Source organism: Chaetodon trifascialis, chromosome 4, assembly GCF_039877785.1.
Source record: "Chaetodon trifascialis isolate fChaTrf1 chromosome 4, fChaTrf1.hap1, whole genome shotgun sequence".
In the NCBI taxonomy this organism is placed as follows: Eukaryota; Metazoa; Chordata; class Actinopteri; order Chaetodontiformes; family Chaetodontidae; genus Chaetodon; species Chaetodon trifascialis.
In genome coordinates, this window is record NC_092059.1 from 31,638,038 (window position 1) to 31,695,903 (window position 57,866).

Sequence of the window (57,866 nt, forward strand, 5' to 3'; positions counted from 1 at the left end):
TGGACTGTGCTCACACTGTAATAAACCAGAAGCTGTAATACATGACAGATTGCAAGAGGTATGGTAAAAAAGAATGGAGTTAATATCAGCTCTAAATGTTGAAAAACACAATATTACATTGGGGAGTCAACAAGGAAAGACATCATGGAAAGAATGCAATCCTCTAATTAATTACTTAAGACCAACAGAAATAATAGAATTTAATGGGGTTTTTTTGTTGTTGTTTTTTTTTTACTGCTGCCAATTGACTAGTCCACACTCCAGTCCAATAGTTGGCGGCCAGTTTTTCAACCTCTATTAAAAGAAGAAGGAGGAGAAGAAGCAGCAGCAGGCGGCAGTTCTCTGCGGTGACTGAGGTTGGAGGAGGAGTGTGCGGTTTGGCAAAGACAAGGAGGCGTTGATTTTTTGATCTCTGGTAAAAGAAGATGAACTTCAAACCTGGTAAAACGACACTGATTTCGGAATTGAGGACTTTGGAACTTGGCCACAATAACAGAATTGTAGGAAACATATGTATGAATATTGACCGACGGCCTTTATAGGTCTGGAAAAATATTCTTGCATTGTTCCTTGCAAATGTAATGCGAGGGCGCGATGTGTGGTGGTTGGATCACTCTTGTTGGAAATAAACAGCAGGATGGAGATGGATATTTTCTTAGTTTGGGCATTGGGCATATGGTCAAAGGGTGCAAAGAAAAAAGACGATACGCTAGATGTGGAGGAGCGCATGAGTATGAAAAGTGTGGCGAGGGAGTGGGGCCAAAGTGCTGTAATTGTGGAGGTGATTATAGTGTAGCTAATAGGGGATGTGAAGAACTCAAAAAAGAGATGGAGGTGCAGCAGATAAGAGTGAAAGAAAAGGTCTCATATGCTGAGGCAGTAAAGTGGGCAGGACAGAACAAACAGAATAAGGAGGGTTAGGGTAAGGGTTAGGAGGTTTGGAGGAAGTAATGAAGAGCAAGTTGCTGCAAAAGAACAACAAGAAAACAAATGGATAGAGAAGAAACTGGTGACCTTTATTGCAGGAGTGGTAAATGCTACATATGGGATTAAATCTAAAATTGACAGGATTCAGGTTGTTGTTGAAGCTGCAGAACATCATCTAGAAATTAAAGGGTTAAAATGGGAAGACGTTAATGATGAACTCGGGATACAGTCAAGTCAAGAGACAGCATGTGTGGGTGGATACTAATAATTTTAATCCTTCCGTGGAACACGAGAAGCCTAATAGCTATTGGACAAAATTTCATGTGGTATGTGGTAGTGAAAGTGTGGGCCAAAAGGAAAGAAGTGGTGATTGTGAATTATTATAATCCATGAAAAGACTGGAGTTAAGCAAGCTTGAAGAGATAGAAGGTCAGAATAACAGTAATATTGTCTGGTGTGGTGATTTCAATGAACACAACACTTTATGGGGGAGTGGAAGGACAGACAGTAATGGTCAGGTAAAAGAAGAGCTGCTCGATGAAAAGCGTTTAGTGTGCCTAAACGATGGCAGATTTACGAGAATTGACATTAACACAGGAAAAGAATATGTACTTGATCTTACATTATTATCAAGCAATATAGCATCAATCTGTGACTGGACAGTATATCAGGAAGATACAATAGGGAATGATCATTACTCAGTTTGGTGTAAGATAAGTATAGCAAACGTGATGATTACAGCAAATTCAGGAGGGAAATGGATTCTGGAGAAGGCTGATTGAGTGAAATTTCTTGAAAAAAGTGACAGACACCTAAGTCAGATTAATGACGAAATGAACGTGGAAACAATTGACAGAAAAATGAAACAAGGCATAATATCAGCTGCTGCTGAATCCATTCCCAAAACAAAAGGCGGGGTAAAGAAGAAAGTGGTACCATGGTGGGATGATAAGTGTAAGGAGGCAGTAAGAAATAGAAATAAGGCATTTAATCTAGTCAAAAGAACTCACAATTCACATCTGATTCAGTACAAACAAGCTCAGGTAGTAGTGACGAGAACAATAAGACAGGCAAGAAGGGTACACTGGAGGAAATACTGCAATTTCATTGGAACCACTGTGAAGATAGAAGAGGTGTGGGGGATGATTAAAAAGATGAGAAGGGATAGAGGGGAGTGGAATTACCCACTGCTGACTAAGGGAAGCGAAGCTGCAGTAACAAATAAGGAAAAGGCAGAGATGTTGGCAAAGGTGGCACAGTGGTACAGTGGCCGCCTCACAGCTAGAAGGTCCCGGCTTCGATTCTCATCTGGGGCGCTGTGGACGCTGGGGGCGTGTCTTTCACCATGCCTTTTGCATCATGCGTTTGCTGCCGTATCGCGAGGGAAAAGGGCCTTTCTGTGTGGAGTTTGCATGTTCTCCCCATCTTCACAGGTGATGGGGGTATCCTCCATAAAAAAAACCCACTAAAAACATGCAAGAAGGTCACCACCTGACTAATGGTGATGAAAGGAACTGGGTCTCCGGGCGCCCACTGCTCCTTGTCCGCCGCGGAGGAAAGACTGATCAAGGATGGGTCAAATGAGAGAAATAATTTCACATGAAGCATGGCGTGTGTGCATGTAGCGTGCACTGGTGTGATAAATAAACTACGTCCTCTTCTCTTCTCTTCTCTTCTCTTCTCTTCTCTTCTCTTCTCTTCTCTTCTCTTCTCTTCTCTTCTCTTCTCTGGAAGCTGGAAAGAAGCAATAGTTATTACAGTAAGGAAACCTGGTAAAGAGAACAAGAAGCCTGGAAGCTATAGGCCAATTGCTTTGACAGCTCATATTTGTAAATTAATGGAGCGTATGATAAATGAGTGATTGGAGTATGTTTTGGAAAGTAGAGGTATGGTGGCTACATATCAAAGTGGATTAGGAAAGGAAGGAGCATGATAAATCCAATAGTGTCTTGCACAAGTAAATAAGGAAAGAGTGGTTGCAGTGTTTTTTGATGTTGAGAAAGCCTATGACATGTTGTGGAAAGAGGGACTTCTGATTAAATTGCATTCAATTGGAATCAAAAGGAAAATGTTCAACTGGATTATGGATTACCTAGATGGAAGAACTATTCAGGTGATGAGCTATCAGATCAATATATAGTAGAAAACAGGATACTGCAGGGGAGTGTAGTTAGTCCAGCCCTATTTTCCTTTATGATAAATGATATATTTATAAATATCCCAATGGACACGGAGTGGTCGCTGTTTGCAGACGACGGGGCTCTGTGGACAAGAGGAAGAAATGTTGAACACTTAGTTAAGAAAATTCAGTATGGAATTAAACAAGTAGAAAAAATGGGGAACAAAATGGGGATTTAAATTTTCGGTGGAAAAAAACTAAAGTTATGTTCTTTACAAGGAAGAAACTCAGGGAAGGTAGCATGAAATTATATGGAGAAAACCTAGAGAGAGTAGAAGGGGTTTTTTTGTGGGAGTGTTTTTTGACCAGAGATTAACATGGAGAGAGCACATTAGATATGTAGCTAATAAATGTAAAAAAGTAATAAATGTCATGAGATGTCTGGCAGGATTGGAATGGGGAGCTGATGCATATATGTAGCCCTAGTGCGATCGCGAATAGATTACGGAAACATTGTATATGGTTCAGCAGCAAAATCTGTATTAGCAGACCTGAATACCATACAAGCTCTGGCCTTAAGATTATGCGTACAGTAGGAGTAGGCAGAACTTCACCAGTATGTGCAATTCAAGTTGAAGCAGGTGAGATGCCATTAGGGATACGTATGAAGCAAATGATGGCCAACAACTGAATAAATATAAGGGGACATGGAGACAGCCGTCCTGCAAAAGGGGTGCTGCAGATATGTTGGGAGAAGGACAGCCATACAAAGAAAGTTTTGGCTGGAAAGGAAATGAAGTCGCAAGAGATGGAGGAGTATATGATAAAGAGATTGAGGATACTGTTGTGTGGCCAGTTAGACCCATATGGATATCAGAAAACCCTTGTGTTGACCTAGAACTACTCAGAATTAAGCTCCATAATAAGAATACAGGTGTAATTAATGAATATTATAGTTATAAAGACTGGAAATATAAAGAAGGGGTTCAAATTTTTACAGATGGATCAAAGCATCCTTAAACAAACACAACAGTGTTTGCAGTTGTTGTACCTAGTTACAAAGTACAATTCAACAAGAGAATATCAGATTAATTGAAAACAGTTGAGCTATATGCTATACGAATGGCATTAGAGTGGAGTGAGCAGATTAACTGCATTCATCTACTAATATGCAGTGATTCAATGTCAGCCCTTGCAAGCATTTCATCAGGAAAGTAACAAGTAATAAGGGTCTGCTCTATGAAGTCTTGAGCACCAACTCCCGAATAGTAAGAAAAGGCATGAGGGTTCCAGCACACTCAGATGTCCTGGGAAACGAGAGAGCAGATAAACTAGCAAAAGAAGCAGTCAAAAAAGATTGAAAGAGGGTCATCCTGGACAGCTAATTATGTATGGGGAAAAAAAACAAACAAACAGAAAAAACTGTAACTGTAAACTATAAAACCCATTGGATAATCCGGCCTTGTCTAGGGAGACGCTACAGTGTGGATTAAGAGGAAAAGTGAATCGAGAAGATGGCAGTAATGCAACATCGTGGATGCTAGCTGCCGTAAAACCTCAGAGAAGAAGAAGAACGTCCGGCGGAGGGAGAGGAAGGATCAAGGCGAGTGAATTGTTTGGAGCAAACGGCGGGTTAGAAATCAAACTGTACCGTGAGTGTAACGATGGGTGATAGTTCAGATGGAGAGACATGGGCTTAACAAACTTTAGTTTGTCAAGTCGAACTTGCTAAGTCCGAACTGCCAAGTTCTTAAGTCCGAACTTGGCGTACTTGGTATTGAGAAACGGCCAGTGACTTAGCTCCAAATCCCTTGCCGCCGTCATCTTTCACGCATGCGCAGTTTGTAGAATCGATGTTATCTTCCACTCGATACATAATGCCTGTGACCTCGTGACGTAGTTTTGACATTTACTTCACGCTTGTCAGATTCGTATTCATTCTGAAGGAAGCGTACGTCCGTAAACTGCAATCCGTATTTGTCATTTTGGAAAGTTGTAACTTTACGAGTTGCATTCTCACAGATAATTTATACACTGCATAATCTATGCATGATTTGACTTAAACAAGAGTTTACAATTTTTTTATTTATGCACAACTACAGACTAACACGCACACATTTTTAATACGTGCACGATTTTTATGTGTCCACGCACGAAACTTTTGACAGTAACCTTACCCCATAATTTGTTCTCTATACATACTGTATTTGTATGTAAAAGTTGCATAAATGAACCCAAATCCTGTACAAAGACCAAAGTACAAATATAATCTTTCGATCACGTTAAATGAATGTTGTTTTTGGGTGGGGGTGCGAATTTTATGTCTGTCCTGATGTCACTTTTTGTGAATCTGTACATAACTCTGATAATGTGATCTTGTGTGTTTACCTTTTGTCATGCTTCACTCATGTTTAGAACAATCCTGCAAAAAATGGGATTGACAAAAAATGATTGATAGGTGTTGATTGTTTAAATATTTTTTTTTTTAGTGTTTCTAAATATAGTTTGATCACTTTCTGTGTTGTTAGATTTAAATTGCTAATTAAAAATATTATGTTCTAAATTAAAATCTTATAACCTCGTTACATTATCTATTCCATTTCTTATTTACAATAAAAGTAGACCTTTGAACTACTTTTCAGTGACAACACAATTAGTTTATTTTTTCTGTGATATTTACAGATTTTTACAAAGATACAATATGAATACTTCTATTTACAAGTGGGCATTCTTAAAATGTACAACTATTTACAAAAGATCAGCAGAAATTAATCACAGAGATTTGCAGATTTACAGAGAACATATATGCAGTTAAGGCTGAGCAGGAGTCCCTGGTGGTCCTGCAAGATTATTGAAGCAAACAGTTTCCTGTTCCGATAACAGTGACCATCGGGGCCGCTTGGAGGCTTGATCCTCACATGGCAGCTGTTGATTGCTCCAGCAGCTTTTCGAAAAGCTCTGTGTCTTGCCAGCCCTGCAAACCCCTGAGTTACTACCACCAGGTCTTCTGCGGTCTTGGGGAGGTAGATGACCCTGTGGCGAATGGCCACCACCTCCTCAGTAACTCGATGATGCGGTCAACAGTAGAGCGAGGCATCCCAAACACCTTTGCCACCACAACTGGAGGATGTCCCACTCGTCAGCCAGAAGAGAAAGACCAAGGTCTCTATTGTGGCACCCCATCCGTGTCGCCTTTCCTGGTGGAGAAGCTCCAGCAGCACCGCCAGGGACTCTCTGCTCAGCCTAAAATCTTGTCTGGTGTCATGATCGTTGAAAGAAAATTGCAGAACAGGAACACTGATGTTTATGCAGCAGTACAGAAAGGAGGGTAAGAACAGGAGGGTTAAACAAAAGCAATTGAATTTTAGTTGATACGACAACCCTAGTGAATGTTAAAGCTTAGACCAATAATGCATTTCTCCATCTATTACATTTTGGCTTCTCAATATGGTTCTGATGTTTAATACACAACATTTTAATAGGCTATTGAATTAAGTCAGGGTTATTTACAGGGTTCGTACACACTGAACTAGGGGTGGGCAAAAATATCAATATGGCAATATATCATGATACTTTGTCTTCTGATTCAATATCGATATTAAAAATTTGAATATTGATATTTTTTCACTAAATAAATCATATTTCAGACGGGTTGTAAGTCCAGTACGACTTCCGTGGGGTGTCGTTGTACCGATACCTCACTGCAAGGCACTCTTCTTCTTCTGTTTTTTTCCCCAGGCGGTTGCAGTGAGGAAGTGGAGCTGGAAAAAAAACAAGCAAGCATGGCTGGTAACGTTAAACTAGAGACGCCCTCGAACTTTAAGGCAGATGTTTGGAGGTACTTTGGATTCCAAAGGAAAGGACAAACACACAGTGAGCTGGACAAAGACTACGCTCTCCCATTAGATATTTGGGTAACACAACAAACTTGCGAACTCATTTAGCACGACACCACCCTGACATAGCTCAGCTCATGTTGTTCATGCAAATATGTTGTAACTTGCACTTGTTTAGTTACAATAAAATGGCATGGATAATTTGAATTACATTGTTTGTCCCATGAATTATCATCTGATGTACATACAACTCAGATTTTAAGATGCATAATGCCTTTTACATTTTTCAGTGAACTATGTAGAATATCGCAATATATCTTTCCGTCGTCTGTCTATTATGTTTCGGTTGTGTTGTCTGTTAAATTTTTGTCTCCGTACGTGTGTTTTTAGGAGGGAAGAAGTTATGACGTCGTGACGCAATCAGGAAATGCTCCGAAGGCTAGACTGTCCCATTTACCGATAGTTGATGCGGCCGACGGAGCCTCCGAAGCCGTGGCCTCCTCAGGCCGCGTAGGCTGGGTCCTCCGAAGCCCCTGAATTGGGACACAGCTGCCTATTGGAGCTGACGTATCAGCGCGGCTGCCATCTTGGATGGGTCTCCCATGCACCCCCAGTGCATTTATTTCTGCGGAGGAAGGTGTATGCCCAACTACAATAATCACAACTTCCCAAATTTTTACCCGAGTTTCACACGGTTTGGTTTGTTACAAATGGCAGAGATGTAGTTATGATACAGGACACTGTCACACATTAAAAATACGTGCTTTCATGCTTAAATACTTTGTCTTTGTTAAAGAGCGTAATACAGACATATGGTATGGCATATTAATAAATGTATAAATGAATTAATTTTATATTTGAATAAAGAAGCAGTTTGATCGTTCATTTGAATTTCTCTCTCTCTCTCTCTCTCTCTCTCTCTCTCTCTCTCTCTCTCTCACACACACACACACACACACACACACACAATCATGGCCCTTCTGTACACACCAATAACAGAAGAATTTCTTCATATTTTTGTTTTCGTGCGCTGAGTATATTTAATGTAACTATTTCAGGCACATGCACGCATGCGCGCACACACAACACACATACACAAAAACCAGACATGTCATATAACCTGTTGACATGCGTATTAAACTCTGAGCAAGTTTTTTACTCAGTTGTGTTGGAATAAAACTTCACCAAAACAAACTGTCGAAACGAGGAAGGTTTTTTTCTTTTTGGCCAACTCATCATGTGTATCGGCCCACAGTCCACTGCTGCTCTCAAACACACATGTACACAAACACACACAACTTCTTGTCTGACATGTCTAAGTTTAAACAACTGTTCACAGGCTTTAGGATGACAAAGATTCCACAACAGCCTGGACTGAAATTGCTGATGTTTGTGATATACACTGACTTTAACACATATACATACATTCATATATGAAGCTCCCATATATACTGTGCCTGCTCAGTACATTTTTTAAAGGCCTGGAAAAGTAAGCTTTAAAATTCCAGGTCATTCCAGCATCTTACCCTGTTAAGCTTGCAACTGGGGCTGGGGAGCTAAAACCCTTGAAGAAGAACTGTTTTGCACAGCTTCTTGCATGTGCTGTGACTCCAGGGTAGATACTTTTGCGACGTGGTGCAGCCTTACTTTGTGAAATACAGAGACAACAAATGACACAAGCATGAAATGATGCTTCTCAATTCTGAATTGGGTTTCTGCAATGTGCTCCCCGAGTAAAAACACATTTTCTGAACCAATCTCAGCCTGAACGAAATGGTTGACAAAGGACACACTGACACCTTGTTCTGTTGAGTTTTGGTGAATCACATGCTCTGCTGCTCTGACCACCTTCACTGTTCCCTCTGAGGGGATCATCAGCCCACCATTGTTTTTAAGTTGAAGCATGTGGTAGCTCTGGTCAAAGGATGAGGGTACAGCAGCTGTGACATGGCTTGCATGGCACACGTCACATGACAGTTTTTTCAGAATTTTTCTGACAACAAAACCCTGAAATGTAGACCAGGGCATTGTCCACAAGACCACCAAAGCAGGTGGGCACTGTGGTCATATATGACTGCAGAAATGTTTGCAAATGGGGACGGGAGCTCTTCCTCTAACATTAAAGGAGAGTGCATGTCTGCAGCTGATAGGGACACAGTCTCATCTTGTGCTGCCACGTTGCCTGACCCACTTGGTGAGACACCACAACGGACCATCAGATGGCGGAAAATGCCCTGGAACTGCCCTGCAGAGGGATTGTTATTCCAGCCTCCTTAAAAAATTAAAAACATTTACACACTTAGATTACAGAGATGTTTAATGAGGACAGTCAGAGTTATAAAAGATATATTTTCTGAGGGTAAGCTGGGAAACTGTATAACCATTTTTCCCCACAGGTAGGCTAGAGAAGGTAAGTAAGGTAATAACTGTATAACCATGTTTTTTTTTTTTTCCACAGGTAGGCTATAAAAGGTAAGTAAGGTAATAACTGTATAAGCATGTTTTTTTTCCACAGGTAGGCTATAGAAGGTAATTAAGGTAATAACTGTATAACCATGTTTCTTCCACGGGTAGGGTATAAAAAGATCTGCACTGGTGTCTGAAGTGCCGTTTACGTTAGGGGGTGGATTACTTCATGAGGTGATAACCGCTGACAGCAGCAACAGCAGCATCTAGAGACGCCAGTAGGGCAGTTATGGTCAGCTGTGCACAAAATGTCAGGGGTTTATAGGAGAAGATCTATCCGAGTGCTGCAGAAAGGTGAGGTTGAGGCAGTGTCAAATAAGGAAAAGGCGGACATGTTTGTAGACACTTTCCAGGAGGTGCATAAATCAGAGAGTTTGGGGGTTGAGGGGTCTAGGAGGAGGGCAGAGGTGGTCAGATAATCAGTGGAAACTGGAGAGGAACATGGAAAATGATAGTCCAATTAATTTATTTTTCTCTATTAAGGAATTGAGGGATGCCATTATGGCCGGGGCAAACACCACTCCAGGGTGAAATAGACTGCCCTACGAGCTCTTTAAACATCTAGATGACATTGTGTTGGATGAGATCATTGCTTTGGTGAACACAGTGTGGGCAGAAGGATGTCTACGGAAGGAATGGAAGCATGCAGTGGTGGTCCTGATCTTAAAGCCATACCGGCCCATAGCGCTCACATTAACTTTGCAAAATAATGGAGAGGATGGTTACAAATAGGTTAGAGTATCGCTTGGAATCAAGCGGGCTTTTTGTTAATTTCCAGAATGGCTTTAGGAAGGGTTGCTCCACAATGGAGTCACTTGCTCTGTTGGATCAAGATATTAAAAGGGTGTTTAATAATAAAGAAGTGGTGATGAGTGTATTCTTAGATATTGAGAAAACGTATGATTCTCTGTGGAAGATTGGATTATTGATTAAAATTTATGATCTGGGAGTTAGAGAACGAATGTTTAATTGGATCAAAGATTTTTTTAAAGGAAAGAACTATTCAAGTTCGGGTGGGTGGTGTCAGTTATAAGACAGTCTTAACAGAGATCAGAACTCCACAGGGAAGTGTTATTTCTCCAGTGTAATTTAATGTAATGATAAATGACATCTTTGATAATATAGGGGAAGGATTTGGGCTGTCCTTGTTTGCAGACGACGGGGCCATCTGGAAAAGAGGATGAAATGTGGAGTTTATTGTGAAACAGGTCCAAAAGGCATTACAGAGTGTACAGGAGTGGGGAATGACATGGGGTTTTAGGATTTCAGCACCAAAATCAAAATATATGATCTTTGGGTTTAAAAGAAGATTACCTATTACTGAGTTGAAAATATATGATTCTCCACTGGAAAAAGTGAAGGTTTTTAAGTTTTTGGGTGTCTGGTTTTAGGAGTGTATGACTTGGGCTGTACATTCATCCATCCATTTTCTATGCCGCTTATCCCTTTCGGGATCGTGGGGGGGCCGGAGCCTAACGGGCGGGATGCGGGGTACACTCTGGACCGGTCGCCAGCCGATCGCAGGCACTGTACACATTAGTAAAATAGTGGAAAAGTGTGAAAAGATCATCAACGTCTTAAGAAGCCTGACTGGGTATGAGTGGGGAGCTTACAGGGAGATGATGCAGCTTATTTACCAGGCCATGATTAGATCAGCTTTTGATTATGGGTGTTTTATTTACGGTGCAGCCTCAAAAACAGTGTTAGCCAGGCTGGAAGTAACTCAGGCAAAGGCCTTGAGGCTCTGCTGTGGATCTTTTAGAACCTCCTCAATCCCTGCTTTGCTTGCTGAAATGGGAGAAATGTCCTTATGGCTAAGGTGCGTTAAGTTAGGATTACAGTACTGGGTAAAAATTAGTGGGAGTACTCAAACTTTCCTGGCTAGGCGTCTTATCATTTATTGTTGATGTGAATCAGTGGCCTACAAAACTGAGCATGGAGCAGAGGGGCATAGTGGAGCACACAAGCTGGTCACCTATTTCCCCGTGGGTAATGAGTGAACTAGACATCGGGCTTGTCTCCAGAAGAAAGATAAGAGAGAGATGACTACAAGTATTCAAATGTATCTTAATTCAATCAGGGAGAGCAAGTTGCTAATATATAGAGATGGATCTAGGGATCCAGATAGTAGGAGAACTGGGTTTGGGGTCTATGTAGAGCAACTTGACTTAAAATTTAGCATTAGAATTTCTGATGGAAGCTCTGTGTTCACGTCTGAGTTAATCCGGTTTTAAACATTGCACAGCACAGAATCTGTGCTTTTAGGAGTTTTTAACAACATCTTTTTAGCTACTGACTCTGTTTGCTGTGTAATCCTTGTGATACAGTGGACCATGACATCCTGATTGCTTGTTTGGAGCAGTGGGTGGGCATCAGGGGCTCGGCACTGGAATGGTTCAGGTCCTACCTGTCTCATCGGACATTCTGTGTCAGCCTCGGTGACTCTGTGTCCTCCACTGCTTCTCTCTCATGTGGGGTCCCACAGGGCTCAGAGCTGGGCCCTCTTTTATTTTCTTTATATCTTCTCCCACTTGGTTCCATTCTCAGGAAGCATGGCATTTTATTCCACTGTTATGCTGATGACAGCCAGATCTATGTCCCTCTTAAAAAGGCTGATTCACTCTCCCTTAAGCCACTGTTAAAGTGTTTGGATGACCCCTAACCCTAACCCCCTAACCCTGGAGGACCCTCTCTTAACCATCTTTGGACTTTATTTTAAACGGCTCTTTTAACAAAACAGTTCTCCTTCTCTCCCTTGCGCCAGTGCCCATCGTAACATTCAAATAGGATGTTACGTTTTTATCTTCACCTAACCCTGACCCCTAACCCCAAGGCCTGGATGGCTCTAAACCTTTTAAATTTTAACGAAAACAAGACTGAAGTGATGGTCTTCAGTGGCACCTCGGTGACCCCCCCCAGTCGATCTGGGTTCCTTGGCACAGTACGCCAAACCTATTGTTAATAATCTGGGGGTAAGCTTTATTTGATAGCCAAAGGAAGCTTGAATAAGCAAGTTGTAGAATACCTCCCTTTACGAAGAGTGGAACTGAGAGGAATAATTAAAGAGGGCCTAATACACAGTCCAGCGTCTACACTGCCAGAAATGAAGAAGAGGAAGCAGCAGCAGCAGCTGAATTCATGGGGAAACAGGTTGATGATGTTACCAGGCAAGTTGAGGCTCTCCAAACCAGAGTTGAAACTGTGGAGAAAGAAAACACTGAGCTCTGGGGAAAATGCAACGACCTGGACACGTATAAGAGAAGATGGAATCTCAGAGTTGCTGGGATCCCCATTATGCCCATAATTAAAGAGAAAGTGTTTATTTTTATACTGCCAAAATAAAGGAGCAGATTTTTACTTTGTCCAAGAAACTCATGCCTCAGAAACAAATGTGGCATTTGGAGAAGTCAGTGGGGGGGGGGGGGGGGGGGGCAACAGGTCAGCAGGGGTCGCTATACTACAATGGGAATTTAAAGGAAAGATTCTCAAGCACTTCTCAGATAGCAATGGTAGACAGATAATCCTCCTTGTAGATATAGAATAGAATAGAATGCCTTTATTGTCATTATACCCTGTATAATGAAATTCAGAGCAGCTCCTTCAGTGCAAAAGGTACAGTAAATAAAATAAATACACAACAATATATAAAAGTAGATAAAAAAGCAAGTTATGTACACAGTACAATATAATGCACAGCATAACATATTGTATTTCTCCAATAGGGAGTATTGCACATTTGTGGTAGAGGTAGACCAGGGGATTGATGTCAGTGCATATGTGAGTTCAGAGTGATGATGGCTTTGGGAAAGAAACTGTTCTTGAGTCTGTTTGTTTTGGACCCGATGCACCTGTAACGTCTTCCTGAGGGCAGGAGGTCAAACAGGGTGGAGCCAGGGTGGGAACTGTCCTTGATGATATTATTTGCTCTGGTGAGACAGCGGGACGAGTAGATGTCCATCAGGGAGGGGAGAGGGCAGCCGATGATTTTCTGGGCGGCTTTAACGACCCTCTGAAGCCTATTTCTGTCTGCCACCGTGCAGTTACCGTACCACACTGTGATGCAGTAAGTCAGTAGGCTCTCAACAGACGAGCAGTAGAAAGTCAGCAGCAGGGAGCGGTTCAGGTTGAATTTCTTGAGAACTCTCAGGAGGTGAAGCCGCTGCTGCGCCTTCTTAATGATTGCAGTGGTGTTTTCAGTCCAAGAGATGTCAGAGGTGATGAGGACGCCGAGGAACCGGAAGGTGTGGACCCTCTCCACACACTCGCCGTTGATGTATAGTGGGGCTGGGTCGGTGTTGAGCCTCCTGAAATTAACAATGATCTCCTTGGTTTTTTTGGTGTTCAGAGCCAGGTTGTTTCCTGAACACCAGGCTGCCAACCTCAGGACCTCCTCCCTGTAGGCTGTCTCGTCACCCCCCTTGATGAGCCCGACCACTGTGGTGTCGTCAGCAAACTTGACAATCAGGTTGTTGTTATCGGCCGGGCTGCAATCGTGGGTGTAGAGACAGTACAGGAGGGGACTCAGCACACAGCCCTGTGGGGAGCCGGTGCTCAGTGTCTGTGTGGAGGAAAGGTGGGGGCCGAGTCTCACTGTCTGGGGCCGGTTTGTAAGGAAGTCTCTTATCCAGGCGCATGTGAGAGGGGGAAGGCCGAGCGTGGTGAGTTTGGTGATGAGAATGTCCGGAATTATTGTATTGAAGGCTGAACTGTAATCCACAAAGAGCATATGGACGTAGCTCTGCTGCTGCTCCAGGTGTGACAGCGCTGAGTGGAGGGCTACGGCGATGGCGTCTTCGGTGGATCTGTTTGCCCGATATGCGAACTGGTACGGATCGAAGTGTGAGGGGAGATAGTCCTTGATGTGCTGGAGGACCAATCTCTCAAAGCACTTCATGATTACTGGGGAGAGTGCCACAGAGCGGTAGTCATTCAGGCTGGTGGTGGGGGCCTTCTTTGGTACCGGGATGATTGTGGCGGATTTCAGACACGGTGGGATGGCTGCCTGGGCCAGGGAGAGATTGAAGATCCTGGTGAAGATGGGGGTGAGCTGAAGGGCACACGTCTTGAGCACCTTACCCGGAACTCCATCTGGGCCAGCAGCCTTCTTGGGGTTCACTGCCAGGAGCACCCGTCTGACCTCATGCTCCCTGACAGTGAGTGTGGGGGTGCAGGGACTGGAAGGGGGGGAGGGCAGGGCGGAGGCTGACGAGTGTTGCTGTGATGTTTCAAAGCGGGCAAAGAAGCAGTTTAGCTCCTCTGCCAGCGCCGCATTCTGGTCCCCTGATGTTGTAGTAGGACAGCCTCTAAAGTTAGTGATGTCATTGATGCCCTGCCACACCGCCCGTGTGTTGTTGCTGGACAGGTGGGACTCTATCCTCCTCTTATGGTCCGCCTTGGCTTTTTTAACCCCTCTCTTCACATCCGCTCGAGCAGACCTGTAAAGGAGGTCGTTACCGGACCTGAAGGCAGCATCGCGGGCTTTGAGGAGTGTGCGAACCTGGCTGGTCAGCCAGGGTTTCTGGTTGGGAAAGACACGAATGTTTTTGTCCGCAGTCACATTTCCGATACAGAACTTGATATTGTCCAGTACCGTTCCAGTGAATGTTTCCAACTCCTGGTGTTTGAATAGGTCCCAGTCAGTCTCTGTGAAGCAGTCCTGCAGCCTGTAAAGTGCGTTGTCAGGCCAGGTTGTGATGGTCTTTGTGATGGGCCTGGCACTGCGTCTGAGGGGAGTGTAGGCTGGGGAGAGCAGGAGGGAAGGATGGTCTGAAGATATTGACCATTCTCAGTTTATTATTAGAAATATATATGCCTCCAACAGTAAACCAAATAATGCAGTTATATTTTCAACAACAGAAAATAAAACTAACCAGTTGTTACTAACATTCCCTACAGCCAAAGTCTTATGGGGAGGAGACTTTAATACAGCGATGGACGAAAACCTGGACTGATGGCCTCCTAAGAACAGAGGAACAAACGAATTACAAAATATTTGTGGCAGGATGGGCCTTATTGATATTTGGAGACACAAAAATCCAAACCAAAAAATATATACCTGGAGTAATAAGGACAGATCTCAACAATCTCGTATAGATTTCTGGTTGGGCTCCTCAGACATAGATGATAAGGTGGAGTCTGTGCTAATAGACCCTACAGTCTTTACAGATCATCAGGCCATTACAATTAAGGTCAATATGGCAGCAAATAGATATAAATCTAATATAGATTACTGGAAATTAAATAGAACATTATTAGAAGGAGAAGAACTAACAGAACTGTCAGCTTTACAACTCGAATTTGACAAATTGTATGAGGAAAAGGCCAGAGGAGCTTTTGTCAGGTCTTGAAGGAAATGGTTAGAACAAGGGGAAAAGTGCACCAAATAATTTTTTCAGTTGGAAAAAAGGAACTTTGAGTCATATTCTCTCTGTAAACTTAAAATCAATAACCAGGTATGTGAGGATGGAAAATATATTTCCCACTATTAGCTGATTTCTACCAGAAATTATACGCTGCTGACATTGAAAATGAAGGTAACATTGATTTATTTCTTCAAGATATTAAAAAGGACATTAAAGGTATTGATAACGGCTTTAAAACTGTGTGCGACCTGAGGGTTAACTTAACAGAGGTACAAAAATGTACTGACTCTCTAAAAGATAACAAATCTCCCGGTAATGACGGGTTAATATGTGAAAGAGTACGGTTACATATTTAGGTGTATATTGATAAAAATGAAAAACTTATTAAAACTTATATTAAACTTTGACCCTATAGTGGATCAAATAACAAAAAAGTTCAACATGTGGCTGATGAGAGATCTCTCTATGAATGGTAGAGTTTTACTCTCTAAAGCTGAGGGGATACCTCGAGCTGTATATGTGGCCTTATCACTTGGAATGCCCGCTGCAATACACAAACATTTAGATAAAACTTTATTCAACTTTATTTGGAAGAATAGATCTCATTACTTAAGGAAAGATATTTTATGTAATATGAGAAGGGACGGTGTCCTTGAGGTACTAAGTTTTGAAACATTAAATAATACTTTCAAAGTTAAATGGTTAACTCATTTGATCAAAGAAAGACAATATATGGAATACTTTTCCTAAACATATCTTTAACTCAATTGATGGTCTAAAATTTTTGTTACAGTGTGACTATACATCTGCACGCTTTCATGTCCTACCATGGCGAGTTACTAACTTATCTCCTTCCCGGAGTCTCTGTGCTTTGTCGTTTCGCAGGTTCCCATGGACAGTGGCTGAATCTGGTTTGTGGATTGCAGCTGCATCTCCTGCCTTGGCCCTACCTGACATCCACTGCAACTGCTACTACTGTTATTACATCCACTGTCACTGTTACTGTGACTGTATGTCTGTCTGTCTCTCTCTCTCTGACTGCATTTCTGACTGTCTCTCTCTCTCTCTCTCTCTCTCTCTGTCTCTCTCTCTCTCTGACTGCATTTCTGACTGTCTCTCTCTGTCTGTCCCACTGTCTCTCTCTTGCTCTCCCTCTCTGACTCAACCGGTCAAGGCAGATGGCCGCCCACCCAGAGCCTGGTTCTGCCTGATGTTTCTGCCTGTTAAAAGGAAGTTTTTCCTCGCCACTGTCGCCAAGTGCTTGCTCATGGAGGAATTGTTGGTTCTCTGTAGATAAAAGAGCTCAGCCTGTACCAGCTCTGTATGGAAAGTGTCCTGAGACAACTTCTGTTGTGATTTGGCGCTATACAAATAAAACTGAATTGAATTGAACTATACGATTGAAAAATTACCTGTTACTAGCAAATTTTCATAAACAAGCGCTGCTGGCCTGGAAAATGGTGTACAAACATAATTTCTCGCCAACTAGGTACTACATCTGGAATAGCAAGAATATTCAATATAAAAATAAGTCATTGTACTATAAAAATGGGTTGAAAATGGTATTGTCTTAGTTAAACAACTTGTGAATGCTGAGGGACAGTTACTGATTTACAGTGAACTCCAGGATAAATTCAGGTTGTCAATCAGCCCAAAGGTATATGCAGTGGTCTTTGATGCCATACTGAGGAGTGTACTGCAGCTGTTTGATCCACTCCGCTGTGGTTTGTTTCTTGATGGTAATGACATCACTGAGAACAAATGCTCGAATAAATTCATCAGGAGCCTCATGCTGACTGTAACTGTACCCTCAGCCAAATCCTTTTGGACCTCACGGTTTGGGGACATTGATTGGAGGAAGGTTTGGTTGGCTGGGGATAAATTTAGCTTGAACAACAAAGTTAAAGAGGTCTCTTATAAAATAATGCATAAAATTTATCCAGCAAAAAAAAAACCTTGAAGGGATTTAAGTTGAATATTGAATATTCTTGTGTTTTCTGTGGAACAGAGGAAGAAATCTGCCATCTTTTCTATCACTGTGTGTGTTCTAGAATATTCTGGAGGGACATTCAAAATTACATTAACAGAAAAACTAAGTAACTAAGTAAAACTAAGTAATCCACTTAAAAGAAAAGGACATTATCATCTGTTATGTCATCTGAAAATGAGAGTGAAAAAGACTTTGTTTTTATGAACAGCTACTTCTTTTTCTTGGAAAATTTCACATTCATAAGAAAAAATGGTCTGACTGTAAACCCTGCTTTGAACACTTTCTATATGAACTGAAACAGTACTGCATGATTGTTAATGGACTTAAAAATAAGAAGGCTCTCAAAACTAACTCTGTTTTTGATAAATATTACAAAGAATGACGATTGTGTATACAACATATAGTCTGTTTTGTTTTTTGTTTTTTTAATTTTTATTGTCGCTGTTGGTTTATGTTTTTTGTGCTTTTGCTATTTTTTTGTTTTTGTCCTTGGTTTGGTTACTGCGCTTGTTTCTCTAATCCCCTGGCTGAAACAGCGCTGTGTATATTGTAAATGGTTATTTGTAAATAAAGCTTTTTTTTAAAAAAAAAAAAAGCAGCAGCAGAAGAAGAAGATGTTTCTCGCGAGAACTCATTTTGTTAGATCGCGTCCTTGCTAAATTCGAAATGGGGTACTGGGACACACCAGAGGGCACAGACTGCGTCGAAAAAACATGGATCACGACCAAACTGGGCGCGGCTTTGGGTAAATATCAGCAATGATAAAAATCATATGGGTATGCATTGTGGTGGGCATTGAAAATCAGGTTATTGTGTTAACCTAGAGGAGTATTTACGCTAATGCTAACGTTTGCCAACAGCTAACAGGTTAGCCCAGGATAGGTACGAAGGTTGCAACACAACGCGTACCAGAACTAAGTTTGTTTTGCTTAATTGCGCGAATTTGCCTACGGGGGTGTCTTGCAGCCAGTGTTGATCAAGTCACAAAGAGTGAATCTGAGCTTCTCTACCACGGATGCTGCAAATAGTGTCATTTGTAACGTTGAAGATTTGTTGCACAGTTTGGCAGCTAAAATTTAATGCCAATACCAATATAATTTGACGTGAAAGAATAAGAACAAGGGTTTCGAATGAATTATAATTATAATGTTTCGAATGAATTCTAATTGAGTTTAGTTATAGGGCTGATTAATAGGCCAGAGTAAAACGTAGCTGTGACTACACCTCCTCGCCCAGTGTCTCAAGGAATGCGAGTATTAATATGACTCGAGGGACCAACTTCATTTAGGCTAACATATTCTTTATGAAACAGCCAGGTTTGAGTAAGACAAAATAAATCACTGTTATATTCTGATATTAAATCATTCAGCATCATTTGACCGTGTTAGACATGACACACAGGTTGAAAAGGTGTAATTGGGTGCCCGTAATGGGCAGTGAATTTGATCGGCCTAATCATAGAATTTAATCTCTATTGAGACGTGGTGTAATTATGAATACTATTTTGTGTATTGATTATCTCTGTTAAATAGACTGTAAGCCATGTTTTAAAAGTAGTCTAGAAAATGTTTGAAAAGAAGGCGTATTTGAGCCGTAACCTATACATAATGCTGATGTTATGTTTATTTGCTTATGCTTTTTACCATGCTGGTAATTTTACAATCCAATTTCCAAAAAAGGTGGGATGCTGTGTAACATAAATAAAAGCAAAATGAAAATTATATTCTCATTTACAGTTTGATACCCGAGAGGGTGATTGTTCCTAAGGTAAAGATGGGTAGGGGTTGCAAAGAATTTTGGAATTTCATTGTTTACAGTAAATAACGACAATCTGAAGAAATCTCTGGATGGCTGTGATCTTCAGGCCTTCGGGTGACACTGGATTGAGAACAGACATGATTCTATAGTGAACCACTGCATGGGCTCATGTACACTTTCAAAAACCATTGTCTGTGTACACAGTTCATCACTGCATCTGTGAATGCAAGTTGAAGCTCTACCATGCAAAGAGGAAACCATACAGATCCAAAAATGTAGCTGCATTCTTTGGTCCCAAGCTCATTAAAGATGGACTGAGGCGAAGTGGAAAACTGTCCTGTAATCTGACAGGAAAAAAATGTTAAATTCTTTTTACAAATTACATGAATGCTGCATCCTCCAGGCTAAAGAGGAGAGGTGCCATTTGGTTTATCAGCACACAGTGCAAAAGCCAGCATCTGTGATGTTAAGGGGGTACATTAGTGCATATTGTATTGGTAACCTGCACATTTGTGCAGGCACCATTTGATGTTGAATGATAATACATGTTTTGTAGCAACATATGCTGCAAAGTGTACATCATCTTTCTTGCTTATTTCACCAAGACAATGCCAAACCACTTTCTGCATATATTACAAAAGCGTGGCTCCATCCTTTAATGGTCGGGGTGCTAAACTAGCCGTGATCTATTTGATAGACCAGTTAATGAAGAGAAATAGCTCAGCTATCATCAATTTCTGTGATTGTTGGCCATCAGTGGCAGATGCTGTACTTAATCAATTTAATCTGGGTGTACTGCTATCAGATTTCCACAGCTAGGAGCTATCTCGTCTGAGCTCGGTATAAACACATCGCTTACCTCAAAACTGCATGTTTCTCTTATAGGCTGTGTGAAAATATAACAGATTTGGTAACCATATTTTATACATATCTATGACTGATATCAAGAACATTTTGTAAACAACAGATGTTTGCAGTCTGGTCAGTAACCACCAACACCATTACCCACCATGTAATTCCCTAGTCTTTGCCTCAAATATCCTTAGATTGCGATTGCAACCATAGCCTCACACACGTGGATGTCACCAGTTAATCTTGCACACTGGCTGGTTCCATAGATAAACTCAGAGAAACAGCTGTGGGCTGCTCTTTAATAGAGGTGGGGCAGTTAAACAGACATGCATTTTCCAAACCAACCATCTAAGTCATGAAGCACTGAGCTTTTCTATGGAACCATCTGGGACTTCCTCCCACACTGTGGATGAGACAGTCCTGAACAGGACTTTGCTGTATCACATGTTTCATGAATGCCTCTGAGGAGAGGTAATCCTTGTACCTTAGTCTCAGTCAATTTCCTGTCGTGAAATTAAGATTGGAAAATGGGCGCAGCAGGTAGTGTGCGTGCCTCACAGCAAGAAGGTTGCCGGTTAGATCCCTGGGCGGGGCCTTTCTGTGCGAAGTTTGCATGTTATTCCCGTGCATGTGTGGGTTCTCTCCGGGTACTCCGGCTTCCTCCCACAGACCAAAAACATGCTCATTAGGTGAATTGGTGACTCTAAAATTGCCCCTAGGTGTGAGTGTGAATGGTTGTTTGTCTTGAGTGTTGCCCTGCGATCGATTGGCGACCGGTCCAGGGTGTACCCCGCCTCTCGCCTGTTGACAGCTGGGATAGGCTTCAGCCCCCCCACAACCCTGAAAAGGATAGGCGGTATAGAAAATGGATGGATGGAAGATTGGAAAATGAGAAGAAGGCTTTTTAATTACCAATGCTTGTGACAATTTTTAAAAATGGAAATAGTACTAATTTTCATTGAGAGTTTATGAGAATTGTGACTTTTTCTTGTTGATTTCAAGTTTGTTTGTGTGTCTTTATGTGTTTTTAGGTCTGGTTGGTTCAGCCTATCACATTGTGCTTTACCAGCCTGATTCTGCATTGGCAGCGGTACAGAGGGCTACCAACACTACTGTTACTATGGGTAAATATTTTAAATATTTTATTAAAAAATTCACAAGTACAGAGTTGTCTGCTCTACTGTGTCATCCTTTAGGTCAGTTTTTCCCAACCTGGGGTCCACACCCCCCACTGGTGGGCGCCAGAGATTGCAGGGGGTGTGCACAATTTTGTCTCTTTTGAGGTTCTGAGGTTACCAAAATTATATTTGTGCACATTAATTTTAGAAAATCCCAATAACACACCCAATTGGATAATCAAAACACTATATAATCCAAATTAAAACATATTTTTGGTCCACATTTAAATTCATTAAGCTATTTATTACCTCTGACGTTTAATTTTTGCAAATAAAAATTTGTAATTACTCACGTTATTCTTTTAGCGCATGTATGCGGGTAGGAGTTGGGGTTGGGGGGGCCTGGTTTATCTTGGACACAGGCAATGGGGACTTCAAGGAAAAAAGGTTGGGAACCACTGCTTTAGATCATATAGTTCAACGTCCACTGCTTAAAATCACAATGATACAGTTAAAGGTTTCTCATGATTTCACTGGATAAATTAGCAACCTTGCAAATCTAATTGTTCCGAGGAGCAATTTTTTTTTTTGCGGTTCTCAAAATGCACTTCATTACATTGTCATAACATTAAATTAAAAACCCTAAACACCCAAACAAAATACACCCTTCCCTTCAGTGCTCCTTCAGAAGCTCTGGCCCCAAAATTCATGACAATGAACAGCTGGGCAAGCTGACCAAAATAGAACACTAGCTCCAGACAGTGATGCTCAAAATTCTCCCCTCCCCTTCCCCACGTCTTATTCATGAGCACAGATGCACTACACTAATGAGTATGTTTTCATTCGTGTACAATCCTGTGAAAATAAGAATTGTGTTTTCGTTACCTTAGAACAGTGTTTCTCAATTCCCGTCCTCGGGCCCCCTGCCCTGCATATTTTAGATGTTTCCTGCTCCAACACACCTGATTCAAATCAAAGAGGCTCCTTATCAAGCCACTGCAGAGCTGCAGTGTGTTGGAGAAGGGAAACATCTAAAACATGCAGGGCAGGGGAGCCCGAGGACCGTAATTGAGGCTACACATAGCCGGGTATTTTGGAAAACGGATATTTTGGCCCCCCTGCTTTCAAAAATAACAAAAATGTTGCCTGTGAATATTCTCATTCATCCAATGCCGATTCATCCATCGGCATTCAATCGATTGCAACTGGACTTTGTCAGTTTGTCTTAGATAAAAATGCTGTGCACACAACATCATTTTCAAAAATGTTGTCATTTACATGAACCCGGATAATGACTATGGCAAACCTATTTTTCGCGAGTGTAAACATAGGTTGCTGACATGACATTAAGTATTTTCAGTCGTATGTTGTGACATTTCGGGCCCTAAAGTGACGTTTAACCCTGTTTACACGCTAACACATAACCGGCATTTTCAGGAATTTCCACTTTGTCCGGAGTTTTTAAAAACAATTCTTTTCCATGAAAAAAACTCTGTTTGCGTGTAAACAAAAGGCCAAACCACATGAAAACATATGCATTTTCCCTAAGCATAAATGTAGCATGATAAACACTGCCTTAGAATGAGCTCTTTATATTTACAGAGTGCAGGACTCCCTGAAAAGAGTCCTCCATGTTGCACTGCCATGTTTCTATGGCAGCCCAGAATAGACAAACTCTAGAGAGTGCCTTTTGTATTTTTAACTGCTACCGTAGGAGAGGATGAGGCGAGGTTTATGAAGTTGGTTGCAAGATGCCACTAAATTCTACACATTGGACCTTTAAGGGAGCTACAGTGTCTAGACCTGTTTTTAATGTTTTCTTTGCTGTCTTCTATTGATCCTTCACCTGCCTTTTAAGGTATTTGGATGTGCACAACTACTATACTACTGTGGCTGTATCTTAATTATTGTGTTCCTGCTGCATTATCTGCAAATTAAAGTTAAAGTGGGCACTTCAACCTCATTGTTTGATTTTAAATCCAAAGTGCTTTAGTACTTTGATGCATTGTACATACTACATAATTTTGACTAAATGTGTTGACTTACTGATCTTTGGATTCTACAATTTGCATCAAATTTTATAATTCTGATATGGGTATCTGTCTGTGTTGTACTAGCCACCATGGGAGCCATCTTTGGCATGGCAACGTGTCTCAGTGCTCAGGCTCGTGAATCCCCAAATGACCCACTGAATTACTTCATTGGGGGCTGTACCTCTGGGATCTTCCTGGGAGCCAGAAGTAAGTATTAATCCTGGCAGAGGAAGCACCCAGTGCTTTCCTTCCATTTAGCTAATTTTACTTCCACCTGACCCTGCTCCTCCAGCCTGTCGCCCTATCGATCAACACCTGCCATCACTGATGATATTCCAATCCCTTAAATATGCCTCAGGAGATGAGGAGAGAGGGGGCTTTTTTACGGCTGGCAACGACCTTACTATTGAAATTTGTTTATTGGTTGGTGTGGTCATCTGACCACAATTTGGGGCTGCAAATGGAGTTGGAGATTTGGTCAGGATTATAGGTGTCCTCAATGCTGAGAAATACAGGCAGATACTTATCCATCATGCAATACCATCAGGGAGGCATATGATTGAAATTTATCCTGCAGCAGGAAAACGACCCCAAACATATAGCCAATGTCATTAAGAACTATCTTCTGTGTAAAGATGAACAGTCTTGGAAGTGATGGTAAGACCCCCACAGGGCCCTGATCTCAACATCAGTAGCTGCGTTTCCATTACCCCTAGAAATGCGCAAAACCTAAATATCGCAATAAAATACTGGTAATGGAAACACCTATATTTCAAAAATCCTCTCAAATATCGCAAAAACATTTTTACGCTCTCATGAGGTGGTTTTTCAGACGTGTCGATATAAAAGTGTATCGCAAAAGTGTAATGGAAACACTTTTTTCGCATTTACACTCGCTTCCGAGTAGGAACAGCCTCCCGGGGGCATGACACATCTGGTGCCACAAGAGGTTCAAGAACATCGCAAAGCTCGTTGAACGTGGCCCGGGTCATCCGAAAATGTTGTATCCACAGTTCGTCTGTGAATTCCTCATATACAATCTTCTCCCAGAAATCCCTTATTCGTGGCCGCTGCCACACATAAGGGCTTCGCCTTTGAACAGTTATACGTTGCCTCCGCCTTCTGTTCATAATAAGTACAGCAACAGCCGTAGCGGCTCCTGTGATCAGTTTACCGAGATGCATAACGCTTTCGGCCATCTTCCTCAAAGTGAAGTCTCGCGGGACGGCCGAGAATTTCGGTTAGTTCGCAAAACACCGTTCAATGGAAACACCTGCAAGTAGCACTTGAACTTTGTCGAAATATCGCTTTTATTTTGCGAACAACTGTAATGGAAACGCAGCTATTGAGTCTGTCTGGGATTACATGAAGAGACAGAAGGATTTGAGGGAGCCTACATCCACAGAAGATCTGTGGTTAGCTTTGCAAGATGTTTGGAACATCCTACCAGTCAAGTTCCTTCAAAAACTGTGTGGAAGTGTACCTAGAACAATTGATGCTGTTTTGAAGGCAAAGGGTGGTCACACCAAATATTGGTTTGATTTAGATTTCTCTTCTGTTCATTCACTGCATTTTGTTAATTGTCGAAAATAAACTACTAACACCCTTTGAAAGCGTCTTTAGTTTACAGCATTTTTTCACACCTGTCTAAAACATGCCTGTGAATATTCTCATTCATCCAGGTCATTGTAAGCTTCAGGGCATTCAATTGTTCGCAACTGGACTTTGTCAAACTGACAAAGTCCAGTTGCGAACGACTGAATGCCCTGAAGCTTACCTGTCTAAAAGTTTTGCACAGTACTATTTATATTGGCAACCACTTGCTTTAAAATACCCAAGTGACAAAGATTGGATTAACTAGTTTCTACATTAAATTAGTGACTGACTACAGTTAGGTGGTCAGAATCAGATAACTGGTTCAAAGTCAAATGCTGTCAACATCTCTGTATTAAATACATGAAAACAGAAAAGAGCATATAAATTCAGCACTTAGTTTAAATATGTATTACTTGAAGGACATGTACACATTGCTATACATATTATGATTCAATTATAATTTTGAGAGAGGCTACTGGCAAGTGAGATAGTTGGTAGGAGAGGGTGGTTATAAAACGGGATGGGAGAGATAGTATAAATGGGGGCATTGGCGGAGCATGTTTGTGTGCCTCTTGGACACACGTGCTTGGCGGGCTTGTGGCTTTTCCCTCCATTTGGTACACTAAAATCCATGTGACATACCTTACAAAAAGTGTGACTTTAACCAAAGTTGCTTTTCTTCTGGAATTTCCCCTTGCGGGACTAATAAAAGAATATTGAATTGAATTTTCAGTGAGAACAGGTACACTTCCTCCCATTTGTTATATACTTGCACAAACTTTTAACCTACTGTATTGTACTGTACTGTAATTTTAGTAAACACATGAAATAAATGGGAAGGGTAAAATACATGGTTTCCTGGGAAAACTGGAGGGTTGGCAGGTCTGTAAAGAAGCTTAATGAAAAAAATTTTTGTCTCCACACAGTAATTGCTTCATTGCTGTTACCCTGCTTTGCTTTGTAAAAGTTAAGCAAAGCTAACTGGAACAATTCTCCCCCCCCCCCCCCCCCCCCCGTGTCTGTCTGTCTCTAGCCCACAGTGCTATGACTGGTGCGTCAGCCTGTCTTGGACTGGGCACACTGGCCTTTTTCACAAAAGTTGGCAAGATGGAGGGCTGGAAGCTAGCTGGACCCCCTGAATTATGAAGACTAGATGTTGTAAAAAGAATTTATCTAATAAAGATCTCTTGAAAATGACAAAACTAACTACTTGATTTCATCTTGCCAATAGTGTCATAGTTATGGAAGTCAAAGAAAATGTTTAATGAATTTTGCAATGTATTTTTTATTAATAAAGATTGTCCTACCTCCATTATGTTGTGCAGGCAGACATCGAGTCCTGGTTTTAGAAACCTAGGTGGGAACCTTTCTGAGTTTTCAGAAAAAGGCTATTGAGGACATTTTGGGCTGGTCCTCACTTTTGGACAGAACCTTCAAAGAGCTGTTTGAGGGTTCACGTTTGGTTTTAAAGGTTAAGTTAGAATTTACTTTGGGATTAGGGTTGGGGTGTGGCATTTAGTTGTGATGGTTAGGTTAAGGGGCTGGGAAATGTATTATGTCTATCAGGGTCTTCACAAGTATAGTAGTACAAATGTGTGTATGTTTGTCAGTATTTAAATACATATATAAATATATATGTATTTGTAAAAAAGGTACATATATATATACGGAGCCCTGGAGGTAACATGGGTGAATTTTTTTTCGTTGCCTGGCCACAACTTGTAAGTAAGGTGAGGGAACGAGTTGCTAATTATAAGTTTTCTGTTTTCAGCCTAACCTCCAAACAAAATGGGATGTTAAATTTCATTCATTTGAGACTCAGATATCTCAAACCAAACTGCTTTGTCCAGGAAAATGGAGGCTGGTCCTGGCCCCTCCGACTGCAGGTAAAATCATCACTTGACCCTCTACAGTTCGCCCACCAATGCCATCTGAGTGTGGACAACGCCATCATACACCTGCTGCAGTGTGCTCACTCCCACCTGGATTGTAGCGGCAGCACTGTGAGGATCATTTTCTTTGATTTCTCCATTTAATACCATTCAGCCGCTGCTCCTAGGTGAGAAACTGCGAGTGATGGGAGTCGACGTGCCCACAATCTCCTGGATAACTGACTACCTGACAGAGGGACTGCAGTTTGTCCGACTGGCAAAGTCTGTCTGAGACAGAGTACAGGAGTGCCACAGGGGACTGTTCTGTCTCCTGACAACTGCTCTACTTCCTGAGCTACAGCCACTCGAGGTAAATGGCAATTTAAACAGTTTATCTACCAACCTCACACCCCCAATATTCCAGTGTTACATATTTATCTGCAATATTGTGTAGTAGATTGAAAAGGCTACATGCTTATTTTCTTTTGGAAACGGACACCCCCCTATTTTTTTTTTTTGTTAAATATTTGAACTGTGATACTTAAACATGTCAATAGATGGTGATACTCTGCCACTGTGGATACTGTAGGGAGAATTGTATAACCGCTCTGCTCATGCGCAGATCCAAAATTAACGGCAATGGCATGAGCAAGACACCAACTTGTGTCCCCTCTCTCTGATTAGTCCACAGGTATGTTAAAACTTGCTTTTCTGAGATAAGCTCTGTTTAATAACTAATGTAAGGTTATGGAAGTTGTGTGTTGTTTAGAGATGATGTTAAGATGTATGGTGACGAGCGAAGAATGCATTTGTAACGGCATAGTGAATGGGCAGCACCGAGACCCGCCATTTTGAGCGTTTAGTTACAATCATTAAACTGTTTTAAAAGTAGTATGTTAGAGTTGTAGGGATTATGTTTATGTTATGTGAGTGCAGGATAAGTGTGGAAACGTATAAATGTTAGAACATGAGTGAAGTAAAAGTGAGAATGTGATTGAGGGTGTATAATTTTTGTAATATTAATAATAATATATGTAATATTTTAGTTAAGTCCATCTTGGTGTATGTGAAATAGATAAGTTATTGTCGATCTGCTTGTATTTATTTTTGGCAAAACAGATTTTATAGTGTTTATTTTGGTTTTCTAAATTTATTTGAGTTGTACCTGTTTTAGTGTGAATGTAATGAGTAACAGATGAAGTTGGGATGATTTCATTGAAAATGTATCATAGTTTTATGAAATTGCTAAAAAAAATTAAATGAGCAACGGCAAGAGCAATACGCCAACTTGTGTCCTCTCTCTCTGATTAATCCACAGTGCAACCTTGCCTGTTGACCTTGTCTGTTGGCCCAGATTTCCCCTAGGTCTGGCACTGGTAACAATTGGGGGCTCATCCGGGATCCTGTAGTGTCGCTGCCTGGTGAAGTGATTGCCTTGACAATATGTTCCAGTATTTGAAGCTTCAGGGAAGGCTACAGTCTACTGTGTCATCCAGAAAGCAGAAGTTACCTGTTACCATGTGATCATGGCCACTGTCAACCCTCGGCGGGCGATAGCCTACAAAATCCACAAGAGACTTTCTGATTTGAGTGCAAGTTAGCTGCTGCAAGTTGTAAGTTCGATAGATGATGGCAGCGTGACTGGTAATGTTGATGACCTGAGTGAACCAGAACTGTATGACCTGATTGTCGACTATGTCAGAAGTGAGAAATTGGTTGCCCTGGAGGATGGAGGCATGTCTCAGCTCCTCCTCCTCAATGACATGTTGAGTGATCTGCTGTCTATGGACGCAGGGGCGACTGGAGCTGTACAGATGGAGACTCTTCAGAACGAAGGTTCAACAACTCAGCTGCAGGGATGTTCCACTCCACCTCTTCGTGACCACAACCAACCTGCCAGATGTCCAGTTTCAGCCACCACAGACATTTCGCCTGCAGGAAGAGACAGTGTTGTGTCAGTGGGAAATCCAACCACTCCCATATCAGCAAAGCCTCCCCCAGCTGGTTTTGCTGGTGTTTCTTCTGGTAGGGCCAGTCTCTCCTCCAATGTGGGAGATCAGGTACTTAGGTTTACTGATGTTGCAGCTCTTCTTCCTCGCAGAGGGTTCAAGTTACATGGTGGACAGATTTCTGATGTTAGCTCTGAAATGTCATACAGTTGTCTGTGTAAACAAATTGATGAAGGTTTACAAGAAGCTTTTACTGAGTCAGAGGTAATACGTACAGTGATTAAAATCCTCAAACCGGGTAATTTAGAGAGATGCTGCTAAACAAAAGTGATCTAACTGTTGAAGAGTTAAAGCGGTTTCTCCGTGCACATATCAGGGACAAAAACAGTACTGAACTTTTCCAAGAGTTAAGTAATGCTAAGCAACAAGAAAAAGAGACTCCACAGCAGTTTCTGTACCGAATAATGGGTTTGAAGCAGCGTGTTCTCTTTAAGTCAGGACAACCAGGTGCTGAGTTTAACTATGATAAGAAACTTGTTCAGGGCACTTTTCTCCACACACTCTATCAAGGGTTAAATGAGAAGAACAACTATGTTCGACATGATCTCAGACCTCTTCTCACAGACTTGCAGGTTAGTGATGACTTTTTCTTAAATCAAATCACTAAGTCTGCGAGTGAGGAAGCAGAAAGAGTGAAACACCTTGGTACTGTTGCTAAAAACCAACCAGTGGTTGTCAACACAGCTCAGCTTGACACAAGTGATTCAGCTAAGCAGACTCAAGTTGACACTGAGCTACAAGCTAATTGTGCTGCTATTAAAGAACTGACTGCACAGGTGTCCTCACTAAACAAACATCTGGCGCAAATGGTGAAATCTACTGACAGTGTGACACCTGGGGACTCCTGCTCACCAACAGCTCATCTACAGGCACTGACAACAGATAAAAGGGGCAGATGTAATGACTGTGTACAGCAAAGCAAGGTAAGCTGTTCCCACTGTTTTGTATGTGTCCAGACTGGACACCGTGCAATTGGCTGTCTTCAAAGGAAGTTTTCGGGAAACAGACTGAGATCACTGGAGAGGGACAGCCAGTGACTGTGACAGCTGAGATGTCCCCAGCACCAGCCACCAACCCAAAAACAGCCAACCCTGTGAAAACAAACACAGAATGCCAACCACCACCAAGAAAACACATTGCACAGATCATTGGGAAAAGGTGCATGGTTTTGTGTGCCATGAACAGAGTTCCCCTTCAGATGTTACTCGATTCAGGAGCTCAAGTGACTATGGTTGGGAGAGCATGGGTCAATAGAACTCCCAAACATCCAGATTCAGCCACTTGAATCCCCTCTTTCTGACCAGCCTTTAGACATTACTGCAGCTAATGGCACAATGTTCCCTTTGATGGATGGATTGATGTTGAACTCCAAGTCTGTAATGAAACCCACGGACATATCACCATACAAGTGCCACTGTTAGCCAGCCAGGACAGTCTTAATTGTCCCCTGTTAGGCAGCATTGTCATTGGTGAAATAATCAAAACTATGACAGAACAGAAAGGGGAGGCTGATATTTCTGCTTTACTTAAAGAGGCTCTAAGTATTGATGAGAGTGCAGTTGAAGCTCTAGTTTCTGCCCTCCAGATTTTGACTCCTGTTGAGACTTCCCCAGAGTGTAATGTGAGAACAGGAAAGAAAAGTGTAAACATTACAGCAGGACAGACTTCTTAGGTGAAGTGTAGAGTCAGAGAAATGCCAAGGGGTTGGACAATACTGTTCCAACCCAGCCTAGTGAGTAACTGTCCTGAAGGATTAGACTGGTTTCCAGCCTTGGTTGATGTCCCAGGTGGGTCCACAAAAATAGTTAAAATCCCTGTTCACAACCCAACAAAGCATGACATCTACCTCATGAAGAGAACAATATTAGGTTCATTAGAGGAAGTTACAGAAGTGAGATCAGTTAACTTGTCCCCAGTTAACTCAGAGCAAGTATCTCAGTCTACTGTAAATGCATGTTCAGCTCAGTTTAACACTGACAAGCAAAAACAAACCAATGACAAACACAAGACACCAGACAACACAAAACAGAGATGGCACCCACCTGTTGACATGTCACATCTGGAAGAGGATGAACCAAAGATGGTTCGTGACATGTTGTATGAAAAGAGTCGGATGTGTTTGCAAAGGATGATTCAGACATCAGTTGCATCCCAAACCTGCAACTGAAAATCCACTTAAAGGATGAGCCACCAGTGCAAACATCTTACAACTCAGTTCCTAAGCCCTTGTATTAAGAGATTAAGGATTATGTTCAGAACCTGCCCAACCATGGCTGGATAAGAAAGTCCACCTCGCCTTACTCATCTCCAGTGGTGTGCGCCAGAAAAAGAGACAAGAGCCTACGCCTTTGCGTCGACTTTTGGGGCTTAAACTGCAAAACCATCCCCGATCGTCACCCACTTCCACGTATCCAAGATTTGCTGGACAATCTCGGGTGGTACTCATGGTTCTCCATACTCGACCAGGGCAGTGCATACCACCAAGGTTTTGTTGAGGAGAGCTCCAGACATCTAACAGCCTTTAGTACGCCCTGGGGCTTGTATGAGTGGATCCGTCTCCCGTTTGGCCTTACCAACGCACCGGTGGCTTTTCAAAGGTGCATAGAGGGGGTCCTCAACGGTCTAAGAGATGAATGCTGTACCCCATATTTGGACAATGTGCTCTGTTTTTCAAAGACTTTTCATGCACATGTGGATGACTTGAGGAAGGTGCTCCGCCGCTTGCGAGAGCATGGTGTGAAACTATGTCCAAAAAAAATGTGACCCCAGACCCCTGTTTAAGCTGGTAGAAAGTCCCAGTGAGTCAAGTCAAGGAGCTGACATAGATAGATCCAACAAGACCAAGTTAAAGGGCTCTAGTAGTGGTCAGCTTTCATCCAGAACACCTGTTCAGTGGACACCAGAACACAGTGCGGTGGTGTCATGCCTTGTGGACATGCTAACCAGTCCACATGTTTTAGTTTACCCGGACTTTGAATTACCCTTTTTCCTTCACACTGACGCTTCTGATGAAGGTTTAGGTGCAGTGCTTTATCAGCAACAGGGAAACAAACTTTGTGTCATCATGTACAGTTCTAGGTCTCTCACACCTACCGAAAAGAATTATCACTTCCATTCGGGCAAGCTTGAGTTTCTTGGTTTGAAGTGGGCGATTTGCAATAAGTTTAGGGACTATCTTTATTACCCACCCAGTTTCATAATCCCCTAACTTATGTTTTGAGCACAGCTAATTTAAATGCAGTTGGGCATCGTTGGGTGGGCGAGTTAGCTGACTTCCATTTCACCATCAGGTATCGGCCAGGCAAGTCAAACACGGATGCTGATACACTCTCACGATATCCAGTTCAACTGCATGACAGCCTCAAATACTACACTGAAACATTGCTCCCAGATGTAATTTCTGCCATCTGGCAGGGTGAGCAGCAAGAGACAATGTTGTGCCATGGGTTGCTGCACAGTTACAGACTGATGCGGATAACACACCTTTGAAGGCATTCCACTTATCACCCCAGAAAGTATTTGAGCAGCTCAGAAGGAAGATGCTTCTATCTGTGAGGTGATAAACCTGAAAAAAAGAGGATGGATTCCTAATGACAGACAAGAGACAAATGGGACGAGAAACACGCAGACTGATACATGAATGGAACAGACTGACACTTGACAAAGGAATATTGTACAAGCAGACAGGACAACGGAAACAGTTGGTACTCCCAAGCAAGCTTAAATCAACTGTACTGAAACATCTGCACAATGAAATGGGACATATTGGGGCAGACAAAGTCATTCATTTGGCCAGAGAAAGGTTTTATTGGCCATTCATGCAGCGCAAAATTTAGGACTATGTCATTCGCAGGTGCCAGTGTCTTAAACAGAAACAGCCTTGCATTTCAGAGAGAGCACCAATGGGTTCAATTACAACTAGTGCACCTTAGTGCTAGTAGATCACTTTACTCGCTTTGCACAGGCATATCCAACCAAAAACAAGTCAGGCTGAACAGCAGCAGAGAAGATCTTTTCAGACTTTATACCATGCTTTGGATATCCTGAGAAACTGCATCATGATCAGGGTCACGAGTTTGAGAACATCTTTTTCCAAAGACTCCAACAGCTATCAGGAATTGCCCATTCTTGAACCACTCCCTATCATCCGCAGGGGAACCCCGTTGAGCTTCTAAACAGAACACTTTTACAGATGATGCGCACTCTACAGCAGGAGAAAAAAACTGAGTGGAAAGAACATTTGACATGAGAGCACAGGCTACTCACCGTTCTTTCTTCTGTATGGCAGAGCACCATGTTTGCCAGTTGATTGCTTTTTAACCTGAAACCTGACCCAACACCTCAGTCCAGACAAGATTATGTACAAAAATGGGCTTCTCGGATGCAAGAGGCATACAAAATTGCTTCTGAAAACAGTGAAAAAAGCTCAGCAAAAGGGAAAAAAACTATGACCAACGTGTGAAAGGTGCTGTGTTGTAGCCGGGAGATCGGATCCTTGTAAGAAATCTTTCAGAGAGAGGTGGCCGGGGAAAACTTCGTTTTTACTGGGAACAAAAGATTCATCGTGTTGTTGAAAGGATTAGAGAGGGACTTGGGTACAGAGTTCAACAAGAACACAGGAGACCGAACCCTTCGTGTCCTGCATCGAAACCTTCTGTTGCCTGTGAATGATTTGCCTGTAGACTCAGGCCAGCAACAGACTGCCCAGGCACCTCAGAAAAGACAAAAACATGATTACAAACACACAATAAACAAAGAGATAGCAATGCCTGAGTCAGAAGATTCTGAGGAGGAGGAATACACATATTGCCTCAGGAAAGAACCTGTTTACCAACTGAAGAGACCAAGACACCCAGTACCTCAGCCAGAATCACAGACCAAACTCAGTGCTACAGCTTGTGAGTTTCAGCCAGTTGAACAAGTAATAAGGACAGTTCAACACCAGCAGGTACATATACCTGACCCTGTAGCAGTGCCAGCTCCAGTGCCACCACCATCACTGCCTGCTACACCACCAACTGATCAAGCACAAGAGGAACCAGTAAGGGATGACATTGGCAAGGAGGCATGTTTAAGTTCAAGAACCTGAGCAAAATTTTACTGGGCAATAATCTGTACAATACATCCTGTATATAACAGTCTGCAAACACAATTTATAATTTTCATCTTGATAATTTATCTGTATCTGTACATCTTGATAATTTATCTGTATCTGTACATAACAGTCTGCAAACACAATTTCTAATTTAGAGACACCTATTTCTATCACACTTTTTTTTATTTATACTTGTATATACTTACTGATTGTCTACCTCGTCTATTTTTTCTTACTGATGCTGCTGTAATTTGGAATTTCCCCTTGTGGGACTAATAAAGGTATATTGAATTGAATTGAATTGAATTGAATTGAATTGAATTGAATTGAATTGAATTGAATTGAATTGAATTGAGGAGCAAGTGGACAATAACAAACATGTTACTGAGCCATCCAGAGAGGAAGTACCACCTGTGAGGAGGTCAACCCGAGAAACGGGAAATGTTTACATATGACCACCTTGTACAGCCTTCATATCAGCCCTGGAGGCCAGGAGCAAACCTGATGTTTGCTTGTGTACCCTACCCCATGCTATTCTACTCAGTTGTTCCTGAACCCTGTTACTACCCACCACCACTATGGACCCGTTAGACTTGTGGTAATGTAGAACTTACAAAAACTTTCAGACTCTTGTCAACTGGACCTTGTATTAATTTGGTTCTAGATGTCCAGAGACATCTTTTAAAGCAGGGGAGAGTGTAGTAGATTGAAAAGGCTACATGCTCATTTTCTTTTGGAAACGGACACCCCCCTATTTTTTTTTTGTTAAATATTTGAACTGATTTAACATTTAAGGGTGATACTTAAACACGTCAATAGATGGCGATACTCTGCCACTGTGGATACTGTAGGGAGAATTGTATAACCGCTCTGCTCATGCGCAGGTCCAAAATTAGATGAGCAAGGGCAGGAGCAAGATGCCAACTTGTGTCCTCTCTCTCTGATTAGTCCACAGGTATGTTAAAACTTGCTTTTCTGAGATAAACCCTGTTTAATAACTAATGTAAGGTTATGGAAGTTGTTGTGTGTTGTTTAGAGATGTTGTTAAGATGTATAGTTACAGGCGAAGAGTGCATTTGTAACGGCAAAGTGAACGGGCAGCGCCGAGACCTGCCATTTTGAGCGTTTAGTTACGATTGTTAAACTGTTTTAAAAGTAGTATTTTAAGTGTATGTCACAGATGTTTGTTACTAGAGTTATGCAGATGTGTTTCCGGAATGTTACAGAGTTCAATTCATCAATTAAAAGTACATATTAGAGTTGTAGGGATTATGCTTAGGCTTTAGTGTGAATATAATGAGTAACAGATGAAGTTGGGATGATTTCATTGAAAATGTATCACAGTTTTATGAAATTGTTAAAAAAAAATTAAATGAGCATTGGCAGGAGCAAGACGCCAACTTGTGTCCTCTCTCTCTGATTAATCCACAGTGTACCCTTGCCTGTGGACCTTGTCTATCAGCCCAGATTTCCCGTAGGTCTGGTGCCGGTAACAATTGCACACACTTTCTATTGTTTACATTATTTATCATCTACAACTTCACAATTTTTTCTTTTGGAACGACTGTAAATACTTGTTTATATACTTAGCTATATTGTATTTTTATTTTAGCATTATATAATATGTATTATACATTATTAAACATATTATATAACTCTATATTATATAACTCTATATTAGGTTATACTGAGTTATATATATATAAAACTCAGTATAACCTAATATAGAGTTATATACACATATATATAAAACAAACTGCTGTTTACTTGTTAATATATTTTGTTACATTTGTAAACAATTGTTGTATATATTTCGTGTTTGTCCGTATGTTTAAATTGCTACTGCAACAGAATAATTTCCCAGTCTAAGTCTAAGTCTAGTGACTTGAACTCAGTACTTTCTACCATCCTGGACTCAGTTACACCCCCTTGAATGAATGAATGAAGGCTTTATTTCAAACATGTGAGAGTAGTACAAAAAAAATAGCAAAAACAAAAAACAAATGAACAAATGAAAACATTTAATTGAGAGCCATTGGAACAATATTAACATAACATGTTCGAAAAGGAGTAGGAAGAAGCATTAGCTAATTTAATCCTACCCCTTCTCCGCTTAATGATCATACCATATACTTCCTGTGTAACCCGTTTTTTTTTTTTTTAAAACACCTACTTCACATACAGTAACTAAGCATATTTGCCTATGCCAACAATAGCAAATAAATAAAATAAATAAACATGTAAATATGTGAGAACCCTAATGATCACCATACCCTTCTTCTTCCCTGTACCTCGTGAATACCATATGTTTGTACCGCTGTTTAAACATGCTCATGCTTGGACATCGCCTTAGTTCCCCCGACAGTCTGTTCCACAGTTTCACTCCACATATAGAGATACAAAAGGTTTTTAAATTTGTGCGAGCACAAAGGTGTTTTCAATTCATTTCCCCCCTCAAATTATATCCCCCTTCCCTTTGATAAAACAGTTTTTGAATATTTCCTGGGAGTAGGTTGTTTATTGCTCTGTACATGATTTGTGCTGTTTGATAATGAACCAGATCTGTGAGTTTCAGTGTTTTTGATTTTCAGAATAAAGGATTTGTGTGTTGTCTGTAACCAGTGTTGTGAATTATCCTTATGGCTCTTTTTTGCAGTATAAACAGTGGTTGTAATGTACATTTGTAAGTATTGCCCCAAATCTCTGCACAGTAATTTAAGTATGGTAGTGTCATTGAACTGTAAAGAATGTGGAGCGATTTGTGGTCCAGAAAGTGTTTTGCTTTACTTAGTACCGAGATGCTGCATGACAATTTGTTTTGTACATGTTTTATGTGAGATTTCCATGTTATTTTTTCGTCCACAGTTACACCAAGAAATTTATTTTCATGAACCCTTACAATGTCAACCCCGTCTACCTGTATATGTGCTTTAGTGTTCCTTTTACAATTCCCAAATAACATGAATTTAGTTTTGTTTAGATTTAATGATAGTTTGTTTATGTCAAACCACTTCTTTAACTTACACAGTTCTGCAGTAATCATCCCCAGAAGCTCGTGTAAATTCCCCCCTGAACAAAAAATATTTGTGTCATCTGCAAATAAAACTAATTTTAATACCATAGAGACTTTACGGATATCATTTATATAAAGAATAAACAGTTTTGGACCCAGCACTGACCCCTGGGGGACACCACAGGTAATGTCCAAGCATGAGGAAACACAATCCCAACCTCACAAATTGCCTCCTGTCCCTTAGATAACTCTTAACCCAGAGCAGAACAACCCCTCTGATCCCATACCGTTCCAGTTTATTGATTAATATGTCATGATTGATTGTGTCGAAAGCTTTCTTGAGGTCGATGAATATTCCAATTGCATACTGCTTATTATCTATGGCGTTGGTGATTTCTTCAATTGATTCCATTAATGCCAGTGATGTTGAACTGTTTGATCTAAATCCGTATTGACTGTCAGAGAGTAATTTATGTTTATCCAAGAATTTGTCCAATCTGTTGTTGAATACTTTTTCTAGAATTTTTGAGAATTGTGGCAGTAAGGAAACAGGCCTGTAATTTGTGAAGTGGTGTCTATCCCCAGTTTTATACAGCGGCACAACTTTAGCTATTTTCATTTTGTTTGGAAATTGACTGGTTTGGAATGATAAGTTACAGATGAAAGTTAGTGGTTTTGAAATCCCCTCAATGACCCTTTTTACAATTTTCATATCAATATTATTACAATCAGTAGATATTTTATCTTTACAATTATTTACAATATCAGTTATTTCTTTTTCTTCCACTGCTGTGAGGAACATTGAGCTTTGGTTTCTCTCTATGAGATTATCATTCCAATCCTGAGATGACAATGGATCAGGGATTTTTTCTGCCAGGTTTGGTCCAACACTTACAAAAAAATGATTAAAACTATTAACTATATCATCCATATTGTCTTTTTTAATGTTGTTATCTATAAAATATTGAGGGTAACATTGTCTAGAGCCATTTTTGATTATGTTATTTAATATATCCCATATTCCTTTAATATTGTTTTTGTTATTATTTAATATTTCACTATAATATTCCTTTCTGCTAACTCTTATAATATTGGTTAACTTATTTTTATATTTTTTATATTTATTCTCTGCCTCTTTAGATCCTTGTTTTATGAATTCTCTATAAAGTGTATTTTTCTTTTTACAGGCATTTTGTAACCCCTTTGTGATCCATGGTCGATCCGTATATTTATGTTTTCTATATTGTTTTATTGGACAATTTTTGTCATATAGTGATGTAAATATCCTTAAAAATGTTTCATACGCATTGTCAATATTATTTTCCTTGTATATAACATCCCAGTTTTGCGCTAGCAAGTCATTTTTAAATGCATTCATAGTTTCATCTGTCCTCAATTGTCTGTATGTTAGTCTTACATCTGGGTGATTTCTTTTAAAGTTGCCGTCATAAACTGTAAAAACTGGTAGGTGGTCACTAATGTCAATGATTAGTAATCAACTCACGGTATTGTTTTCAATGTCATTAGTAAATATGTTGTCAATTAATGTGGAACTGTGGGGTGTGATTCTGCTAGGTCTAGTGATTTTTGGATAAAGACTCATACTGTACATTGTATTAATGAATTCGTCAATCATTTTGTGCTTATTTGGATTTAAAAGATCAATGTTAAGATCACCACAGATGAAAATAACTTTTTGATTCTTACATGAAAAAGATGCTTCGATCCAATCCCTGAATAATTCAACACTAGAACCTGGCGCCCTATATATACAGGAAATTATTACATTTTTGTTTCTTTCTTTATAAATTTCAATAGTTATACATTCTAACAGATTGTCAATTGCAGTTGACATATTTTGCAATACCCTGTAATTCAAATTTTTGTCCACATATACAGCCACACCTCCTCCGCTTTTGTTCTTTCTGTTTATATAGTTGAGTTCATATCCATCCATCTCAAAATCCATTCCCTTATCAGCGTTAATCCAGGTTTCTGATATGGCAATAATTTTGAATGGTTTTGTAAACTGACTTAAGTAGTCCTTGATGTTATTGAAGTTTGCGTACATGCTTCTGCTTTTGAAATGGATTATGGATAGTTTGTTGTCAGTTTTAATGGTCTGATTGTATTGTTCGTCCGTGTAATAACAGCAGTTGTCATTAATGTTGGAAAAGAAATTGTTGTCCGGATCTATATTGTTTTCTATGTCCAGTAAATTATAATCTGTATATTGAAAAGTTTTTAGCTCCATTTTGTCATGATCAGAAATCCTTTGAGTTGTGCTATCATTGTCTCAGGTTGCAGGTGAATGAGTAATTTCCGACAGTTGTTATGGTTGTGTGTTGTGTAGTGACTCCGGTTTATGATGATGATCATTGGTACCTGTCCAGCTCCTCCATGGTCCTGATGACCACAACTTTGGCTTGCTCTGGCGTTCCGTTAAGCTTAATGAATATTTTACAATTATTGGTCCATGTGCTTTGAATTTTTCCCTGTTTTTTCAAGTTACGTGCTTTTCTTGCGATGTCGGAGTTTCTTTTTGTGAGATGCTCATTTGTTCCTTTCAGTTTTCTTCCCTGTTTCAGCAGTGCAGTCTTGTGTTTTCTGTTTACAAACCTCATGATTATGGCTGGTGTATTGCTGTCGTTTCTCCGGGGCAGAGGGTGGCATGCTTCTACGTTGTTTAGATCCACTGCAATTCCCTTTGAGTGGAGGAAGGCAGCTACCTGTTGCTCTGCCAATCTGTCATCCTGCTCGCCGGGCTGTCCCCTGTTGTCAGCGGTCACCGCCAGGGCGTATGACCGGGGCTTGATGTGGAGCCCGGTAACAATCACGTCATTGATCCTGGAGTACTGCTCTAGCTCCGCCACTCTGTTCCTTCTACTGTAACTGGCTCCAGACCTAAGGGTATCTGGACCGGCAACATGTGATACACATAATAAACAGCAATGTGGATTTGTGGATCACTGTGAATCAATGAAGAGACACACGATGGGTTAGCAAAATAAATAAATTGGATTTGTCCCATTACTGAAATATCAATTTTCATGTATCAAAATACCAAATTCACAAGAAACAAAGACTTTTGCCATTACTGTAGCAAATCCCATTAGGCTAATTTATATTCATACTCTGTTGGCAAAATGCACAATATGGCAGCGGCGACTGACCAGGAATGTAAAAGTTACTCTAGAATAGAGCTTATAGTAAAACTCATTTCTCTACATTATAAACCATTACTGCGATGTTGCATTTATATTATACAGGTGCGGAGGAGGAAGAGAAAGGAAAAAGGAGAGAATGAGGAGGGACACCAGGGTAGCAGGAGTTTTCACCCACAGCATGGAGTTTGGGCCGTGGAGAGGCTGCTCCACTGAGGAAGGCTGCAGATGACTGACAGGGCGACAGGGCTGCCAGACTGACTGTACTCTCCAACCTGAGGACTACATTCGTCCAGCTCTACTGGATGACAAGCTGACAGCGATGCAGGTGGACGCCCCCCTAGTGTCCTGGATTGTGGACTACCTGACTGGCAGACCACAGTATGTGCACCTGCAACAATGTGTGTCAGACAGAGTGGTCAGCAACACTGGGGCCCTGCAGGGGACTGTCCTCTCTCCCTTCCTCCTCACCCTCTACACCACGGACTTCAACTATTGCACAGAGACCTGCCATCTTCAGATGTTTTCTGATGACTCTGCGATAGCTGGATGTATCAGTAAGGGTGATGAGGATGAGTACAGGGCTGCTGTGGACAACTTTGTCACATGGGGCTCTATTTTAGATTCCGCTGCCAGCGTAGGTGCAGCGCAAAGTCAGGTCCTCTTTGCTAATGGGGCATGGCGGTGCAGACTTTGGTATTTTGGTGCACTGCGCTGCCGGCGCATCTACTCCCCCTTCTCATCTCAGTCCCACCCAGCGGTGTAATAATTTTATTCCATCCATCATCTATACTGCCTATCCCTTTCGGGGTTGCGGGGGGCTGGAGCCTATCCCAGCTACAATGGGCGAGAGGCGGGGTACACCCTGAACCGGTCGCCAGCTGATTGCACGGGAAGAACATGCAAACTTCACACAGAAAGGCCCCGTCTGACCCGGGGATCGAACCGGCAACCTTCTTGCTGTGAGGCACGCGGACTACCTGCTGTGCCACCGTGCAGCCGTAATAATTTTATTATTACAAATAATTTTATTGTATTTTAAATCTGTATTGTAATAAATTTGTATTGTAATAAATTCATTGTACACTGTCATCCCTTGGATTTAATTCACTGCTCGCCCCTTGGTTTTATCGAACCTGTACTTTTGTCTTAATTGGGTCCTAGTCCCTTTACTAGGTGGCATTGTCGGCATTTTAATCTTTTAACCATTAGAATGAATTTTTTTTTAACCTATAATACTGCACAGCCATATGTGTGTGTGTGTGTGTGTGTGTGTGTGTGTGTGTGTGTGTGTGTGTGTGTGTGTATTTATACTATATATATTCTTTTTCTGTTTCTGTCTCACTGTCTCACTGTCTCAATCTCACTATACCTTGTATCCCATCCTGTGCCATACACTCTCAGAATAGAGTGCTCCTGTCTGTACCTATTGTTGTGGCAGCAACCCCTATCCCAAACTGAACATTTATTGAACTCTTAAAGAGAAAACACACTCTAACAGAGTGGACATGTAGTGGACATGGCTGGATGGCAATAAAAAGAAAACATAAGTGGAAATCCAAAAGCATAAAAAAAAAAAAAAAAAAAAAAAAAAAATCCAACCTGAACACAGTCTTAGTACTGACCTCAAAAGAAGTCTGAAGTAGTTTCTTTATAGCCATACTCCCACGGAGAATAGGCGTTTAACATGGGAGAGATCAGGACAAACTGGCAACCAGTGGTGCAGAAAGCCAACCTTATATACTGCTGGTCTGACAATCCTGATGTGCTGTGCAGTCTCAAAGAGACAGGGGAACAAACAGACAAACTAACAGTAAGGGAAAAGGAAAACACTAGGGATAGACAGATAAGCTGATCTTGGCAGTACCAGTGCAGTAGCAGTGTCATGTAGAATGCCATTTAACCTGACAACATGTTGTGTTAGTTGTCCTGCAGTTTCAAAGGCAGATGGGAGTTTAGGTAGAGCAATGAATCATGCAGCCTTGGAAAAATTGTCAACTATTGTTAGTATGGCTGTTTTAGAGGATGGCAAACCAGTAACAAAGTCCGGGGTTAAATGGAACCATGGCCTCCCGGGAACAGGCAGCGGGTGTCCAACCGAGGCTTAGTGAGAGGCCTTACTCCGAGCTCAGATGGTGCAGGCAGCAACATATTTGTGTGCATCTGTCTCCAAAGAGGGCCACCAATAGTGTCGCTGAAGGAGTGAGATGGTTCAGTTGGTTCCAGGGTGGCAAGCAAGACGGGTAGCATGAGTCCATTGCAACAACCAGGAACAGACTGACTGAGGCACAAAGAGTTTATTAGGTGGACTGTTAGCTGGGTCAGGAATTTCTTTCTGGACTTCCTGGACCACTCTTCCGGTGTCCCAGGTGAATGCTGCTATGACCAAACCAGCAGGCAGAATGGTGTTGGGAGTCACGTCAGACTCAGATGGGGAGAACTGGCGAGAGAGGGTGTCTGGTGAAGTTGAATCTGTTAAAGCAAAGTGCCCACCTGGCTTGTCAGGAGTTGAGTCTTTTTAGTTTACTTAAGGTGAGACAGTTTCTTACGATCAGTCCAAATAACAAGTGGCAGTTCAGCCCAGGCACGGCGTTAGGAGTGGGCCTGACAGGCCTGGGCCCACCCACTTGTACAACTGGCCCACCCTAAATGACGGACAATTTTCTTAATATTTATTTTTAATGATTAAAATCAGCATTTTAATAAAACCTTTAAAACAAAAATGTTTCCATTTGAATAAAACAAAAAAAAAACCCCACTCAGAATCAGAAGCAGAAATCCTTTATTAATCCCCGGGAGGGAATTGTTTTAGTTGCAGGAGTGACTGCAACAGGTAATGCACGGTCGGCGCATGGGCACGATAACTCATTCAGCTATTATCACGTGAGGTCTAGACCAGTCACAGCAGGCCATCATTGGTCACCCCAGACATGTTACACTCGCGCAGGCATGTCACAATCTGGTGGTTGATCGGCAAAAAATGGTGACTGAGAAGGGCAGTGGATTCTATGGCTGTGTCCCAATTCAGGGGCTGCATCCTTCAGAGGACCCAGCCTATGTGGCCCACAGAGGCCACGGCCTCGGAGGCTCCTCCGTCGACCACATTAACTATCGGTAAATGGGACGGTCTAGCCTTCGGAGCATTCCCTGATTGCTTCACAACATCATAACGTCTTCCCTCCTTACCCAGGAAAAACACATGTACGGAGACAAAAATTTAACAGACGACAGGAGACACAACAGAAACATAACCGACAGACAACGGAAACGTAACAGACAGATGACAGACAACAATGGAGCCAGAGGTTTTGCAACACCGGCGGCTCGTTTATCTCTGGCTGGGAGAGCGCTGTGGGGAGGTAACATTAAACGGCTATTTTAACCCATATTAATGTTCATACATAGCTACCATAGTTCGTGGTAATTAATATACCCGTTAATAAACGATACTGTTTAGTGACAAACGCTTGCCATATAAACTATGGACTGACATATATGTCATTTAACCATGAGTCTTGATACAGGGTTCTGTATGCTGTAATTTTAATGCTATATTTTCAAGAACTGAAAAGTGCTTGAATTGAATAGTTAGATGTGTACGAACCCTGTAAATAACACTGACTTAATTCAATAGCCTATTAAAATGTTGTGTTATTAAACATCAAAACCATATTGAGAAGCCAAAGTGTAATAGATGGAGAAATGAAGCATTATTGGTCTAAGCTTTAACATTCACTAGAGTTGTCGTATCAAGTTGACATGAGTGAAGCATGACAAAAATTGAAGCATGACAAAAGGTAACACAAGATCACATTATCACAGATATGTACAGATTCACAAAAAGTGACATCAAGACAGACATAAAATTCCCACCCCCACCCAAAAAACAACATTCATGTGATGTGATCCAAAGATTATATTTGTACTTTGGTCTTTGTACAGGATTTGGGTTCCTTTATATAACTTTCACATACAAATACAGTATGTATAGAGAACAAATGGGCTTTTCATTTATGCCTCAACAGTTACCTCCATCCGAGTGTGGCCGTGTTTTTGGCCCCTGTAAACACTGGGTCGTTTTGACCACGGAATTTAATAAATTCCTCCGTCTGCTCCTTGCTCACAAAATGACATGTCAAGCATATTTTCTGTTATGTCAACAGACAAAATTATTGTTCGATATAATAACGACAATAACAATAATAATGGTGCTGCTGGTACTGTTGGTTGCTATTGTTAAAAAAAACAATTGGCATTCAACGCATCTTGGGATATGGCAGACTGCGAAGGATAGTAACGATGCATCCTCCGAAAACAGGGAAAAGGAGGACGCATTTGTCGGCTGCATTTGGAGGACCCTTCGAATTTGGCCGAATTGTGACAGCCTTCGCGCAGCGCTATGACGTAATCAGCCTTCAATTGCATCCTCTGAAGGATGCAGCCCCTGAATTGGGACACAGCCTATATTGTAGGTACCGGCTCCTACAGTTAAATGAATGGCACAACAGTTTTGTGCATTTTTAGAAGAAGAAGAAGAAGAAGAAGAAGAAGAAGAAGAAGAATCCTTAATTGATTACAGACACACAACACGCATAGTTACACAGGGGGGAACTGCACACGCCATACTTAAGTGAAATTCTTTCTCTGTATTTATCCCATCCTGGTAAGTCCTTCCTCCATGGCAGACCAGGAGTGGTAGGCTGCCAGCCGGCAGTGGCGCCCGGGGACCTACTTCCTTTTGTCACTATTGGTCAGGTGGTGATCTTCATGCATGTTTTTAGTGAGCCTATTTTTATGGAGGATACCCCAGGTGAACACGGGGAGAACATGCAAACTCCACACAGAAAGGCCCCTTTCCTTGAGCAGCAGGCACCGATGGTGTGGTGGAGGACACGTCCCCAGCACCCACAGCACCCCAGGCGGGAATCAAACCCAGGACATTCTAGCTGTGAGGCAACAGTGTTACCATCGTTCCGCCGTGCCACCAAAGTCAGGCTTTTGCCCTGTGTTTTATGTTGAATACAGTAACACGTCATTTTCCAACTATGGAGAAGCGGCGTATTTAGGAAATCATATCGTTGCTTTTTTTTACATACCTGCAAATGCATTTCTCATTGAACTTAGAACTTGTAGAAAATATAGACAATACAGGAGGTAGAGCTAAATACTCCAGCCTGACTGTCTTCAGATTACCTTCACAGACAGTTAAGGTCATGAATGAACAGCACAATGTGCTCTCTCTCCTGTTAAAAGTTATTGTAGCTCACCCAGTACTCTGATTGCTCTGTTTCTCCCTTCCCTTGCAATCAGTTAATCCAGAGTAATCCAGTCAGATCAAACACAAGTGAATTAACAGGCATTAAAATGTCTGTTTTCATGATGAATTGATGTATTGATCCACTTGATCCATAGTGAAAATAGCCAGTGTCTCCACCCTTCTAACGCCAGTTTTGATGTCAGACTTGGCATGAAACTCAAATTTCTCGGCTTTCACATACAGTTTGTTCTCCAGGGGTTTGATGAGCACCTGCCGAACATGACATTCATGTTCCTCGGCAGAGTGGTAGAAAATCAAAATATCATCCAGATAGACAAAAACAAATTGATTAAGGAAGTCCATCATTAATGAGAGCCTGGAAGATGGCTGGAGCATTGGTGAGCCCGAAAGGTATAACTAAACTATAACTAAATAACTAAGTCCGGTTTAGTGAAGACACAGGGTTCCTGTAACAATTATAAGGCAGAGTTTATGAGAGGCAAGGGATATTTGTTCTTCACAGTTATGTCACTGAGTCCACGATACACAATACAGAGTCTGAGTGATTTATCCTTTTTGGAAAGAAAGAAAAATCCTGCCCCTAGTGGAGAAGAGGATGGTTGGATAATACCTGCCATAGCTCCCCTATCAGGATGAGAAAGGTTGTACAGCTGACTGGTGGGAAGGGGGGTGTCATGGAGCAGGTCGCTGGAGCAATCATAAGGTCGATGTGGAGGAAGAAAGAGAGTGTGTCCTTGCTGAATACTTGCTGGAGGTCTTGATAAGCAGGGGGTATACTGGAAAGGTCTGGAGGGTCAGAGGTGTTAGTGAATGCATTGGGAACTCCTGCTGATGGAAGAGCAGAGCGAAGGCAGAGAGAGCGACAGAGGGAGCTCCAACCCACAATTTTGCCCAATGACCAGTAAAGGTTAGGGTTCCGGAGCTTTCACCAGGGATGACCAAAAACTAGAGGGGAATGTGCAGCCTGAATAATGTGGAAAGAGATCCTTTCATAGTGGTTACCTAACCATTTTTATAAGGGTGTTGCGGTGTGTTACCTCTATGAGGATCTTAAAATTTAAAGCTTTAATGGGTTTTTCCAGGGTCTCCAGCTTGCAATCAACCTTTGCTGCTAGCCGCTTGTCCAACAGATTACCCTTTGTTCCAGAATCTACGAGGGCATGAAGAGACAAAATCTCCCCTCCCACACATAGTGAAGCATGGATCTCCAGATTATCCAGACAGATGACGAAATTTACCAGAACAGACAGGTAGACAGGTTCATCATGGGTGGCTAACACATCCTTGAGTTGTTCGTTGAGCCCCCTGGTGAACACACCCTGTAGAGCCATCTCATTCCAGCTGACATTGGCTGCTAGGGTCCAGTCCACTGTGTATTCTGCCATTGAGCGACGCCCCTGTCGGACGTTCAGGAGAAAACTCGAGGCATTTAGGGTGGTCAAAAACAGTCTCTAGTTTCTTTTTGAACACTGGAAAGGTGAGTGTGCTTATTTTAATGTTGGAATTTGATGCCTCAGCCCACACCAGCGCTCTGCTTCGTAGTAGTCCCATAACAATAATGAACCCTTGACTGATTGGAAAAAAAGCAACAGGGTGACTCTCTGAAGACAATACCAAATTGTAGTAAAACACAACACTTCTCAAAACTCATCAGCCAATATTCCATCAAAGAGGTTCATGTGAGTGATCCTGAGCCCTTTGATGGAAGGAGGTTTGTGGTGAGTGCCAGGTGAGACAGGTGACAAGAAAGTTCTGAGACCTGTGCCACCATGTGCTGATTTGATTTGCATAAGGCTGGAAGTAACTGTTCAAATCAAATCAAATCAAACTTTATTTATATAGCACTTTTCATACATATTAAAATGTAACACAAAGTGCTTCACAGGATTTAAAAACAATAGAAATCAAAATAAAGCAACAATAAAAACCCATCCCTCCTACCCTCCGTATGTACAAGCACCCACCCTCAACTACATGCATACACACATGCACACATGCGCACACACACGCACACACACACACACACACACACACACACACACACACACACACACACACACACACACACACACACACACACACACACACACACACACACACACACACACACACACACACACACACATTCTTACTGCAGACGATGGCAGGGGTAACGAGACATGGCACAGCACTAATGACTGAGGAAAAGGCCACCTTTGGGGTCGTCCACACCGAGAGACATCAGGGACTGTGAGCACAGGGGGCACCCGCACCCGGGCCCACCCGAGCCCGACAGACCGGTGGACCCCACACCAAGGTAGGGAGTCCCCCAACCAGCCGGGCCAAAAGGGCCCGAGGACAGCCCCCCCTGCAACAGATCAGACACATCTCTCAGTGTGGAGGACCCGCCGAGGAAACACTGGAATTAAAAAATAAATAAATAAGTTGAAAAAATAAATAAATAAACATTTAAAAGAAGATAGTGTAAAATAATACAATATATAAAACATGAACATTGAATGAAATGAGATGAGTAAAGGAATAAAAGGAATAAATAGTAAATAAACTATAAATGAAAGCTATAGATAAACTATAAATAAACTGAGTAAATGAAATAAATAGTAAATAGTCATGTCGTTAAAACATACAACTAAAATATGATAAGATAAGAAGCCTGATTAAAGGAATGAGATAAATCAGACATATCAATTAAAAGCCTGATTAAAGAAATGAGTCTTGAGCCTCTTTTTAAAAACATCAACGGTCTCTGCGGCCCTGAGGTTCTCTGGCAGGCTGTTCCACAGTCGGGGGCCATTGTTGGTTTCTTTGTAGATAAAAGAGCTTGGTCTGTACCAGCTCTATAGGGAAAGTGTCCTGAGACAACTTCTGTTGTGATTTGGCGCTATACAAATAAAATTGAATTGAATTGAATTGAATAATGACTAAAAACCAGTTTTTCTAAAATTTTACTTAAAAAAGGTAAGTTGGATACAGGTCGATAGTTATTAAGAATATTGGGATCTAAATTGCTCTTCTTCAGAAGGGGCTTCACCACCGCCGTTTTAAAGGAGGCGGGGAAGACACCCATCTGAAGAGAGCAATTCACCATGTATAACAGCTGTTCCTCAAAGAACCCATAGAGCATTCTAAAAAACGGTGTGGGAATTGGGTCTAAAAGGCAGGTTGTGGGGTTTACCTGGGAGAAAACTCGACCAAGTGTCCTTGCGTCAACCAGGGCAAAACTCTCCAGTGTTTCCTCAGGTAAAACCTGTGATCCAGACGTACTGGTAGTTAAAACCTGTTGTGATAAAAGACTGGATCTGATGTTATCAATTTTGCACCTGAAGTGGTCTGCAAAGTCTTCACACAAGGTATTTGTTATTGTCTTATGAGATCTGTTAAAATTACTGTTTATTAAAAGATCAATTGTGGAGAAGAGAAATTTGGGATTATTTTTATGGTCAGAGATTAGTTTTTTGAAGTGAGAAATCCTTGCCTGTTTAATGGTGTTATTGCAAGTTTTGAGGTGATGACGTAAAATTTCATGGTGGACTGTCAGCTTTGATTTTCTCCATTTCCTCTCAGCACTCCTGCAGTTTCTTTTCAGATGCCTAATATCTTCATTTATCCACGGAGGTGTAGGTTTTTTCTTAATTGTTTTTGTTAAGAGCGGAGCCACTGAGTCCAGCGTTGACTTCAGATTACTGTTAAAATTGTCAACGAAAAAATCACAGGGTGCTGGTAAAATCTCTGCAGGAGTGCTCTGTAAAATCTGGATAAAATTTGCAGCCACTTCAGGAGTTAGGTAGCGTTTCCTCACTGTTCTCACTGGTGCCTCCCACTGAATAAAACTGGCGATGTTAAAAAACACACATGAGTGATCGGACACAGCCAGATCCACAACAGAGGACACCCCCCAGACAGGCCATAAGTTATGATCAGGTCCAGGGTGTGCCCCCCGCTGTGGGTCAGCTGTGTAACGTGCTGTTTAAGATCCATACAGTTTAAGAGGTTTAAAAATTCTCTGGATACTGGGTCCGAGTTGTTGTCAATGTGTAGATTAAAATCACCAGCTATTAAAATCCTGTTGTAGGTGGTATGAATGATTGATAAGAACTCAGAGAATTCACTGATAAAAGAGGATGAATACTGGGGTGGTCTATAGATCGTTATGCAAAGAATAGGAGGACTGCTAAAAACAAAGGCATGGTGCTCAAATGATGTAAAACTGTTAAAAGGAACTGCATTTGCAGACATTGAAGTTCTAGTGATAGATGCAGTGCCGCCTCCCTTTTTGCCACCCCTAGTAGAGAATAAAAAGTTAAAATTTGGTGGGGAAGCCTCAGTGAGAACAACAGGTGCATCAGTGCCGAGCCATGTCTCTGTAAGGAGAATACCATCTAGGTTTTTGTCTAAAATTAAGTCATTTATGATAAAAGATTTGTTTAAAAGAGAGCGCACATTCAGCACAGCCAATTTGATAGCTGTGCTGAACGTGCACTCATCATGGTGTTTTAAAGGAATGTTAAAAACAGTGCTGGGTCTAAAAGCAGTCCTGGGCTTTGAATGTCTGTGTGAAGTGATTGATGTAATAATGTGAATGTCCTGAGGTTTCGGTGGAGAAGAGTGGGTTATTGCCGGGAAGGTGTGCATGGTGTGGGTGAAACATGTAGTGGGTGAGGTTGAGTGTGGAGCGTGGAGTGTGAGTGTGGAGAGAGTGCTTGTGTGCATGAGTCATACCAGTTAGTCAGGAGGTGGCTGAAGTGCAGGACCGGACAGTGAGGTCAATGTTGACTGATAAAAGCCGTGAGCCCTCCTGGTTGGGGTGTAGGTTGTCCCGTTTAAAAAGGCAAGGCCTGTTTAAAAACGCTATAAAATTGTCCACATACGGGATGTCTCTCGTCAGGCAGCAACCCTTCAGCCACAGGTGCAGCTGGCAAAGCCGGCTGGTGATGACGTCACCATAACTGTTGGTGTTGTCTGAGGTGAACGCCTTGGTTTGATATTGCATTCCATATGAGATCTGCTGAGTCCATTAGTGGCCAGTTTGTTCTGTTAAGGTGAAGCCTGTAAATGTTTTACTGGACTCAATAATGCACAATAAAAGAACAAAGAACATTTATTATTACAAGAAACAAAAACTCTTAAACAGAAAACGCACTCTAACACAGCGGACATGTATCAAATATAACTGAAAAGCTGAGGCAGAGCGACACTGGACGTGGCTGGATGGCACTGCAAAAGAAAACACAATACTTGGAATTCCAAAAGTATAAAAAACAAAACACAGTCCTGACTGGGAAAGAATTCTGAAGTACTTTCTTTTTAGTGTTACATGGAGAACAGACATTTAACATGGAAGAGATCAGGACAAATTGGCAACCAGTGGTGCAGAAAGCCAAGCTCATATGCTGCTGGTCTGATGAGCCTGATGCGCAACAGGAGCACAGATGATTATGTGGGAGGCACGCCCAGTCTCAGACAGACAGAGGAACAGACTCTCTTGCATTTTGGATTCTCACTGATGAAACTTAGTTTTCCCTTGCTCACTCCATCATACTCTCAGACCAAGAGCACATGGGCCAAATAGCACTTCACAGCAGCAAAGGCGGTAGAGAGTTTAGCCTTTGACTGCCTGTTTATGAAGTCCGGTTATTTGGCCCTGAGTGGCCAGTACAACAGGATACAATAAGCAATAGCGCTGAATCGCTCTCATTTGCACACACCACCTCATTGGGCACAAGCACAAAATGTTGACAATGACATCATCACAGTCAAATAGCAATGTGAAGAGCTGCATGCACTTGGCTGATTCTTTGATAAGGAAACACCCTGCACAAAGTTTAGCCCTCCTATAAGGCTCACCTCACATGTGACTACAAGATCCGGTGAGTGATTGCAGCAGTGTAGTGTGGGCTTACTTCTTTCAGCCAAGCCTGGACACTGGATAAGTGGCCTGACATATTAGAGGCAATGTCAAAGCAATACACCTAAAGCAATTGGGTGTATTGGGTGTATATTCAGTGTCTAGTATGTCTTTCAAAATGTAACCAGTGTCTGTGCAGTTGTGTCAGGGCAGTTGTAAAATCCTAAAAAGTCACAATTTGTCTCAAGATGGTTGCCAGCATGCTGCAGACAGCAAGAAAGTTGCTCTGTAGAGCTGATATCGTTTGTGCCTTTAGCTGTAAGACCATAAAAAAAAATACCTAATTTTGAAATGTGTTGCTCATCTAGTTGTCTCATCTAGTCATCCACTGTCTCTCTTGAATATGGGAGACTTATAGGTCCATTCCAGAATCAGCTCTTAAAGATTACCTTTAAAGGTGATCTCTTTCTACCTTGAAACGAAATAGAACAAAATAGAATCGTGAGACATTTGTTGCTGTTTGCTGGTCTTTAGCTGTGGTATCAGAAGCAACAGCACTTACTCTAACCCAGCCAGTGTTTTAAAGCATCTCTGTGTATTGATGATTTCTCATACAAACTGAATTTTGCTGTGGTCTTGCACAAGTTGGAAACATCTCTCTACAAAACCCCTTTCCATCCACCCACACTGATCTAAAGACAATGGGCTCTATTTTCGTACCTGCCGCTGGCAGGGTGCAGGGTGTGCACCCTGCACAGTGGTGTGGTAGGCGCGCAGCACACTTGGTATTTTGGTAAACCAAAATGCACAGAGGTACGCCAGGATGGGCGTTGCAGTGCAGTAGGGGGAGGTGTTGGCCGGATCAGCAGACGGATTTGGATATTTGGTCCATTTCGGTCCACGCTGGCAGCGTAAAAGTGCACTGAAAGCTCGCCACCCCAGACCTGGTCAACTTGTGCACCAGTGGCATGCTGCTGGGCTAGTGGATTTTCATAAACCAGTGGAGTCCCAGCTGCGCTCTCCCAGTCGCGGTAAGGGCTCTGACCTTCTTCGCCACAGGGTCTTTTCAACATACCGTGGGGATCAGTCAGTTTCTGTCTGCTTGGCTATACATGTAGTTTCCTCCATTCTAGCTGACATGCAAATGAGCACATAATTTTCCCTGCAACACCTGAGAGCCAGCTGGAAACTGAGCAAGGGTTCTTGTTGAAATTTGGATTCCCCGGGGTCCTGGGAGCAATTGACTGCACTCGTGTGCAGTTGCGCGTCCCAGAGACCCAAGCCCACATTTATGTGAACTGAAGCGGGGTCCATTCCATCAATATCCAGGTGATCTGTGACTCAAATTGCCTGGTGACAAACGTGTATGCCAATTTCCCCGGGTCGACACATGGCTCGTTCAGGGGGACACCCCTCTGGATGGGTGGCTGCTAGGTGATAACAGCTATCCACTGAAAACGTGGTTGATGACACCATATATCACACCTTCAACAAGACAGCAGCGTGGTTTTAACGGTGTTTTCAGAAGTGCTCGGTCAGTCATCAAATGCACATTTGGGGTTCTCTAAATGCGTTTTAAATGTTTGGACCGGACTGGTGGTTCATTAACATACAGCCCTCAGAGTGTCGGTGCATTCTTCGTGGCATGTTGTGTTTTCACACAACATGTGAAACTTGTGTTTTCCCTGTACAGCCACAACATGGTTGTATGATGTGGATGTCACTATGAACTCACGGAGGACACATTAAGGGACTGAAGGAGAGAGGCTGAACTGCATCTGCCGTGTCAACTGGGAGAGCACCAGAGCACACGGGAGAGGAGGGAGCACTTCGCTGCCAAGCTTTGTCATTAAGTGAGTATTTGTGGTTACATCAGTTCAAAAAACATCTGACGTTCAATAACTTTCCACACTAAACAGATAGACAGTATTGAAATAAATTTCGTGAGGCCGTAGACATGGCCACTGTGAGCCTGGACCTCCTGGACCAGAGGGTCAGTCTCCTCCTGGGAGAAGTTTGGGCGTCAAACTTGCCATGCGCCTCACCAGCGGTGTTTTTAAAGGTAAGGCAAGGAGCTGGTGTGATTGGTGAAGATTGGACTCGGCTGTGTCAATCCCACTCCGCGCCTTCTCCCCTCCCTTCTTCTGAGTTGCGCTGCTGGGTGGGACTGAGATGAGAAGGGGGAGTAGATGTGCCGGCAGCACAGTGCACAATAAAACCAAAGTCTGCGCCACCACGCCCCATTGGCAAAGTGGACCTGACTTTGTGTTGCACCTCTGCCCCGCCAGCGGCGGAAACAAAAATAGAGCCCATTATCTTTTTCTACACAGACTGGAGGCATGCAAAACAAGATTACACACAATCTGTTTCTACAGCATAATGTAGATACCTCCATGCGGTTAGTAAAAGAGAGAGAGAGAAATGGACTCAAAGTGAAGCACAAAGAGATGAAGAGAATTGCTGTGGAGAGACACAATAACTGTCTCTTTATCACACAGAAACCTGGCAGCTGTTACACTGATAAAACAACTTATCAGCCTTACCACAGTGGAAAAAAAAAAACACAAAACAAAACAAAGCCTGATGGCACAGGACACACAGTCATCATAATGCTAAGACAGAAGACTGCACAGTAATAAGCAGCAAGTACAGAGATTAATTTCAAACAGCAACTGCCTTTACAGTAGCACACTAGCACAGACAAAAGCTCTAGAAATACAGTTGGTGCATGAACAACCAAATAAGGTTTTCCCTTGTATTTTTAATGTCTAAAGAGGAGGAGTGGTCCCATGTGCTTTGAATTAGGCTAAATCAAAATGGTAATGATAATAACAACAACAATATAATGAATCATAATCTAATGTAAACAATATATTTATTTTAATGTATTTATTAAGAGTTTATTTATTTTGGGGGGGCATTCTCTTTATATTCTGCTTACAATGAACAGACATTTAGCCAGGAATTAATTTGAAATGATTAATCATAATAATATCTCCATTATACACTGAACAAAAAATAGAAACGCAACACTTTTGTTTTTGCTCCCATTTTTCATGAGCTGAACTCAAAGATCTAAAACATATTCTACATACACAAAAGACCATTCCTCTCAAATATTGTTTACGACAGGTGTGGCATATCAGAATGCTGATTAGACTACACAGACTGGAGGCATGCAAAACAAGATTACACACAATCTGTTTCTACAGCATAATGTAGATACCTCCATGCGGTTAGTAAAAGAGAGAGAGAGAAATGGACTCAAAGTGAAGCACAAAGAGATGAAGAGAATTGCTGTGGAGAGACACAATAACTGTCTCTTTATCACACAGAAACCTGGCAGCTGTTACACTGATAAAACAACTTATCAGCCTTACCACAGTGGAAAAAAAAAAACACAAAACAAAACAAAGCCTGATGGCACAGGACACACAGTCATCATAATGCTAAGACAGAAGACTGCACAGTAATAAGCAGCAAGTACAGAGATTAATTTCAAACAGCAACTGCCTTTACAGTAGCACACTAAAGATCTAAAACATATTCTACATACACAAAAGACCATTCCTCTCAAATATTGTTTACAACAGGTGTGGCATATCAGAATGCTGATTAGACAGCATGATTATTGCACAGGTGTGCCTTAGGCTGGCCACAATAAAAGGCCACTCTAAAATGTTCAGTTTTTCCTAAGTTTGCACGTAGCAGGGTATTTTGGAAAACGGATATTTTGGCCCCTCCGTTTTCAAAAATAACATCGTGCATACAACATTGTTTTCAAAAATGTTGTCATTTACATGGACCCAGATAAATACGCCGTCGAGCGCATCATAACTATGCCAAGCCTATGGGCGCAAGTGTAAACATAGGTCGCTCACATGACAATAAGTATTCAGTCGCATGTTGTGACATTTTGGAACCTAAAACGCCATTTAACCCAGTTTACACGCTACACAAATGGCCAGCATTTTCAGAAATCTCCACTTTGGCCGGAGTTTTTAAAAATGATCGTTTTCCGTGAAAAAAACTCTGTTTGCGTGTAAATGAGAGGCCAAACTGCATGAAAACATATGCGTTTTTCCTAAGTGTAAACGGGATCTCAATCACACAGAACAATGCCACAGATGCAAGTTTTGAGGGAGCATGCAATTGGCATGCTGCCAGCAGGAATGCCCACCAGAGCTGTTGCCCGTGAATTGAATGTTCATTTCTCTACCATAAGCCATATCCAGAGGTGTTTCAGACAATTTGGCAGTACGTCCACCTGGCCTAGCAACCGCAGACCATGTGTAACCAAACCACATCCAGCATGTTCACCTCCAAGATTGTCTGACACCAGCCACCGAGACAGCTGCTGCAACAATCTGTTTGCATAACCAAAGAATTTCTGCACAAACTGTCAGAAACTGTCTCAGGGAAGCTCATATGCATGCTCATCATCCTCATTGGGGTCTCGACCTGACTAGTTCGTCTTCGTAACTGACTTGAATGGGCAAATGCTCACATTCGATGGCGTCTGGCACGTTGGAGAAGTGTTCTCTTCATGGATGAAACCCGGTTTTCACTGTTCAGAGCAGATGGCAGACAGCGTGTGTTGCGTTGTGTGGGTGAGCTGCTTGCTGATGTCAACGTTGTGGATCGAGTGGCCCATGGTGGCGGTGGGGTTATGGTATGGGCAGGTGCATATTATGGACAACGAACACAGGTGCATTTTCTTGATGGCATTTTGAATACACAAAGATGCCGTGACGAGATCCTGAGGCCCATTGTTGTGCCATTCATCCACTGAACATCACCTCATGTTGCAGCATGATCATGCATGGCCCCATGTTGCAAGGATCTGTACACAATTCCTGGAAGCTGAAAACATCCCAATTCCTGCATGACCAGCAAACTCACTGGACATGTCACCCATTGAGCATGTTTGGGATGCTCTGGATCGGCGTATACAACAGCGTGTTCCAGTTAATGCCAATATCCAGCAACTTCACATAGCCATTGAAGAGAAGTGGACCAACATTCCACAGGCCACAATCAACAACCTGACCCCTGTGACACAGATGTTGTGGAGGATAGTACACGCTGTTATTATATTGCAGACTTTTTAGTTGCATCCACATCTCCCTGTGAAGGCAGTGAAAACCAGAAAATATATCCAATAATTAGTCAAGCTCAAAATTACCGACTAAAATAGGCTCATATCTTGGTCAGCTTTTCTTTGTGTAATGACAAGGCAGTGTCAGTATTATAGATAGCGGCCATTTTCTAGCTCTCTCTCCCAACTTCAACCCTATGCATGTTCCTGACACAGATCATGTCACAAAGCAGAACTGACCAGATATGCGTGAAGTTTACAGCATTAATCCATTCACTTTTTGTCGATTAAAGTGGGCAAGGCCCATTAGAGCAAATCTAAATTTCACATTTTAAACTTTCAGCACATCCACTGAATTGACACAAAAGTTTGTCTCACTGCAACTCACACTTAGACATGTGCGTCTAGACCAGCTGCATCACTCAAAAAAAAAAGTTATCTGTATTTTTTAGATTTTTATTGTATGTATTATTTTCTTACTATTATTTTTGTAGTGATTAGCATTTTATATAATTATAGAGTCAAACACAGTGTTATGGCGAAGTGGAAGTCCAGAAGCCAGGGAACAAAGGAAGTCCAAACAACAAGGCTTCAGTAATATAATGACAGGATGTAGCAAAAGTTCAGTTACCGTACAACACTGACACACTGACATTCAGATGTAAAGAGGCAGAGTGGCCACACGCAGCCTCAGACAGACGGGAACATACACATAACATGAAGGGAAAAGGAAAAAGGAAAACACTAGGGACAGACAAGTGAGCACCCTAACACAAAGTCTAATTAAAATCGTCAAAAAGTCACACACCCCCTTTCCCAATGGTATAGTACCCCTCCAAAATTCAAAATGAAATCAGGTAGTCTCATACCCACATGCACAGCACTGTACCAATTAAAGTTAGAAGCCTTCTTCAATCTGGCTGTTTTGTCTTCTGGCTTGCTAGGTACTCCTGACTTGTGATAGCAAAGTATCCTACTTAATAATGGTAAAGGAGAGCTTAGTGACCCGCCACGAGAAAACCAGCAACAAGTCGGCCCGGCGCAAGTTGTGTAAACAAAGAAAAACAGATTTTTTTTTTAAATTAATGATTTTTGTTTTTTTGCAGAATATGTAAGTTGAAATCATGAACACTGCATGAAAAGTCACATTTCCGTCAATTTCTGTCACTGTAAATTGCTGTGGAAGTTCTCTCAGCCACTGTGACCATGAGGTGTTAAAATGCAAATGTAAATGCTGCAAAGCTATACAAATGCAAATTGTGATTTTGTGTGCATATATGTGTGTGTGTGTGTGTGTGTGTGTGTGTGTGTGTGTGTGTAGTGTAGATCACACCCTCCTCAGATGAAAGGGATCCTGGATCGCTGTGTTTCGCTCCATGTCGTTCCAAAATATGAGGACACTAATGAAAAACAGCAATACAGAAATAAATAATTTC

General features: G+C 41.7%; 1 protein-coding gene across 1 annotated transcript; it reads left to right on the top strand.

Moving 5' to 3' along the window:
• The first annotated feature begins 18,309 nt into the window (after nucleotides 1–18,309).
• Nucleotides 18,310–28,213, top strand: ndufa11 (NADH:ubiquinone oxidoreductase subunit A11). The gene is made up of 4 exons (XM_070961318.1): nucleotides 18,310–18,445; nucleotides 21,342–21,434; nucleotides 23,546–23,668; nucleotides 26,091–28,213. Exons 1-4 carry the CDS (start codon nucleotides 18,367–18,369, stop codon nucleotides 26,201–26,203), a joined length of 408 nt encoding a protein of 135 aa, XP_070817419.1. The 5' UTR covers nucleotides 18,310–18,366; the 3' UTR covers nucleotides 26,204–28,213.
• Nucleotides 28,214–57,866: the final 29,653 nt, after the last annotated feature.

Excerpts from the sequence above, each read along its gene's own strand:
- ndufa11 (XM_070961318.1), top strand. The coding sequence starts at position 18,367 with ATGGGGTACTGGGACACACCAGAGGGCACAGACTGCGTCGAAAAAACA. Across the intron at positions 18,446-21,341 it reads CAAACTGGGCGCGGCTTTGG|GTCTGGTTGGTTCAGCCTAT; the intron begins GTAAATATCAGC and ends ATGTGTTTTTAG. Across the intron at positions 23,669-26,090 it reads GATCTTCCTGGGAGCCAGAA|CCCACAGTGCTATGACTGGT; the intron begins GTAAGTATTAAT and ends GTCTGTCTCTAG.